The following is a 72,089-nucleotide window of genomic DNA, read 5'->3' as shown; positions in this document are numbered from 1 at the left end:
GTGAACTTTTGTCAAGAATGCACTTGCAACTTTGTTCATTCACAAGTGTTAAGCAACAAATATCGTTTTAGTTTCGAATTCACTATACCTTGGGAATGCCTTACGCCAAAGGGGAATTATTATTGATGAGTCCTTCGTCACCGTCGGGATTCGAACTCTTGCTTGGTATAGAAACAACGGTAGACCGAGCTATCAAGAGAGGTATACACACACACGTACACACACGCACACACACACACACACACACACACATATACATATATATATATATATATATATATATATATATATATATATATATATATATATATATGTATATATATTTATATGTATTATTTATATACATGTTGACACATGAATGTATATATATGCATATATGATCATGAAGCTACAAATATCGCTTCATATCAAATCCACGCTACCTCGGGAATATCCCCGATGGGGAATTATCACCGAAGGGGAATTTATAAGTGATAAATGGACGGGCAGGAGCGTGGATTTGATATTAAGCTATATTTGTAGCTTCATGATCGTATATAAATCACGGTGTGATAAAAAAAATGTCATATACATATATATGTGTGTGTATGTGTTTGTGTGAGTGTAATAGTATTTCTCACATGTTATTTGAACGTAAACTATGCAATTTCCTTTGGGGCCTTTGAAATATCCTACGAGAGGATCTAGCGGGGTAATTTTGGGTTGGGCCCGAGCATCCTCAGGATGGGGTCCCCGGCGGGATGGCGAGTGGAGAACAATAGGAAAATTTTCCCAGCGGAGCATGTTACCAGCCAGGCGCCCTTGTTGTTTGTGTGTTTGTGATAAGAAAATACATGATGGAAGGGTGGCTTCATCATGAGCTCTGTTGATCGGAACGAAACTACAACTTTCTTGTGAATCAAATCTGAGAATATTTTTGCATCCACAGACAGGGGAGATGAAAGCCCTACACCTCGGAGATGAAACTCTAAAAAGTCTCTCTCTCTCTCTCTCTCTCTCTCTCTCTCTCTCTCTCTCTCTCTCTCTCTCTCTCTCTCTCTCTCTCTCAGAATATTTTTGCATCCACAGACAGGGGAGATGAAAGTTCTACACCTCGGAGATGAAACTCTAAAAAGTCTCTCTCTCTCTCTCTCTCTCTCTCTCTCTCTCTCTCTCTCTCTCTCTCTCTCAGAATATTTTTGCATCCACAGACAGGGGAGATGAAAGTTCTACACCTCGGAGATGAAACTCTAAAAAGTCTCTCTCTCTCTCTCTCTCTCTCTCTCTCTCTCTCTCTCTCTCTCTCTCTCTCTCTCTCTCTCTCTCAGAATATTTTTGCATCCACAGACAGGGGAGATGAAAGTCTCTACACCTCGGAGAGATGAAGTCTCTCTCTCTCTCTCTCTCTCTCTCTCTCTCTCTCTCTCTCTCTCTCTCTCAGAATATTTTTGCATCCACAGACAGGGGAGATGAAAGTCCTCTCTCTAAAAAGTCTCTCTCTCTCTCTCTCTCTCTCTCTCTCTCTCTCTCTCTCTCTCTCTCTCTCTCTCTCTCTCTCTCTCTCTCTCATAGTTAGACAGTGCCGCATACGCCATAATGACAAGCGATCCTGTGTATGATTTTGATAATTAACCATTATCATTGCCGCTTCTTCTTCCCTTCCCCGTTACCTTAGTGTCCATTTTTTACCTTTATTTCCCTGGCCTGTAACCATCTAATGGGAGTGGTTCATAATGTGGTTCGGATTCCACAATAAGCTGAAGGTCCCGTTGCTAGGTAACCAGTTGGTTCTTAGCCACGTAAAATAAATCTAATCCTTCGGGCCAGCCCTAGGAGAGCTGTTAATCAGCTCAGTGGTCTGGTTAAACTAAGATATACTTAACTTTTTTTTTAGGGAGGAACAAGGCAGCCCTTGCCACATTCATCTTCTATTTGCTGCTTTAACGCTCAACCATTTACCCATCCAATAGCTCATTAGCAGTTTAGCAAGCCCATTTACGCATTGTGCACCTCACCTCTTTTGCAGACCCTTTTATCGCCGCTATTTTTTTTTTTTTTTTTATTTCTTTGTTGCTTTGAGATATAAACCATTTCCACCAAGCTCTCTTCTTCCCTTCTCTTTTGTGAGTCTTCATCTACCAAAGTCTCTAATCACAGGCTCCCTGGTCGCTGTTGCACAGCTTTTCAGGGCTCCTCTCTCACATACTCTATATCAACAGCTCACCTTAACAGCTTCATTTGTTTTCTTTCATTTCTGCACAACAGCAGCACTTCAGTTCAGTAAAGAAAGACATCCCATTTGTCCTTTTCTACATCCAAATATTCACCTCCCCAAACATTCTTCTTCCTTTCCAAACATCTGATGGATACCATCTGTCCTCCTCGCTTTTTTAGTTCCTCGTTAGGCGAGTCGATAGAGTTGTGGGCTAGCACTCGCTAGGCCCGAGGTCGAGTCTCCGGCCGTCTAATGAAGAATCAGAGGAATTTATTTCTGGTCATAGAAATTCATTTCTCGCTATAATGTGGTTCGGATTCCACAATAAGCTGTAGGTCCCGTTGCTAAGTAACCAGTTGGTTCTTAGCCACGTAAAATAAGTCTAATCCTTCGGGCCAGCCCCAGGAGAGCTGTTAATCAGCTCAGTGGTCTGGTGAAACTAAGGTATACTTAACTTTTCACTTAGTTTGCGGTTTACCTTTTTTGCCCGACCTTAACTCCATCACTGAAATCAAATAATACTAGCTTCACCCGCATCTATTCTTCTACTTATTAATATTCATCATTCCATCTTTCGGAATTTCATTCCCATGATCAGTTTATTGCTGTCAGTATTCATTTTCAACAAATTGATCTCGAGTATTTCCAAAAGCTGCCACCAGGCGCGACCGCTTCTCTCTGCCATTACCTGCGTCATCTACAAATCTCGGCTGCAACAGGTTCTCTTCACACAATAACACCTTAATCTCTCTTTTTCTTTTTCCTTAAATCTTGCACCACATCTTTATACATTTCAAATGGCCACAAAGACATCACACGTTTAAAGGCTTTTCCTTTTACAGACTGCTCAGTAAGCTTGATGGAATTCCATAAAAGTCTTCTGGCACTATCATTATACATTATACCTTAGCGTTAGATGGTCAGCCAGCCTCATCAGCGGCACATCTAATCCCCAGTGATCTTGCAACAACTTTCGCTAGGTCCATTCAAACCACATACGATGATTTCCTGACACCCAGGACTCTTCTTGCAACAAGCTTTCTATGGGGTTATTCACCCTCACAGGGTCCAAGCAAACCAGACTGGGCGATTTCTTATCATCCATTTTTCCTCTGACAAAAAGCTTTTTTTCTAAGGCCATGATACACCCTAGTTGATTCCCGGTCACCCTTGAAACCTCTAAAACTCTCTTAACATGAGATCCACCAACGGTATACTCAGGGGCAGAGAATGAAACTTATAAGAGGTTCTTTCGCAGTATGCAGTCAGGTTGTATGAGAGAGAGAGAGAGAGAGAGAGAGAGAGAGAGAGAGAGAGAGAGAGAGAGAGAGAGAGAGAGAGAGAGGTGCAAATTGTTAGACCCTGGGATGAAGTTAAATTTGTGTATTTTTTCTTATTGGTTACCCTTATTAACTATTTTTGAGAGGCTGAAAACCTACGAAAGTCTTTTCAATAAATGAGTTTTTAGGAAAGATGATATCACACAACATTCTAGGTTTGAGCAAGACATGGTCTTTAAAGAGGGGAAAAGTGTTATCTCTCCTAGTTACCTACACTGCATTTGGAAGAATGAGGGAGATCAAACTATCAAGAAAGATCATTGCGTCTTCATTTCAGTGTGCTTTTTCGGTGCATTTCAGATTTATCAAATGAAAATAAAGGAAAAATTGGAGGATTCGCAGGTATCAATTCTTTTCTATACAATTGCCTCACAGAATGTTGTCTAACGTTCTGTTTTTGTGATGAAATTACCAGCTCTCTTATTGAATCCATAAAATATTGAATTTTCTAAGCACTGATATTTGGGATGAGGTTGCAAGGACCATGTTCCCTAGAGATGGTCAGACGAAATGATGTGTATGCGAGTATAGAGAGTTAACCATTCAGTTGCCATCAAGACGAAACCTTGTGTAGCATCACAGATCAGAAGACCAGAGTCTGGTTGAATGTGGAATAATATAATCCGTAAGGGATGGCATACAACACACTTTAGAAATAATATTGAATACCGACTTATGAACTTTATATTATCGGAGGTTGACAGAAAGTTCTCTGTGGTGATATATTTACAAACGTTGGGAGTTTCACTTATTTTCCTCAAGAAATCCTATTTTGAGGTTATGATTAGCAACTGCCTTCACCAGAAAACCTCTGCACCTGCACCACTTGACATTTTTATTGGAGATGTCATTCAGTACGATTGTGAATTGCAGTGGTGATTATGCAGGCAGCCTGATCGAACAATTCCACTGCATTGTCTTTCGTGGTCAGTGATTCGGTTGGCTGCTGGAACTCAGTCAGAGTTGAAGATGGAGCACCTCCTTCGGATTCAGGCTGAGTTATGGGTCTTTTTGTGGGTTGGTCTTATATTCTTTAACAAAGTTTCTTTTAAAAACCGCCATTCTCTCTCTCTCTCTCTCTCTCTCTCTCTCTCTCTCTCTCTCTCTCTCTCTCTCTCTGTCTGTCTTCATTGTTTTACTGAAACATTATAAATTTTCATCTTTATACAGAAAATCGACACCATTTCATACTGACTTTTAAATATACGTATTTCCACTTCATCACAAAAGAAAATCTTCAAGTTTACTTTGATTGTAATTAGTAGCAGTTATAAATTACAACTTGGCGCAGTGAACGAAGCCTGAAGTATAAGGCGAAATAATGAAGTTTTAATATTTAGGTTGTGCAGCTGACGATGACTAACAAAGGCAGGAAGTCCTACAGAATAATGGAAAATGTTTATGACAATTATGACACTTCATCACAGAAGAAAATCTTCAAGTTTATATTTGATTGTAATATATATATATATTATACCACTTATATATAATGAATATAATAATGAAGTATATATATATATATATATAATATTTATTTGAATGGGTGTTTTAGTTTGTGCAGCTGATAGATTACTAAGTTAAGTAAAGGACCACTGAGCTGATTAACAGCTCTCCTAGGGCTGGAACAATGGATTAACTTATTTTATGAGAACCAACTGGACACGGATACAGCTTATTGTGGAATCCGAACCACATTATAGCGAGAAATGAATTTATCACCAGAAATACTAACTCTTCATCACAGTACTGTCCATCGTATGGGTGCAGTTCTACCGGCTTACCCAACGAAGAGACAGATAGATATAGATATGTGCAGAATCTATTGATGACTTTATACCGGAGACGTCTGTATAATTATAATAATCACAATGCTTGCATAACTTCATGATTTCGTTACATTTTTTTAATCTACTTGTCACTACAAAGCCTCAGAATGCAAATGGAAGAATATAGTGAAATTCTGACGTCCGTATCAGGATACGAACCCACATCCGTTGGGAACGCGACCTAGTTCTGATATTCCGGATGCTGGGTCGAATCCTGCTCCGGACGCCAGAGTTTCTCCATATTCTAACATTTAGATCTCGGTCTCTGTAGTGACAAGCGCATCTAAAATGTGTGAAGAATTCTTTGTAATCAGAGGCCTTTGTAGTAGAAGCTTTTCTAAATTTATCCTTTTCTTTACTTTTTTAATTTCCTTACCAATTGAATTTGAAGTATAGTTTGAATCCAGTGGGAAGCATTGTTTGTAAAGATCATCTGACCGTTTTCAGTTGTTTACTTTATATATTTTCTCAGACTTCAACAAAACGAGAATCATTCATCCAGTAAGAAAGGATAATGAAAAATTTTTCGAATGTATGTCTGAATAGTGAAAAAATAGTACTTGTTATTTCCATCTTTCTTGATCTTTGACAATTTTTTTTTTTTTTTTTGTGACAGAAGTCGTATATATTTTGAAAAACTCGGATGAAGATGATCTTTGAAGATGACCTTTTACATGTATGCTAAGAGGCTTTAAATGCTCATACTAACTGTACATTGAGAGAGAGAGAGAGAGAGAGAGAGAGAGAGAGAGAGAGAGAGAGAGAGAGAGAGAGAGAGAGAGAGAGAGACACTTAAATATTTTCTCCAGAAAATATTTAAGTCATGGAGCAGAAACTGCGATTCTGCTTCTTGCCAAGAGACCTGAAGGAAGTTTAGCTGATAATTTCAGCTTGACTGGAATGTACTCCGGCAAAATTTCTTTACATGAATTGCTCTGTCGGAAATGGGCCTCCAGAATGCTAGTTGAAGCAATAGGGAAGGAGAATTTCTTGGAAAATTTCTAAGTTTCACATGGGCTTCTTGCTTAAATGTGAGCTGTCCTTCTATTAAAATTAAAGGTTAAATGAAACATATGTTCCCTAATTATGTTTGTTATTGTCTTAAAATCCTTCCTTTTCCACCTATAAATGGGGTAGCCGTGACCGAGTCTTTATCTTTCAAGGGCACTTAGTAAATTTCATAAGTCGGTAAATTTGGACTTTGAATATCTTCTCAAGTCTGTGGGTACTCGCGGTATTTTTTATAAGTCTACAGAACACTTGGTCGTCCACTCGTTGTCGCAGTACCACACAACTCGACTCTCTCTCTCTCTCTCTCTCTCTCTCTCTCTCTCTCTCTCTCTCTCTCTCTCTCTCTCTCTCTCTGTCTTCTGTCTCATGCGTTTCTGCTTATATTCGCTGACCCCTGTTTTTAGCACCTCCTCTTAGTTATTCCATCTCGACTTGGGATGTGTGTTCTATAGAATCCCTGTTGATAATTGGGCATTGCTCCCTTTTGAAAACACACTCTGCCTCAATTCCAAACTTGAAGGTGTGTCTCTCTGGGTACTCTTGTTGGGTATTGGCTAATAGCTTCCTTAGGACGTCCTTAGGGGTCTGGCACTGATGGCACCCCATTGGCCTTGGCCTTGGCCTCTAAGGAGGAACCTAAATCCTTAGCTTCTTCCCTCGAAGGAAGAAAGGGCTAATATTTGTCAGGTGCACTCTCCTACGTATTCGAGTTAGTTCTAGGCACTCTAAAAGGTCATCGGAGGTGTGAGACTATCATCAATCTTGTCTAGTGTTAAGATGACAAATTCGCCTGGGTCTACATGTTGTAAACATTGAGGGATCCCTCGCTAGCATCTGGGGTTTTTCATTAAACCACTGTACACACACATCCCCTTTTCCTACAAGATACTCAACCATGATTGATATGGGCCATGTCGGTGGTCTCGCATAAAGGAATCATTCATAGTTTCATTTATCACACCTTCTCTGTTTCTCTCCATCTGGGATTTTCCACTAAGACACTGAAGACACCTTCTTTTCCATATATGACACTCAACATAGATTTATGTGGTCGAACGTCGGATTCTGACAACTGGAAATCCATTCAGAGTTGGCTATCACTTTCTCGGGTTTTTCTCTATGCCTTTTTATCGGTTATTCTCTGCGCGTTCTTATTCGTTTCATTAGACTCGCTTCTATTTTAAATGTCCTATAAAATATTCTCTTAGAGTTCTTGATTATCATCCTTATTGATCATTAATGTAGTGACGAATTTCCTTTTATGACAGTGAGATCAAGTATTCTATTTTCATATCAGTTTCTGTCACAGTTTTTGGGAACTAATCCAAAGACCCACAACAGGTTATTTATACTCTTTAAAATCCCACAGCACTTGAAGCCTCTCTTTGGACAAGAGGGAAGTGGACGCAGTGTACTGCGTGGAGAACTGTGTGATCTTAAAACAAGTGGATTCATTGCAAGTATACATACTGAATAGCAACAATCTCATTACGAATTGTGTGAGCCTCATAATGGCAATGATAATAATATTTGTCGTCACTGCAATAATTGAAATAAACTTTTGGCAGAAGAGAAACATCGCAACTAAAGGAGAGAAGGCAAGGCAAATGATTCACATCGCAGGCTAGATTACAGTTGATTTCACCATTAGACAGGACTGAGGACTGACTCAAGTTGATTTGGGTTGGAAGGTATCATGTGGCTAGTTCTATTAATTGCATTTGCTTATATGGTTTCATGCTTAAGCTCTTTTCTACAGTTTTTTTTTTTTTTTTGCTTAGTGGTTTGAATCTAATATTTGTGAGTTCTTCTCTATGCCTTAAGCATGCATTGGTAGGAGTCCTCGTAGGTAATTTACTTAGGTTTAGTCTAGTTAGGCGATGCCGGAGTCAGCTAGGTACCCTGGCCGAGGCTGTTTTAGGGAAGCAATCATAGAATTCATAAACCACGTGGCCGGATAACAAAGAGCCTGACCGAGAGAGAGAGAGATAGGACGTAAGTAGTGACTAGTCAGGTTTGCTGACCAAGAGGAGGTATGAGAGACATAACAATCGGTTCTTGTCCAGGGCCGTCGCGGTTTGCCAACCAGTCTAGGTCAGCAGTTTAGATTGTGGCCCGCTATGGACTCAGCGGATATACAGGTGAACATGAATATGAAAGTTAAGTATACCTTAGTTTTACCAGACCACTGAGCTGATTAACAGCCCTCCTAGGGCTGGCCCGAGGGATTAGACTTATTTTGCGTGGCTAAGAACCAATTGGTTACTTAGCAACGGGAGAAAGACGCAAGTGATCACAGAAATGAAGGTGAAATATGATGTTGTTAGGATGTTATGTTCACTATGAGTTGGTTATGAAGTCAGATACTTCCGCCCGAAGGTTTATAAAAGGAGAGAGAGGATAACAGAGAAAAAAAGAAGGGTTGGGCGTGGAATGTGTTATGATACCCAGTGTGTGTGTGACATAAGATTTCTCTCTCAGTGTCGAGGCGGGACTTTGAAATTTTTGTACTCTGTTCCCTAAGACTCTGTGCTTAAGGTCACTTTTAAACTTAGTTTATTTTGGACTCGAAGCCAGTTTTGATTCCAGGGAAACTGTAGAGAAATGAGGAACAATAAATAAAAAAACCCACAACGCACAGTGATTCTGCTTGAAGAATAAGATGTAAATTAGAAGAAACTAACTTAGTTCCTGCATTAGATTTAAACCCAACGGCCGCCACCTACGTTACATTAATAACTACTCAAACTATAATCGCACGTACACACACACACACACACACACACACACACACACACACACACATATATATATATATATATATATATATATATATATATATATATATACTGTATAGAAAACAAGGATGGTTCCAGAGATATAACATTATTATTCACATACATGCATGCACACACACTATATATAGGCTATATATATATATATATATATATATATATATATATATATATATATATATATATATATATATGTGTGTGTATGTAAGTATGTATATAATCTTTGTTAATAACAAAAACAGTTTCTAGCTAGTCTGATTATATTATACTGTGGAAGGAGAGGTACATCTCTCTCTCTCTCTCTCTCTCTCTCTCTCTCTCTCTCTCTCTCTCTCTCTCTCTCTCTCATTTTACGTTCAGGACCGTGCTCAGTGTGACATTGTTTGCAATTATACTGCAATTAATATGTATATATATATATATATATATATATATATATATATATATATATATATATATATATATATATATATATATATATGTGTGTGTGTGTGTGTGTGTGTGTGTGTGTGTGTGTGTGTTTGTGCATGTGTTTTTGTGTGTATAACTGATTCACGAAGACATGGAACGTGATGAATGCATAAATAAAGGCAAATGCCTAGCAACCACTCCGTTGTTACACAAGAACGAGACGTCTGCTCCGTATACAGCTGCTTTATCGTGAATTACGTGTTTCCTAAAAATAGCAGTCAGGTAGACGTACTTGGTCCGTACCTTTCAGTCCACTGATAAACAATAGAAAGACCTTCTGCTGGTTGATTAGGTGTTGTGCGTATGTTTTTCCCATAATTTTTCTAAGGCAAGTAACGGACACAAAATTAAAATGTCTTTTGTTGGGTCCATGATGATATTTTTGAAGAAATCTGTTCTTCAAAACGTGCTAATTGGTGCATCTATTCCTTCGTTCGGATACCAACGTGTAGTTTTTAACTCTAAATCTTCTTAATATCTTGTGTAAACCTGCTGCACCCCTGGATCCCAAAACATTAGAAAAAAAATCAGTAGAATGCGATATCACGATATTTATCTAAATGATTGTGTCCACTTGCCATAATAAGTTTCTAGATAATTTGGATGAGATTGCTGTGCCGAAGAGCACGTCCACACTGCAGTAAAAGGTGTCATAAACATGCTTCGGCAACTTAACGGTAGTATATCACAAGCAGGTTGACATGTGTTAATGATAAGTTTTACTGTAATGTGAACAGACCTTATTTTTCACGCAGTGGGTACGGTGATGCTTCTTCAAAATTCAGTATTTATGTAAAATGCCACATCATACTAGAGGGATCAGACTGGGCCGTACTGTTCCCGACGAAGATCCAGACCAAACTGGACCGTTGTATTTATTTATTATCATACCGGAAATAAATGAAAATGTTAATCAGAAAAAGTGGTTGTCGACGGATCCGCATATTAATTCCGCACGGCCAGAATGGCTGTTATTTAAGTTTTCTATCGTCCATCGTTTTCTTTTATACCAATTCAAAGAAAACGATATTGTCACTGAATGGGGGACAAGGATATATTATTCTTTTTGGCGATCAGGTCATGAAGAGGTAATTTTCCTTAATTTATGAACTTTGTCCAACGTAATCTAGCTTCTTTCATGTAGCATTTTCAACCTTTTCCAGAAAGTGAATTTTATCCTTCCGTTTTGCAAGAGCTCTCACCAATCCCCTCTCGGGAATATTTTCACATTCTTCTTGTCTTCAAGTTTTCGAGATAATTGGTTCCATTTCTTCCCTTGGCTATTTAGACTAGAGGGATCAGACTGGGCCGTACTGTTTCCGACGAAGATCCACACCATACTGGACCGTTGTATTTATTTATTATCATACGGGAAATATTTGAAAATGTTAATCAGAAAAAGTGGTTGTCGACGGATCCGCATATTAATTACACACAGCCAGAATGGATGTTAATTAAGGTCTCTATCGTCCATCGTTTTCTTTTATAACAAGTCAAAGAAAACGATATTGTCATTGAATGGGGGACTAGGGTATATTCTTTTTGGCGGTCAGGTCATCAGGTAATTTTCCTTAATTTATGAACTTTGTCTAACGTAATCTAGCTTCTTTCATTTAGCATTTCAAACTTTTTCCAGAAAGTGAATTTCATCCTTCCGTTTTGCAAGAGGTCTCACCAATCCTCTCGGGAATATTTTCACATTCTTCTTGTCTTCAAGTTTTCGAGATATTTTGTTCCATTTCCTCCCTTGGCTATTTAGAGCAAGAGCACATACATTTATATATATATATGTGTGTGTGTATGCATGGTGTGTGTGTATAGTCACTTACAAGCACGCGACATTTACCATTGGTTTAGAAACTGTAAAACGGTCGACTTGATCACAAGAGATCTTAACCTGGGGCCCGGGGATCCATTGGGGGTCCTTGAATGGGCACCAGGAAGTCCTTAAAGATCCAATAAGAACTTTAATCTAAAAAAAAATTGTTTAAACTGAATGTCATATATTTTAATCTTATGGGCAAACGTGTTATTGTAAAAAAAATTGAGGTGCAGCATTCGTACGACTTTTGATTAACCTTACATCGTAACGAATAAACTAGGTTGGAAATGCTATGGTTTATTTCACAGGGGAGGTGATCCTGTGGGTGCTAGGTAGACTGGGGTAAAGAATTAATATAGATTGGTGGTTGGCAGCCGTAACGGACTCGTTACACTGCTGGAAATTTGACGATTTGGCAACACTGCTTTTGTTTACATTCCTTCATGTTAGAATACACATCCGACTTAGATGGTACTTCCAAATAGCGGCATACCTACGTATCCTCCAAATTTCTTGTTCAAGTTTCCGTCATTTTAAGAAATATACAGCTGTCTTGTAACGGCCCCGTGGTCGTATGACAGAAAGTAATTTTCTGGTTATTATAAGCGAAGTGTATCGTTAAATTCAAATGTAACTTACTTGTTCACTTTGTCTGTACATCTATTCCTCACGGAAAATGAATCCTTTTCATAAGGAAACTTGGCTTCCTGCTGTACAAATTTAAGTTGAATTCAGGTTCAGTACCTAGGATCGATAGCAGTCTATCTCCACTTTGATGTATAGGCCTATGTTTAAGATTATATATATATATATATATATATATATATATATATATATATATATATATATATATATATATATATATGTGTGTGTGTGTGTGTGTGTATATATATATGTATATGTATACAAAGAACACCAGACGCTGTTGCTCCATAAGCTTTCGTGACCGTAACTTGCTCCATACCTCAGGGATCTGGTGCTAGGAGTGAGGTGCCGCAAAGATACTCCAAATGGAATCCGAGTGAAACGTTAAAAGTTTTAGAGATCCGATTAAGATAGTTTATTCTGTGCATATTGAAAGAGGTTCCCGTAGGGGAGGGGTTATGTGCCGTCAATGCACCTCAAGCGCGGTGCACTGCAGGCATTACTAAGGTTCTTTGCAGCGTTCTCTTCAGCCCCTAGCTGCAACTCCTTTCATTCCTTTTACTATACCTCCTTTCATATTCTTTCTTCCACATTACTTTTCACCCTCTTCTAATAATTGTATCATAGTGCAACTGCGAGGTTTTCCCTCTGATACACATTTGTAATCTTTACTCTCAGTTTTCCTTTCAGCGCTGAATGACCCCATAGGTCCAAGCGCTTGGCCTTCTGCCTAAATTGTATTCTCTATTGAACGAGGTATGCCTTTCATAACCACTTGATCATGCAACGAATGGTAATGACCAGTGAGACGAAGTGTTGATCTTAAGTCTTAAACGATAGATTCATATTTTCAGGACTCCTTGTTTTATTTTTAAACTCATGAATGGGCGCTCCACAGGTGCAGTGACGTCGCGTAAATGTATTCATTTTCGTTTGCTGTTTTGAACAAGAAAAATGAATGAGTTAATATTTTCTCGCAGTAGCAGATAAATGATTCCCTTTTCAAGAGCTCCTATTTGTGGTCTGGATGATAATTGATTATGACCTACTTCTTTGCGCAATGGTGATATTTCTTTCAAGATGATGCTACCTGAAAATAAGCCGGGTGAAGATTGCTTACAAATGAGGCAATCTCTCATTTGTATACCTTTTCACACACCCCCACCCTATACACACACACACACACACACACACACACACACAACCAGCAGCCCTGTCATTTAGATTTACTTTTCATGTGCGTCTAATGTTCCTTTTCATAGATGCTCTAAAAAGAGCCATCCAAGCGAACAAATTATGGTGTGTGAACTGAAAAGTCTTTTCGCAGGCGCGTTGCCATCTTATTGCATTTAATAAATATATCCCGATATTTTTCCTCTTGTCCATCGGTAATAAAGAGATTTGGTGGGGTTATGGAACAAAATAACATTCCATCAATTTCTATAATGGAAAAAGTCAAGACCTAGTAGTTTTTACTGATTAGTTTTAAAGGGAAATGGTAACTGTAGATGGTACCACTGCCTGCTCGAACACTTTTGATGTTTTAAACGAGAAACAAACAACAAATTTAAAAAGTACCTTAATTCTGATTCTTAGCATGTACAGTACGTCTGTTAAAATGTAACATAAAACTGACATAAATTCTGTTTTCATGTCATGATAAGCAGTTTTCTTTGTCGTTGTTAATGATTTTAAGGATAATTCGTCTCTCTTTCTATGATTCATTCTAAGTCATAATATCCAGCTCGTTGTAATTCAGAGTGGCCGGAGCGCATTGGCCTGGGCCCTGGGGAAGGCTCAGTGTAGTTCTGAACCTGGTGGCGGGTCGGTCCCGTCTTTAACAAGAGCTTACGAAATGGCGAAAAGGACTCGAGAAAGAACAAGGTACTTCGTTAGTTTCCCATACAATCTTTTGGTATATTCTTGATTTCGTAGACTCTGGAAGCTCAGATAACACCGGTAATCTTAGAAATTCCAATCGAAAGAAGCAGTGTGGTCACGGAATCAAGATTTTTGTAACAAAAAAATTCCCGATCTTTCCTAGGTAGCAATCCCCAAGGATTTTAAACCCGGTATGTATCCACCTCTGCGGCGTGTTTAGTAGAAGCCCGTTGGTGATGACCGTAAAAACGTGAACAAAAGACTGTAAAAATCATAAAGATAGTGACCCCAAAGAAATATTAGTCCCAGATAACGACCCCCCGAACTTTGCTGGGGGTCACTGTCTAGGAAAGATCCAAAATTCCTGTGGACTGGAAAACAATTCGAAGCTGAAAAGCCACTGTATACTTTCTGAAACATTGACTTTCCACATTTCAGTGAAAATGACGAGGCCCTTGGATCTGTTCGTGTTTCGGGGTCCATGACAAAACTTTCATCTCAAGTCCAGGAAGAGGATGAAAAGGATAAGGAACTTGCTGTGGACATCTGGGTTCTTGAAACGACCTCAGGCGACCCGCTACAGTCCCTTCTCGATCTCAGGTAATCGTGGTAAAGACCCAACTGTCTTGATTTGTTGTGTTCCAGATTCCCAAATCGGAAAGTCTTACAAGTGCAATTTAAGACAGTTATGTCAGAATAAAAAGAATTCATGAGAAGGAAAAGGTTACAGCTAGACTTACGATGATACGCACATCAAATGTCCCCGTCGACGTCTCAGGGTTTATTTACTGTTATTAGGGTTTATTTGGGTTTAGTTTTTATTAGGGTTTGTTTACTGTTAGGGTTCATTTTGGTTTATTTATTATTAGGTTTATTTATTTATTTGGGTAATTCTAAGCCGGCTGAATCAACATGAGTCGATAATCATCACGGCAACATACGTTTGAACTAGCTGAACCGTCGTTTCGACCGTAAGTCATTTAGGCCGTAAGCACGTTTACGTGCAAAATGGGCGCCGTGTTTAGTACCAGCCCCTTGGGGATGTACGTAAACATGAAAAACATGAAATAATAATGGTAAATACCATAAACATAACGTCTTACATTGTTTTGGATGTTACGGCCTAAAGTGACTTACGGCCGAAACGACCAGGACCGAGCTGAACAACCGTAGACGCTTTGGAATTCCTTCCGTTTCTCAAATCATTTGAAGTCATGGCTATTAATCCAGGCTCGGGGCAGATTTTAACTGAATAGTCTGAGGTTCATGTATTAATATTTTGAGGCTTTTAAAACACGATCATCAAGAACACGAAAGGCGACTTCACATTGTGTCGACTTTTGCATCAATTTCTTCGGTGAGTGCGATCCATGGATGCTAGGTGATGGGTGTGGGACATTTACACACGCACGCACGCGAGCGCACGTTAGACCGGCTTTATTGCATACATGCAATTCCGTATCTTATATCAGAAATGAAGAGAAAACTTTACAATCACGTTTCTGTCAACCGTTTACAACTTCCTTTGACAGCTCGAAGCCTGTGCCACGCCCCTGGTGTTTCATTACCCAGGGATTTGAAAAAAAAAATTCGGATTCCCTCGATTCTTTCCGAAAATGGGTAAGGAGTTATTTAGTAGTCTCTCTTTCTCTCTCTCTCAGTTTAAACCTTCGAACATTTCAAAGAACGCTTTCTGGTGTGTCAAAATTTTAAACATTGTTTTGTAGATCTTTCATTTTAATCTTAATTGTCCGTATATTGTTAAAATAAATCGGCCTTGAATTAACGGAAGCCAACCTACCAACAAAGTTCACCGCCATCGTTTCATAGTGACTTGACAGGTGACAGGCTCTGGCCCAGTCTGGCAAGCGAGTTCATCACTGTCTTGCTGGAGACGTGGTGGCCGGTCGAGTGCTAATGAACTGAGTCCTTTGAAGCGTTCGAAGAAAAGCTGCTTACTTTGGTGCTATTTACATCATTAGTGTTTCTGGGTAGGCAAGGTATTTAGTTTTGTATGGTTTCAGTTGGTGTCAAGTGTTCAAGTAATGAAATAAAAGTGACGTGAACGACAACTGTGTAACTGCGGCATTGTGGTATGATAGTTACGAAGGGTGCTTGTTACAAATAAAGATGGATGTAACTTTTATTTATGAGTTATCGTTGACGTGGATTACTTAAGAAAATGGTGGCTTTAATATTGTTGTACGAAGCCGCTTATCAGGAAAAAATTGTCATTACTTATAACTGAGAATAGATGGAAAGCAACGCCTGCTGCTTGCGTTGATGATATATTAAGTAAATTTAGGTGTTTTCAGCGTCATTACATTAACGTATAATCCACGTAGGCCTGCAAGTCGGGATACTGCCTGAGAACACGAGTAAATGAAAGTATTTTGGTTAATCCGAGATAACGAGCGAGTTTTGTTTGAAGTATCGACCATACTACTTTTGCAAAATTAAGTGTTGCAGTTTCATGACTGGCTCTGAAACTGCGGTAAATTCAGTGACTCCGTACTCTTAATTTTCAGTAAGAACGTTATCGCACTGATTGCAGTTCCTCGCAGGGGATATTCTGTAACTTGAATATGAATGGGATTTTAAACAAAACTACAAATAACGCTAGGTATTCGTTGAAATCAATGTTAAACCCTTGCACTGAGGCTTTGGCGATCAGAGGTGAATTGAATAAGTAATCCCCGTGTTGGGTGATGTGATTTAATCGAGTGAGTCTCGTGCCTTTGCTGTGATTTGGAGTTCTTGTGGCAGCTGACAGTATTAAGGAAGAACTCCCTCTATTTCGAGACTGCTGTTCAAAAAGGCAGGTTTGGGAGTGAGTGTTAAAGTTTATATATATATATATATATATATATATATATATATATATATATATATATATATATATATATATATATATATATATTATATATATATATATATATTTATATATATATATATATATATATATATATATATATATATATATATTATTGATTTTTCTAATCTGTATAGAGGTATGTTTTGGGTTATTATTGCAGTAAAACATTTGAAAGGAAAATTATGGTAAAATTTTGCTATGAAAGGGTAAGAAAGAAATGCCTGTTGCTTATGCTGATAATATATATGTATATTACAGCCTTAAGTATCCTTAAAGTATATTGTGATATAGGTAAATGTGTAGGTGGTGCGTGTATGACTCCAGGGGCAGGGAGGTCGTTTATAGACAAATATACAACATTAAAACGTGTTTAATGTTATTAACCTTGGTTACGTGCAAGTCAGTTAAGGCGATCAGACTACGGCACTCTACAGAAAGGTGTTCCCATTTGACAGCCAGCAGAATCCTTGTTCTTTTAAGGGAATGTATTTGTTGCGTGCACTAAGATGGTTGCGGGTTAAAATGTTTGTTTTTTGGCCGGATGATGTCTTGAACGGAAGATTGTCAAAATTGTTTAGTTTATCACGATGCATGTTGTAAGAGAATCTAGCCGGAATTTTAGCCAAACTTGCTGCTTAATAGGCATTTTAAAATCTGGCATTCAGTACTTCTTGTGTTAGTTTTAGGGAGATGGGAAGACGAGTTACTAACAGAGGCATTATTTTAGTCCAAGCAAAGGATATAGGTGGTGGAATTCACGGTAAAGGATACTTGACAGTTTCATATACAACGTTTTGAGTAAAACGAACCAAAGATGAATCGGGGTGATATTCGTTAAGAAGTTTTTAGATGGTTAATAAAGGCATAGCACTGCATTTTGTTAGGAAACTTGAGTTAAGCTGAAGTCTTGAAGCCTAAACTGAATATCTAGCCTGTATCTTTTTAGCTGTAAAAGTGTTTTAAAATCATGACTGACTGGGCCAGTAATAAATGATTTTGTCTTTGCAATGAGTGGAACATGGATTGAAATCAAACAACTTATTTTACCAGGAAATTTGTATGGTTTCTGAGTCTAAAGTCATATTCAGGTTTGGAGATCATTAGTTATCCAGTGCTGACTGAATAGGCAGTCATCTATTTCAGTATTAGTTACAAATATATGTTGATCAATTATAAACTCGTCTAGTTCTTTGAGTTACGAGTGAGGTCTCCAGGCTTTTGAGCATATCATGTTTAGCATCGAAAGAGAGGGAAAGTGTCTTTTATTGCCAAGCAAAGGATATATCTTAAGAAAATGTTCAGGGTTTATCGATAGTGTTTCATCACTGACGTGCGTTTGTGATTTGAATGGCAAATGTTGTATACAGAGTCACTTCACTACGTGATGTAGTCGAAATAAACGCTGCTAAATCTTGACGCACTGGATTGTAATATGCATTTTGAGAAGGAAATGGCACACTGCTCACCCTGCTTTTAGAATGGGTCAGTCGTGTTTAATATCAGATACTGGTAACGGAATAATTGAACAGTTGCACTGGGCATTATTCAGTGTATTTAATGTATTTAAACATTGCTGATCCTTTGGTACACGACACTATTCATGAAGAGAGCAATTTAGTGGTTTCCATTGCCCCAAAATCATGTCACTTGAGGAATTAAATGGTACAATTCTTTTGTAATTTCATTAGTATCAAACTTTTTTCCTGTTAAGTAATTAATGTAGATATTTTCTATTAAGAGATAAGGATTCACTTCAAGGGCTCCAGCCATTTCGAATTGTTGTGTACATCCATTAAGACAATTCGATACAACTCACGGTTTTTTTTATAAGATCGTTCACGTTAGATAACTGAAATAAAACAGAAAAAACGCAATAGATCTGATTAATAGCTTTAAATCTAGATGCAGTACTTGATAAACCAGGAAACTCAACCCTTAACAGAGAACAAAAAAGTCCGGCTACGTTGTCTATTATTGCAAAAAAATGTTGTCTTCATTCGATTATTTCAAAACAATATTTGAACTCTGGAGTAAACATTGTCCTCAGTCAGGTTTTAGGAACCGTTTAGCTTTGTTTTTTTTTTTTTCTTTTCTTTTTTAATTAGTATCGCGAAATCAGCATATACAGTAGTCTTGAACTTTTGGATTGGAGAAGTCATTACGGTATTTTAAACTGTTATTATATTACAATAACTATTATGAGCAATTAAAGTAACAGCCAAAATAATAATGAATTAATAAAAGAAGTAGAAAAATCAATGTTATTTTAGCGTTTGGTTTATTTGTAGACCGTTCTTGATATTTGAATTGTGCAGCTTCAGTTAAGTTGTAGGTAAATTTTTTCAGTTTGCCGGGTGAGTGTCTATAGTGACGCGAATGCGACAATTCTGATTTTTAAAAAATTAAATCGTAAATGTTTGAAGAAATCCGGTTTAGTGTTTTAAATTGCTTGTGTGGAAACGAACTGGGTTGTATCAAATCGGCTCTATAGATGTACCGAAACGACGGAGGAGGAACCAAGAACCACTTAACACCAAAATGCGTAACTGTCGTCGAGGTAGAATGCTGTTCAACATTCATGGCGAGGCAGGAGTCGACACTTGAAGTCTGTAAGATCTTCAGCTGATTAGATAATCCTTTCAAGAATCCCATTAATCTGTGGATAACTCAAGTTTCGATACGTGCAAAAATAATTACGTTTAGCTAAAAATGCGTAAATCATTTTTGCCATAAACGCTGACTTTACCTCAAGTTTCCCATATAGTTATTATATAAATATATGAACCTCAAGAAAGGAATAGGTTTCTAAAATTTACGCAGGACTGAAGCCTAAACCTTTTACCAGAACCGTCATCTTAAATGTACAATGACAGGGTCAGGAACCGTCTTGTAAACCCATATCCATTCAAGCTCTGAATCAGATTTCATACTGAATATTAGGTTGGTTGCTTTGTGTATATTTTATGTAGTCATTCATCCTGTGCCTCTGATTTATTTACAAAACCTGTCTATGAAAGTGAGGTTGGTGAAGTAATTTCATGTTAATTGCACTAAATAGGATATCAGCTGGTTTCTGAAGGTTTCCTTGCTGCCATTCGTTACCTGATAAACCAGAGGCGGAGGTTGTAGTTATTAAAAGGCTTACTGCTCACAAGAACCGCCTGCTCTCCTTCAATATATGTCATATTGGTGAAATGATATTTACCATATTAATTCGCCTTTAATACTGTTGTTCCACCCTACAACCTAACCCCCTTATTACTCAGCTGTTAGCGAAGTTCAGTGATGATTTTAATGACACTTCTTGCAGAATTAATCCTGCATTTTAACTTGTTTCTGTGCTACTTATGTTTTGCAAGCGTATTCTGCTGTACACCTTCAGCAAACCAGACTCTTCTACCAAAGGCAGCAAGCATACTGTAGGTAGATACTTTACTCAATGCTTCTCAGGGATAAAACAGGGCTGAGTTCTTAAGAGGGCCAGGACAACTTTTAACTAAATACATTATCAGGGTTAGTGGTGTTTCTGAGGGTTCCAGAAATGACTGGCACTTGTGTCTAGGTCTATTGATTCACTGAACAGACTTGCTGCATTATTTGTCGAGATTGTTAGCCCCCAGATACTACAATACACTAGTTCTGGGCCCCTTGTTAGGTTTAGAGTTAAATACAACTAACTCTTTACCAATAATGAATCTTCTTTCTTAGGTCTCTGGGCATTTTGGGTGGCTGATAGTCTGATCCACGACGAAGCAGCTTCAGGTCTTGGTTTTTTAACGACAATATTTTAATGTCGCCATAAACACCTGAATGGTAAGTGTGTGTGTGTGTGTGTTTCACTTTTTTCTTTTTACTTCATCAATGCTTAAGAAGCACATGGTTTATATATAGTGAATCAGAAATTAGTGGTGTGCCAACAAATATAGTCCATATTTCATTCAGTCATCGGATTCCCAGGAAAATGGAGGATAATATTTCCATGATAAAGCCTGGGGACTTCACAACATAATGAACGCTGATTTGTTGCATGTGTCCCTCCAAACTTCGATATTTCAGCCAAATATTTTTTTTCCTTAAAAGATTTCCTCATTGAAAAAATATAAAGTCAAATATCTGATTAATCCCAAGTGTTGTTGCTCTTTTGATTTATGGGTCTAATGACTAATTTGGCAAGAATGAGTGCAATAAACAGCTTTGTTGGCAACTTGCAAGGTCTGTCTTCCAGTTGTGTGCAATTCGTAAGACTAGTCAGTTTCAAAGCCACTTATTTTTGCATAATGCACTACCGTACAGTAACTGTATTAAGAAAAACTTATTAAGCCTTTCGATCAGTGTGAGGTCATGGATGTGTTTGACAATGCTATATCCAAAAAGTCGTTTGCATGGAATGCAGTGTTGTAAAAGGAGAATTTATTGACTGAATGTGTAGCACTGAGCTTAGCCCCATACACGAGACATTTCAGGCTGCTCTTCGTAGCATGTAATTAATGTTTATTCGTCCCTTGCCCTTCAGTATATTCATTTTAACATTACAGTTTCCACCGAGATGTTTACCGCCTTTTAACTGGTGTCACATTTCACACTAAGCTGCCTAAAGTCAGGAGGTGTGCAGTAGAACTGTATCTTATCCAACTCAATAGGGGAAGGTTGAAGCTTTATCATTTCATATTCGAATGGGTTTTGCTTCTACAGAGATTTTTTTTTCCTTTGCAGATTTATTGCTACAGTGCTCTCTGTGTGAAATGAAAGGAAATTAAGCTTATTCGAGGCACTCTGGTGGTGTACAGAGCATGCAGAAGACTATTTACAACACCTGGAATTTTTACAAAACAGAAATACTACAAGCTGGAAAAAATTATGGGGAGAAGACAAAGTCAAAATTATTGCTGCTGAAAAGAAGAAACAGAAACAGATTATGACTTCGAATGACACTGGATAACTCTGTTATGAAGAAAATGGAGGACAGAGAGGACAGCTGCACGTCAGTCATTTCAAGAAAATTGGTGGAAAATTATCACTGAAGTCACATATCAATGAGGAACACACAGATCAGGTGTGCCGAGCTGAAAGTGCGAACTCTCCACCTGGTGCTTTCTACCTTCTGCCAAAGTTTAGCTGACTGGCAACTGTATGACTGACTTTGGGAGCAAAGTTCCAGTTCCATTTCACTGAGTAAGTAGAGGAACGATCAGCTTATTGATATTTCACTGCCAGCCACATGACAAGTCATGCTGCTCATTTAGGCTACATCTCTGATGTCTGTCTGCAATATCAGATTAGAGCCAAGCGTGACAGGGTTTTCGTTTCTTGCTGTTGTTTGAAAGCCCAATTCCCTGCCTTTGGGTTTGCTAGATAGTAGGCAGGAACACTGGGAATATCATTAATCCATTCATGCATGTCACTAATTGTATGACGAGTCAAGCATTGTCCTCGCATTATGAACCTATCAAGGCTATACTGACACCCCCTGGGTCATTTCACTACAAGAATGGATAGGTACATTACCTATCTTTTTGGGGGCACACCAAACACATTTGGCAAGCCCCAATAGAGTCTCATGCCTAGGAAGGCACAGTGACAAAGACCTATCCTGCCTTTCTCACTGAGTACACCTCCCCTCCAACAACACCCCCCTCCAACACCCGTTAAAGAGCAGCCGGGTAATGGTATTATGGGTATTACATCTCCACTCCTTTAAGCCAGTTTCTTTGCTTCACTTGCTGGTGAAGACAAGCTAGTGGTTAAGAATGTCCCAGCAGAGACCCACGGCTTCTTTATCTTACAAAAGTCCCATAGGTTGTCCACTTTTCCCAAAGGAAAATGGACCCCGAATGGCGAAAGAAGAGTGCTCGGGAATCTAAGAACACTGGCCACAGATAACTATCTCCAGCTAGTTCATTCCAGGCTGCAAGTGAGCAAGCATGGGTGTAACACCCTAACCATGCACATCACAGAGTACAAATAACTCCTTAGGGGATACCACGCTACTACTGGGGCATTATCTTATGGACTAATCATCCCTCTCCACTGAAGGATAACAGTAGCCACTAGTATGGATCTCACTGCCTGTGTGTTGAACCTCTGTGCATGGTAACACCCATATAAGAATGAATGTATCCCTGTGCAATGCAACAGTAAGACCTAGGGTGGCATCCAGCAGTTAGTAGAGCTGGCAAGCAATTATTCTGCAGACACAAGCAGGCTGTGAAATAACTAACAGGTCTGAACTACAGTTACTAGAGATGTGCTAAGTTGCAGTGTCCGTGAATGGAGGGGTTCCAAGCTGTATGTGCCCAGGCCTTGCCATATACAACATAATACAACTGTCTAAAAACAAAAAGTGTTAAAAAGACCACAAATTGAGACTATAATTGCAGTTGAACTTGTATTTTGTATAATTGACCACGTGAGAGCTAGACTTGATATGAAGACAATAGATTCTAAATGCTTGGGTCTATATGTTACTAGCATTGGAAACTTATTTAAGTAACATAAAAAAATAAAAAAAATTAAGTGTCACCAGCTACCCATGAATTTCATCATGTGTCAAGAACAAGAATGAAAAAGTGGCATAAGAGTGTTTAATCTCCCGAGCAACTAGAAGTTATCAAGCAGGATATTTAGAGACATATTTTTTATTATACCTTTAATGAGCTGCTTTCAAGTGTGTGTGCACATGGGATCGTGGAGGAGTGGGAATTTTTGGAACCAGAATATTCAAGTTGCTGCAGTAACTGAGGAGACGTGCAGACATGGAGATACCAAGTAGTTTGTGACACAGGAGAAGTAGGTTTTCAAGATGATAATACACTACTGTATAACTGGCGAGAGGACCTGCCTGATGAACCAAATGAGGGCTAATTGGAGGGACTGCCATAACCAGACAGGAAGGGAGAAATCAAGACAACTGATTTATTCCGTCAGAACTTGGAGAATCATAGGTGAGTACTGAAGTATTTAGGAATATGAAATCCTGTTTTAGATTTTATGAGACCGTACTTACTGTAGACAGGGTGTAACATGAAATTACTGTTATTTCACGAATGTGAACACAAGCAGAGAATTCAGAAGCTGTCCAACCACTCAACTCCCTTATTTTCTTTAAGCACTGAATGGGCTAAAGTGCCCCAGTGCTTGGCTTGACAGCCTAAATTTCATAAGTTAATCATTAATCAGTCAAAATTGAAAGCTTGCTAGAAAAATTCAGTGTACTATTTTTTTTTTAACTTTGGTAATGTAAAACTGTCTAGAAGTCTATGTCACCACCCAAAAAAATGTCAGCTAACCATATTCATATGGTCTACTTGAATTCTAAAAGGGTTAGATGTAAAGCTTTCAGTTTCAAAAACCTGTGGTTCAAGGCCACAGGTAGGAGACATGTTTGCAACTTACTTCAAAAAAATGACTGGTTAAAGGGTGTTCTGAAGGGATGATTCATGTCTTGAAAGATTTCCATACATAGGTCTGGCAAAAAAATCTATCGATAGTATTGACCTAAAATTTATTTCTACACAAAAATTAAAACTTCCTATTTCTCTCCGTGGTTTCGCCAGTACAGTAGAAAGGTTTCAGCCACAATGCGTAGCTCAGTAAATACTGTCGCCAAGGATTTGTTGGAGCTATTTTAGAAAATTTTGTTTCCGCGTTTTAGCTTCTTAAGATTTCACTGCGCAGTATTTCTGCGTTTCTAGGTAATGGAAAGGCAGGTTTATATATTTACTTAATACCTTTAATGCCAGGGTGTATGTACCGCATTAAGAGACAGGACCATATATTATTTTTGTAGTGAATGAGGAATATTATATCTGGACTACCTTACGCCCGGTGCATTGTCAGTAATACTGGACTGCATTTGAAATCTACGGCATAGATACAGAATTAAGCCAGGGCTATTTTCTTGGACTATTCTTGGTATTCAGGGCATTTTTGCCGAATCAGGTAGTTGGGATTACATTATAATTGTACTACTTTTAATGTGCAGGCCATATTTGCTTAATTTTTCTACTGAACTGACAGGAATACCATATTAACTATAAATACTGTATTCAGGGCCTTTTCCTAAGTTAAGAATCCGAACTACATTATTACTTGATTGTGATATTAAGAGGGGCTTTATTACTGAGCTGTCTTTGATATTCAAGGCAATTTTTTATTGTCTCCTTGCTCAAGTTAGTTTTAAATCAGATTCTACAGTGTTGTAATTATAGTCAAGAGTTTTTCAGCTTGAGGTGAAAGATTACCGCGTTTTCCACTTCAGTATTAATACCTGGACCAAAAATTTTGGCAACAAAGGGGCTTATTGGTGTTCCTGGTATAGAATGTTCCATAATCAAATGTTTAAGATGTGATTGTTAGGCTGATGGTAAAAAAAAAAAATGAGTGGTGCACCAGCAATGTAAAAGTGATAGGTTTGTGGTTAATATAATAGCCTTCAGAAAATCTTGGGAAAATACTGGTAATAGTTTTGACCTTAATCAGTAATGAGTGAATGCATTTTATAGGTAGGATTCATAACTTTTATATAAAATAAAATCTTGGTATTCTGGAATTTTGACGTTCTGTACGACTAGTTAAAGTTTCTCTGCCAATCTATGGTGACTGTGGATCAATTCTAGTGTGGTGTATATAATGGTTTGGTTTTTGAGAGGCACCATGAGAAATTCAGTTAGTGAGAACAATCAACACTCCTATCTAAAAATAATGGAGTACTTGGAGAATTTAAGACAAGGGAGAGGTGAAAATTTTGAGATTACGTGAAAATGCTGAAAATATTTAAAATATTATTACCAGGCCCATTTTGCTGATTGCAGCTTAAGAAACCTGTTACTTTTTTTTTTTTTTTGTGAAATTTGCATTTCAATCCAGTTTTCAATTACTCAGTATTTATTGTAACTGAGACCATATAAGATTTCATTTCATGAAGATGTCCTTGACAGAAGACTACAGACATTCAATACTGGTCGGAAGAGACCCTTCCCAGTTGTGCCCCTTTTAGTAAAAGGTCTGGTTATAATGAATCATCTTTATCTTAATGCCTTGTAAACAGCTCATCTCAACGTGACACGAGTTAACTTCTTCCCCCTCTTTTCAGCAAAGTGTCCGCGGCTTGCAAGTGTAAATGGGACAAGTTGTTTGAATATACCTTGCAAATTCACAAGTAATCTCTGTGAAAGAAGAACTTCAAGAGACGACTACACTGTTTAATGCGCCGGAATGCAGTGCATAATCGCCTTTGTCAACAGTTGCTTATGGCCAGGTGAAGTCGAAAAAGTAGTCTCATTAACACAAATATTGGAAAGAATCATACTTTCTAATAGATCATGATTTTACAGATGCCGACTATTAAAACTATGATAGTGTCAAGTTTACAGGTGCAGCAGTGTTAGTTTATGAAGGTCATATGAGGTGGTTCACTATGATTCAACGCACACAATTCATTACTTCACCCTGTTGCTGGTTTAATGTTCCAGGATGTACTGTATATTTCCCACGTTTATTTCATCTCAGTTTTACTGTTAGACACCAGGTAGCTCTGGAGTATTCAGCATATACAGACTTTTCATACCTAAATCTCATATCTGCTTAATCTTAACTAATGAGCATTTACCTAGAGATTTTGTAAGTTTATCATCTGGTAACATATACTAGCTTAGTAGTTTCAGGAGCCGTAGTTGTCTTGCTAAGACCTCTTATCACTTCAGTATCAGCTGTCAGTTATTACAGTATATTACAGGATGCACACTTCATTTTCCAGTTGAATTTATCTATCAGCTATTAAGCAGCTCACTGTTTCGGAATGTATATTGTTAACTTAATTATGTTATCAGTTTAATAACAGCTGTGTGGTGCCTCAATATACCTCAGAACACGTTTTTCTCCGTTAGATTAATAAGTTTAATAAGTAAAGTACTTCAGTACAAAAATATAAATTTCTAATCAGTTTAATATTAGTAGTCTGTATGTATGTTTCACAATATACGAGTATAGTTGTGTTTTGACTTGAATGTAGCGCAAGTTTGATAACAATCACGATTTTCTTACTCAGTATTAACCATCTAGCGTGAGTAAAGAGACACGTTCATTTGTCACGCAAGATTTATAGCTTTTTAGTAGTAGCTATTACAAAGCTCAATTTGTTTCAGGAAACATAGCCTATATTTTGTTCATTTAAATATGTTTCAGACAGCTATGGTTCGGGATACAAAGTTGTCACTTAAATTTCTAAGCAGTGTTAACTTAACATCAGCTACCAAGGAGTGTGGTACATTTCAGGATGCATCAATTTTACGTATCATTCTAATCAGTTTGATATCAGCAGTCAGGTAGTTAAGGATGTTTCAAGCTACTGGATATTAAACATGAAATTCTTATTAGCGTCATATCACTTATTAGGTAGTCCTGGCTACTTTATGTTGATGTCACGCATGTTAAACGATAGTGTCTCCATTAACTTTATTTACTTATTCATATACTTAAGATACCATTGTTATTCATATACCTAAGATACCATTGTTATTCATATACTTAAGATACCAATGTTATTCATATACGTAAGATACCATTGTTATTCATACACCTAAGATACCATTGTTATTCATATACTTAAGATACCATTGTTATTCATATACTTAAGATACCATTGTTATTCATATACTTAATATACCATTGTTAAGAATACCTAACCATTTAAATTAACTGCTTTATAGAATACATCTTCGATTAGTTTAGATTTGCAGTACCTATCCAGTAGGTCATTTGTAAAGTCACACTGATAGTCAGCTCAGTGGCCAGGTTAAACTGTTTTAATAATAATAATGATGTCAATAAACACTTACCTGGGTACGAAGGTCACATGAGATTAATACTAGTAGATTATGCTTGTTATTTTCAGTCATTTTCCTTTAGTTCATATACGAAAAGCAGCAAAAGGTTCATTAGATAGAAAGAATTGATTTTACTGATTTTGTGGAATACCTTCTTGTTGGTCAATATACTTAGGAATAGTGTGGAGTAAAACATGCGAGGTAGTATTAACCTTAATCGACTGCAAGAGCAAATTATCTCTCATTTTCCTTAAAAGATTCTTATAGATATTCTTGAACTAGCTTTCTTCGTAGTGGGGATATATATATTCCTTGTAGCCCTAATCCTTATTTTGTATCTTTATTGGTTTATATTGTTCCTTTAGAATTGATTTTGTAATGGTTTTGAGGTCTTGCGTTATTGAAATATTACATAAGCGTTGGTACTTTGCTTAAAAACGTAAATATTGAAAATCTTTAATACAATAGCGGTGTGCCATTATTGCGGTATGCCAGCCTGAAGCATTGACACATTTGTACTTAAGATGAGGTATCTCAATTTGTTTATTATTTTTATTTCAAATTTGATGTTGTAAAAACTTCCAATCTTTTCAAGCGCTTAAATCAAACTCTGAGGTTTGTACACAAGCTTATCATGAAAATAATGTGTCTTGCTTAACGTTAAACATAGGCAACAGTACGTAAACTATAAAATTTAGTACCGTAAAAATTGTAGAGTTTTATGAAGTGCATTATTATCATGGCATCTCTGCATATTTCAAGACACTGATGACACGTGAAGGTTCCAAATTGAAACTGTTATTTTGAGGAGTTTGGTGTTGCATTACTGGTAAATTATTAATAAGTGAACTCTAAGCTTCAGTTTTATTTTAAAGGGAGTTCTCAATACTGATATGTAATGACTGATTGATTATGAAATTTAGGTCTTGAAGACCAAGCGCCGGAACCCATCAGGATTATTCAGCGCACTGATACGTAATGATATTTTATGTAAATGATTGAGTCATACTGAATGCATTACCGGAGGATAATTATTTGGCTGTTCTGAAAAAGTTATAAGTATACTCAAAGCTTTGCTGTAAATGGTTAGGTATTGATAACAATGGTGTCTTCAGTATATGAATAAGTAAACTCAAAATGCTCTTTGGAACGTAATTGTACTCTCATGTCTTAATTTTACTTTGATTGGTAGACTTTCTGGGAAGATTAAAATCATATCGAGAACTAGTCATTAATTTTTCACGGACATTAAATATTTTCCAGACAACTGACATAAAAAGTAAATTCCTTTCTTAGTAGACTCATAGCTATTTAATTAACTACTATTTTTAATCAGTGTTCCGAGGTAAGCCAGTCACAGGTAGTATCTTTTTTTTTTTTTTTTCCTTGTAAGGCTCTCATAAAGGGATTGCTTTTCCATGAAATGTGTGATTCAGGGTAAGTCTGGGTTAAAGAGGTTGAACAGCAATATGGAAAAGACAAGGATGGAATGTGAAGGATTTTTGTTTTGTGTATACTTGCCCTGGGAATAGTTATCAAGAACGAAATCCTAACAGAAGAGTTCTGTCTCGGCTTTGGAATAAAATCAATTCTGAAAATGTTTGTATAGTAACGTTACAATACTGTATCTTAGATGCTTGGGGCTTTGCTAATGCAAATTGTCTGAGAAATTCATGTAGATTATTTCTGAGTTAAAGATGTTAGAATTTCAAGTGCAACAGCCTTCATTTCATGCAATTCTCATTGAATTTTTATATATAAAATTTGAATGATGGGAAAATTGTATACCAAATTGTGTAGTACTGATTTTATTGCACGAGGATTTCTACATTTAAGATTTTTGCTTCATTTAACATAATTGATGCCTTCATTTCTCAGCACAAGCAGAAATCAATATAATTATGTCAATGTTCATTGTCTCCTTGTTTGCAGTACGCCATGTGGTCTCATAAATTATTAATTTGTAGACTCACAGCTAGACATATTTTCCTCAGTGGCCAATGTTCACAGAAATTCCCTCTCAACTTGAAATCCAATACTATACATTGAAGGGCATTTCTTCAGTCTCCTGTTAATGCTGTTAAATAAACAGAAACACTTTCCATATTTACAAAACTAGAGAATTACATAGTTATAATGCATATTATCATGTTGTAGAGCAGTTACTGTACTTATTTTGTTTTCTGTCTGTTTCAGTTGACCGTGATCATTGCTGATGCTACTTAAATAAAGAGACTAAGCAAATGAACATGGTTTCCATTTTATGATCATGGTCTGCGACTCTACACACATCACCATCTTGAAACACTTCAAGACGCCATCCGTCAGCTGCCCAATCCCTGGCTGCGAGTACACAACACCAGACCTGGATGCCACCATTGTGGCTGCCTTGATCACCGCTCACAATTTTATTCACACAGTGCACACTGCTGCTGCAAAGGTCACAAAAGTCAAGTGTCCAGTGATGTAGTCAGCCAGCTCCAGTGAAGATTGGACCTACTTTCACAGTGGTTGCAATATGTTGATGCCACCAGAATTGATGGAAGTGACAAGGTGGTTCAGCAACTTGAGATGAACAGTTGCACATCGATCTTGCATGGTCAGTTGGGGGCAGCCTTGCGATCTGTGGATGAGGTCATGGCTGAAATGAAAAAACTTGGAAAATACTATGGTTACAAGAGTCACCCTATACGCCAAGACCGCAAGGAACCTATTCGAAGCTTTGATGCACGTCTCTTGAGGCCAGGCTGGGGTTTGAAAGTCTGATTCAGTGCCTTGGTTACGAGGAGGTCAACTAAACAGACACAATTCTTAGAGATTTTCTCACTTGGGACATGGCAGACCCCCAGATACAACTTTTATCTTCTGGGTGACAAACCAAGACATGACATTAGAGGATGTTTTTTGGTTTGTTGCATCCAAAGAGACTGGTAAATGCTCTGCATCACGTCTAGTTGACTCACATGCCATTGAAGCAGCTAGGAGTTCTTATAGAAAGTCCAAACATCCTGCCACCACAGACACTGTACAACTGGACCCATGCTCATACTGTGGCAAGCGTGGACATGGCAGAAGTGACAAGACAGTGTCCTGCGTATGGCCATATCTGTGATTTAAGTCAAAGCAATCACCATATGGAGTCAGTTCGTCGTCTTGGTCTTCCTAAACCTGTATTACCTGTGACAATGAAAATGCACATAAGGTGTAATTGTTGAAACAAGACAATAACATATGTAACTGAATCTTCAGACAAACTTTTGAATTGTGGAGCTTGTGTTGCTCTTTGAATCATCCCAGAAAGCTTTCCCACAGTTGGATTGAATAACTGTGTAACCATGACGACAGACAAGGCTTTGCTCCCGAAGAAAGTGCCAACCTAGTAGCAACGATTCTGACATAATCTTGTGGCTGCTCAGAATGACAACGGCCTCCACCACCACCAACACAGCGTCCATTTCCGACCACACACCATCCAAATTTCAAAAAGTGAAAGCTGTTCCACAGGACATAAAGATGGTTTTTGATGCATGGAACAGTTATAAAAGTGCACCTATTCATGCTGAGGACCATCTCACCACCTTTATCACCACATGGGGCAGATATCAATACACAACAGGCCCTCAGGGGTACATTGTGTCTGGAGATAGTTACACCAGGAAACATGATAGGATAGTATCTGAGTACCCAACAAAACAAAGTGGTCCACTAACCTTGAAGACATCGTTGTGTCTTTCAAGCGGTTCAGTGGCGAGACATTTGCAGTCATCATGGCATTGTGCTTAACCTGGAAAAATTTGTATTAGGGCAGGATACTGTTGAGTTCACAAAATTTGAAATCACGAGTGACAGTGTGCGCCAATGGAAATGCTACCTTGAGGCTTTTCTCGATTTCTAAACATCACCAATATGTGCTCTTGGTTTGGATTGGTCAATCAAGTCTCCCACACATTCAGCAAGGCTGACAGAATGATGTACTGTATCAGGAAACCTAATTTCAGTGGAATGAATGCCTTCAAGAACTCTCTGAAGTCAAATAATGCAATTGTGAGGGGAGAGTTGGGTTTAAAGTTTGATCCAGAAAAACCAACATGTTGGCTACAGACTGGTGGTCCAAGACAGGCACAGGATTGTGGCTTCTCCAGAAACATTGCAGTTGTGCGGAGAACAGCTCCTTTCTTCTGCAAAACGGGATGGAAGTGACATTAGTTGTTAGCAGGTTCACTGATGCTGCGGAAACCAGATACGCACCCATTGAGGGGAAGCCCTAGCTGTTTCAGATGCACTGGACAAATCACTGTGTTTTGTCTTGAGGTGCAACGATCTTATTTGCTGTAAATCATAAGCTTTTGTTGAAACTGTTTGGCAACTGCTCATTCAGTACAAGTCATTCCGAACACTCACCTACAGAACCTGAGGTAAAAAACACTGAGGTACAGATTTTCATATGGTCCACATCCCGGGTATTTGCCATTCAAGCCACATGGCACCCAATCAGGTCTCCCCAACCCATGAATCTCCCAGATGATGTGGCTGCTACCAAAGGCAATAATCCTGTTGGCGATCAAGACGATATGGAGGAATCCCCAGTCGCTTCTGCTTCTTCCTTCCTTTGTGCCCTGCAGTTGAAGTGACCTGGGAAATGGTCAGAACAGCCACAACCAGTGACTTGGACATGCATCTTCTCTCCGAAACCAATGAACATGGTTTCCCTGACACTCGTCAAGAGATGTCAGACTTAATCCCTGTCTTCTTCCAACTTCGTGACGACCTCTACACTATTGATAGCATTGTGATGTACAAGGACAGAATTGTGATTCCCAAATCGGAAGTTGTAGCCGTGTTGCAGGGGGTCACGACCCTGACTGCTTGTGCTGTGAGTCTTCAGTGTTTTGGCCAGGTGTAACATCAGTGATTATAGCCAAATGAGCAAGGTGCAGCGCATGTAATCAAATTGCTCCTTTGAACCCTAGTGCACTGCCTCCACCATTGATTGCTCCAGAGTATCCATTTCAGTGTGTTTGTGCAGACTATTTCCACTACAAAGGAACAATAGTGGACAAGTATTCTAATTGGCCTATCGTAGACAAGTCTGCTGCCGTATCCTTAGGGTTGATTCTTAGGAGAACTTCTGTCACTTTTGGCATTCTGGAGGAGTTTCCTTCTGATGACGGGCCTGAATTCACATCATATTCTACTGGACAATTCCTGCAGGACTGGGGCGTTCATCATAGATTGTCATCAGTTCCTCGTAGTAACTGCAGAGCTGTGAAAACTGTTAAGCAAAGTTAGCTGAGAATACTGGACCTGTTGGTGAACTAGACAGTGATGCTTTCCAAAGGCCTCTGCTATAATAGTAATGTAACACACCTGACTGGGTACAAAAGTTTCCCCTGCCATGTGTGTATTTGGTAGACCCATCCACAACTTCATTCCAGTGTTGTTTGGATGCTACAGACCACTTGATGCCTGGCATAGAGCCCTTGTCAAGTTTTGAGCGCCTCTTCTCTTGCAACACGTGTATTCAGAGTGGCTAACCCCATTTGTTGTCGGTGAGCACATACTGGTGAGCTAATGATGATTCATACATATTAAAAGAAAAGACCCCTCATCTTAAAATGTACAGCACATAACGTTATGAAAAACGTCACAAAAACTAGATATATCATAGTAGAAGAAATAACTAACAAAAATGTACCCAGGAGTCCAAAAATAAATCATAAACTAAACCTCTATTTTCTTCTCACTTTAATCTCTAGTCAAGGTCACTTTTAAATAATTATGCAATGAAAAACAACTCGTACCAATTTTATAAACTGTACGTAGCTAAAAGGTTAATACAAAAGTGCCAAACTAAGCAACATAACACTACAACTGAATACTAAAATGAAACAAATACTATCAAGATAAAATCACTCGTAAAAGAAACTGACAATATAAAACACCACCATGAATGGTAAGGCACCTTTACAATCATGATGCCACAAGACCACAAAGTCACTTTACTAGACCTCACTGGGTTTGCCTCAGGATGATATGTTCTTAAATTATATTACTTTTGTAATATAACTGTGAAGTACATACACAAACAACTGAGACAAAGCACTTGACTCATGAGGGTGACCCAAATGGTTGGGTTTTAACAGCAAAATTTTGATTTCAGTTACAAGGGATGAGACTTTCACGTTTCAACTCAATATTAATACTATGCTCCCATTCATCATTCAAATAAAACGTAACTTGTTTCAGCTTCTTCAATAGGGAACTGAAGGCCATCCTCTAAAAAGCGAAGATCTGACAATCACGAAGGCTGATAAAAGACTGAAGTACTGTATGTAAAATGTAAACAAAGAGAGAAAGCTGCAAATCAAAAAAGCCATGGTACAAAGTAAACAGCAAAATGCAGTTGAGTTCAAAGGGGTGCCAATGAGAACCTTTAGTAATCTACAGCAAAACAAACAAGCTACACTGTAATTGGTAGCCCCTATGGTTGACACAGATCAAAACCAACAATCAGAGGAACTAATGACCGGACAACCCCATGCATTCTTTGATGTAGGCTATGGTTCAGAGGGACACAGAAATAAGACAACTTCAAATTCTGGAGAAGAGATATCTTAGTGAAAGAACCTTCTCGGAATATGAGGAAGGGAACAGGCGGAGCAGTGAAGGAAGTGCTTTGAGATTCTTCTGTGAAGAGAAAGATTATGAACTGAAGTGTATTAATTTGATAAAGGAATCAATACAGAATCAAACATTGGAAAAGGTTAGGAGAATCTTTCACATGTCAATACAGCAGCAGGAGAATTAATCATTAGGGACTGAACAAGAATACATGGAATAAATACCTATTCAAAATGAACAAACATTACAAGCCTTTGCAGTAAGCCTGAAGGGCATTAACTAGCAGTATAGAATATCTCTTGTAAAATAGACATCATGGGAATAAACAAATACCAACAAATAAATGTGCAGTATATAAATGCAATCAATAGGCAGTCACAAGAAAGAAACAATGCAAGGTACTTTTAGGTAGAATCATAGAGGAGGAGGAGTTGGGACCAGAGAGATCACAAGATTTGTATGTAAAGATAAAATGCAGAGAAGGAGGAGGAAGACTGCTGAAACACAGTATAGTATACTAAAGTATGGCTGATGGTGGAAGAGGAATTTGCTTGCTAGTATATCTTCAGTAAGCATTCAAAAGAGTATCCACATAAGCAATTAGATGGGGCCCTATGAAAACAAAGGCACAAGAAGGTCTTGACTGTATCATGATATGAAAACTTAACGAGATTATTGTGAGAATTTAAGATAAACATTGGTGCCCTCACAAATCAGCACAGGGCTTATCAACATTAATCTCCAAAATACAAAATTCACTCCAAATTCCAATCAAATACGCCTACTTGAGAACTCATAACTTGAATGGGGCTGATGGCTATGATGATCAGTATACAGTACTGGACTTTCAATCCTCATGTCTTCTTCTTCTTCTTCTTCTTCTTTTAACGTGCTTTTTCCCATTTTTTATATGGGGTAAGCACGATGCCTTCTTTTGAAGGACTTTGAATTGGTGTTGGGGTAGACCGATCAAGGATGTAACCTGTAATAAAAAAAAGTATAAGTTTAATGTTGTAGTGTGGACAATCTTTCATACAATAAAATAATGCATCAACCTAAGATACTTCAACAGGGAATCAAAATAATGCAGCAACTAAAATACTTCAACAGGGAACTGAAGCCTAACAGACAAGGCCCATTAGTCCAACCCCCCAACCTCAAATTGGGACCACCTTGATGTGGTGAGGGGGCTGTCGAACCCAGGGATTAATTTTTTATCCCTAAGTTTGATCCCAAGTGTCCCACATATATAATTATACTGTATATTTTAGGAGTAATTTTGTGGATTTTTCCACTGTTGTCAAAATAACCAAACTTAATAAATGTGAAAACATATCATAGCATGGAGTGGAGTTGAATCTGCAGCTAAATAGTGGGAACTGTGGTAGAACCATCATCAACCCGATAATGTCCGGACCTGTTTTTTTCAGGCGGAACTATTCTTTGGAGCTGGACCACGGATTCCAGGGGGGGCATGGTTCTAAGAATAGGAGTCTCAGCTTTCTGTCCGGTTAGCCCATATTGTGATTAGGATGGGGATGACTGTATTATTACAATACACTCAGTCCTAGCAAGCAGGTTTTGCTTACACTCTGGGCCACACTAATCTTGATATGCCATCCCCCTCTTGGGGTAGGGTAGGGATCCAGACATTTGGGAGTCAGTTCCCACTTGTGCCATTATCGGAAGATTCAACTTCATAAAAAGCCAATGATTTCAATTCCCTTATGCAAAGTAGTCTTAAAGATTTCAGTACCCCTGGACCCCATGATGGTAAAATTCTGGCACAGTTGATGAATATTGGAACATCACTCCCAAATCTCCTTAGTATGGATATAAATTCTACAAAGGAACATCCTATTCCAAGTAAAATATCAATTCCCAAAAACTCAGAGTTTAGAAAATCAAAAAGAAACAAATAAAAACAAACTCCAGTATCATAACACTGGAACCATCCATAATGGACAATAATTCTAAAACAGAGACAAGTAATCCTCCTAAAACCCCACCAACACAAGACAACTCATCACCGATGAATGTGAAAAAATCAAAAAGAAATAACCATCAACTCAATCCTACGCTAGTTCATTTTGAAGATATTTTTGGACCAGACATGGTCCAAAGTTTTAATATTAAAAGCAGAAAAACAGATCTCACCAGCCATATTAGAGAACAAATTATTAAATATACACCCCACACAAGATATGGAATATAGACATATCAAAAACAATGAATGGGTAACACAAAGAAAAACCAAAGCGCAATCAACGTTTCTACAAATAACCAATATAAATGAAATAAAAGTAACAATAACCAGCCATGAAACAGTAAACTATACACAAGGAACAGTGATGCTCCCAGACAATGACGAAAAAGAGTTACCATCAAAACAAATATTAATTGAATCCCTTAAATTAAGATACAACATACAGTACATGACTTGGAATTATATACTATCCCAAGTAGAAAGGATGCAAATAATCATATTAAAATAGTTAAAATAAAATTTACAAACTGGGAACTACCACAAAAATAAAAATTCTAGGACTAAATAGAGAAGTTCACCCCTTTGTCTCTAAACCTCTCCAATGTTCAAAATGCCTAAAATACGGCCATTCCACAAAAAGATGTAGAAATAATGCTATATGTGCTGTATGTTCTGAAGATCATACAACAAATTGGAAATGCAAAACCTTTAAATGTGTCAATTGCAAACTGAATCATCATGCAAAACCTAAAGATTGTATATCTTGTCAATATTATACAGAATTACAAATGTTAATGGACAGAACTGGTATGCCTGTCAACAAAGCCAAACTCGAACTGAAGGTGAGAGGAATCAATGATCCAGTAAAATGCTATTCATATTCAAATGCTGTAACAACTCATAATAAACATAAAGAATCTCAACACAGAATAGCTGAGACACACCTCTCCCCCTCCTCTACTACACATGAAAGCCCAAGAGTACAGTTGCAACAGACCTCTCTTACATCACAACAGACCTCCCCAGTAATAAGCCCAGTTAATCGTTCAGAAACGAATTCCTGTGATATGGAAAAATTAACAGAGGTTAATAATCCAGATCTGGATACTCATAATGCACTAACATCATCCACAGAAAGCTTAACTCACAAAAATAACCATAATAAAAAAAGGAAATTAATTGACAGAACTCCCCCTAAGGGTAAAAAACCTAACATTCTGTTCACAGATCGATCTAACAAAACACCAGTCTCACCCACCATTAGATTACATTAACTGCATCACAAGTGGAAATCCATAGTGTTCCACAATTCAAGACAAATATAAATAACGATTCCCCAAATATGGATAAATCAACTAACTCTTCTGTACTCTGATCACCAAAATCAACAAAGAAATCTTCAATTAAACATCCCACTGAAAAATCAGAAACCCCCAAAATTCATCAAATCGCAACCTCGTCAAATCAACCCTCAATAAGAACAAAGAATAATAATAATAATAAACCTAAAAATTCAAATCAAAATTTTATACCAGCACATCAGAGATCCAATACACCTATACCAGAAATTCCTAACAAAAATATTCAACATCCAATAATGGAAACATAACTGGGACCCTGAGATCAAAACCATTCCTTCAACACTTGGAACATGATATATCTTGCGATGTCAAGAGTGTTTCATCATAACGGACAATCGTTTACCTAACAAAAACGAAAGTGTAACCCAAAATTTCATAAATAACTTTACTAGGTTCGGAAAATGCCCTTTAGCATTCCATCAAGATGGTGAACTATGTTTGGAATCCTTAAAACAAAAAAACAAAAATTTTCAAAGCTCAAATAGATTTGCTAATAAGGAAATATGAAGAAGAATCAATCAATGCATCAAATATTCAGCAATTAAACCTAGCTACAAAGTAACACAATCTCCCTTAAAATGTTACGGGATATAGCTAAATCAACAATTAACTTACAAAATCTAACACCAATCCCACCAAACAATGACCAATAAAATAATTCAATGGAACATGAATGGATTTTCTACTCGGCTTCGGCTAGGTGAAATCCAGAGAACACTAAAGGAACATAAACCTATTTGCATATGTCTACAGCATATTGGTACAACTCCAAAGAACTTTAGAAACTATAAATTAGCTTGCCACTCACCAATAGTGGATGGCAAGCTAGGAACAGCTATATAAGTTCATAACGATTCAACTTATGAACCCTTAAATATTACATCATTGTCATATCAAATGGCTGCAATTAAATTGCACATGCCAGACAATCAAATTATTTCTATTGTAAATCTATATAATCAGCCAAACTTTAACTTAAACTTTAGTGATATATAACAAACAATAAATAATGTAAATGGCCCCCTACTAATGGTAGTCGACTTTAATGCCCATAATCCATTATGGGACAGCACACAAGCTAGTAACTTGGCTGGCACAAACATTGAAAATTGCATAAATGATCAGAATTTACATTGAATGAAAGTGATTCACCAACGTACTTCTCAAAAACTCATTTAACTTTCTCCTCAATAGATATTTCATTATATTCACTGGAATTAATTGAAAAATTGGAATGGAATGTCCTAGACGATTCATATACAAGTGATCCCTTTTCAATTGTTTTGAATTATTTGAACAACAAAAAAATGACATTTTTATAATAAAATAAGATTTTATATCATACTTACCTGTTGTTTACATATAGCTGTAATTCTCGATCTCAACAGAAAATTCAAAACTGGCGGTCCCGCTAATATATGGTCAGGTGATACGACTACCCCGCCCTCTACCAGGTACCTGGATCCATTTCCATCAACAACTAATCATATTTTCTATGTCCCCTTGTCCCTTGCGGGAGGCGGGTGGGAATGTTTTATATGTAAACAACAGGTAAGTATGATATAAAATCTTATTTTATTATAAAAATGTCATTTTTATACATGAACTTACCTGTTGTTTACATATAGCTGATTGCCACATTGAGGCGGTGGGCATGGACAGCTGTAAGTGTTAAATGGAAAAAACCTGAGATCATCAGGCTAAGAAAAACGTCTTAACTTTGGATCCTTACCTGCTAAGGAAGCTGTTTTCTCGGTTACTGCCTCTGTAACCTGCTATCCTTAGTGCAACTGTGGGGCCTAGTAGCTCAGATGCAGGTTGCTATATGGAGAAAGGTCTGTTGGCCCAGCCGTCTTCGACACAATCAACCAAAGCATATAATGCCCCTGCTCAGGTGCAGTACTCTCAAAGCATCCACCATCATATCACCCAACCATAAAAACTCACACCAACCTATTAAAATTAGACCTACTAGGCCATCTAACCTCTTAGGCTCTAGTAGTCGACCAAAAAAAAACTTCTGCACCCAAGGAAACTAAGGAGAGGATCTAGAGCATCTGGTTTCCTTGCCCATCACCGTGTCAGACGCAATAAAGGGGCCCAACGTACTGCAGTCTTCATATGTGGTTTGGATCTGTCTCAGATAATGCGAGGCAAAAACAGACGAACATCTCCAATAAGTTGAACTTAGAATGTCCTTTAAAGCCATGTTCTTCTTGAAGGCTAAAGAAGTTGCAATAGCCCCTAATTTCATGAGGCCTCACTTTAACTAAGGGGAAATCCACATCCCTTAATTCCTTGTGTGCCTCCTGAATCAGTTCTTTCAAAAGGAAAGCAATCCCATTTTTAGATAGAGGGTTCTTGGGGTTCTTAGTTGAGCACCATAAAAATCATGAGTTCCTCTTACACTTCTGGTCCTGTCCAGATAGAATTTCAATGCTCTGACCGGACAGAGAAGTCTCTCCGTTTCTCTTCCACCCAAGGAGGATAGGCTAGCAATGGAAATTCCCTTGGCCATGGATTACTAGGGTTTTCGTTCTTAGCTAGGAAACCCAAGGTGAAGGAAACTACAGCCTTATCCGCACAAAAACCAACTCTTTTGTCCAGAGCATGAATCTCACTTACTCTCTTTGCCGAGGCCAGTGCCAAGAGAAAGAGAGTTTTCTTAGTTAGATTCCTAACGGAGCAGGAACTCAAAGGCTCAAAAGATTTGGAGGTAAGCCACTTTAGCACCACATCCAAATTCCAATGCGGTACACGAAGAGATTTGCCTTTAGTGGTAGCAAAGGATTTAAGGAGTTCTGCAATATCTTTGTCCGAGGAAAGGTCTATACCTCTATTCCTGAAAACTGCCGCCAGCATACTCCTATACCCCTTAATCGTGCTGACAGCCAATTTCTTCTCCTTGTGCAGAAACAAAAGAAAATCCACCACCTGGCTTAGAGTCGTAGAAGTGGAAGACACTCCAGACTCGGAGCACCACTCCCTGAAGCGCTTCCACTTCGCTTGATAGACCTTTGTAGACGAGGGCCTGGTTGATCTAGCCATTGCCTGCGCCACTCTTCTAGAGAAGCCTCTCCTCCTGTAGAGTCGCTCGAGAGTCTGAACCCTGTCAGATTTAGATCTGACGGGTTCCTGTGGAACTTTCTGCTGTGCAACTGGCACAGAAGGTCTGGTCTGAATGGCAACCTCCTTGGCCAATCCACTACTTTCTCCAGTAGCTCTGGAAACCATGATCTTCCTGGCCACCATGGAGCTATAAGGATCATTGACACACCTTTGTGTGCTCGAAACTTTTCAGGACTTCTCCCAGCATCCTGAAGGGAGGGAATGCATAAAGGAAGAGACCCGACCAGTCCAGGAGCATGGCATCCACCGCTAATGCTTCTGGGTCTGGAACAGGAGAGCAAAAGAGAGGTAGTCTGCGGTTTTCCCTCGTTGCGAACAGGTCTAGCATGGGAGTTCCCCAAACCTTCCACAGGCCTTGGCAGACTTTCTGGTGGAGGGTCCATTCCGTCGGAATGACCTGGAGTGACCTGCTGAGGATATCCGCTCTTACGTTGAGAGCTCCCGGGATGAAGCGAGTTACTAGCTCTATGTTCTTGGTTGCCGCCCACAAAAGCAGGTCTTTTGCGATCTCGAACAGAGAGAAGGAGTGAGTGCCTCCTTGTTTTTCAGAAGCACGAAATTCACGTACGCCAGAGCTGGAGTTGTCCGAGTTCACTATTCATCTTTGAAATTTTTTCCTGTTGCACGAAATGTTCCAAGGCTAGATGTATTGCAGTTTTCAACGTTTTCTTTCAGAGCATTTATTTATGTGCCTTCAACTCCGCATTTATGTGCCAGTCCCGTTGGGATGAAGACCAATTGCCTGACACTTGAAGATCCCCAATGTTGCTCCCCAACCCTCGTCTGAAGCGCCGGAGAACAACATCAGGTCTGGGTTCCTCTGTCTCAGTGACAAACCTCGATCTAGTTTGCTCCTGTCGTTCCACCATGACAGGTCTTGCTTTACTTGAGTGGATAGAGGAAAAACAAACGAATCCGTGTCTTTCTTCCTGTTCCAGATCTGCTGTAGGAAGAACTGAAGAGGTCTCATGTGTAGCCTCCCCAGACTGACGAACATCTCTAGCGATGAGAGGGTGCCTAAAAGGCTCATCCATTCCTTGGCAGAACAAGTCTTGGCTGCCATCAGGTATCTCACTTTCAGCAGGCATTTCTCGATCCTTTGAGACGTCGGAAAAACCTGAAAAAGAACTGAGTTCATCCGAACTCCCAAATAAGTCAAGTCTTGAGATGGAGAGAGTTGTGACTTTGGAAGATTTACTATGAGTCCCAATTCGTCGGTAAGAGAAAGGGTCCTTTGTAGGTCCTTCATGCATTGGCCTTTTGACGGAGACCGGATCAGCCAGTCGTCGAGGTAAAGGGAAATGTGAATTCCCTCTAAGTGAAGCCATTTCGCAATTGGAGCCATCGTCCTTGTGAAAACTTGTGGGGCTGTTGATAGGCCGAAGCAAAGAGCCCTGAATTGAAAAGCCCTGCCTCTGAACACAAACCGTAGGAATTTCCTTGATCTCGGATGGATAGGTACATGAAAGTATGCGTCCTGGAGATCGAGGGACACCATCCAGTCTCCTTCCTTCAGGGAATTGATAACCGACTGTGTGGTTTCCATCTTGAATGGTGTTTGAAGCACAAATTTGTTCAGGGCGCTTACGTTGAGGACTGGTCTCCATCCTCCTGACGATTTTGGAACCAGAAACAGACGGTTGTAGAACCCCGGAGATGAAGGTTCGAGGACTGCTTCTATGGCTCCCTTTTGAAGGAGGGAAGTAACTTCCTCCTCCAACACCACAAGTTTCTCTGAGTCCCTGGATGATACGTTGAAGTCTACTGGCGAAGACTTTAAAGGAGGACTCTCTGAGAAGGGAATGGTGTAGCCTTCTCTCAGAACGTTGATCACCCAGGGTTCTGCTCCCTTGGCCTCCCAAACTTGCCAGAACGACTTTAGTCTGGCTCCGACCGTTGCATGAAGGACCTTGAACTCATCGGTTGGTACCCCTAGCTTTCTGGGGATGAGAAGAGAATTTTCCTCTTCCCCTAGCACGGGAAAAGGGCCGAGAAGGAGTACCCGAGAAGGCCTAGAGGATACAGGGAAAGAAGGCTTGGGTACTACTGGAGAAGTCGAAAACCTGGGTCTTTTCAAGAATGAGCCAGTAGGTCTTGAGTAGACTTCCGTGAGAGAGCCTCCGAAATTTCCCTAACTAACGTGGCGGGAAAAAGGGATTCCTTAAGCAAAGGAGCAAAAAGAAGAGCAGATTTCTGGTTCCTGGAGACTCCTCTCGCGACAAACGAAATCCAATGTGCTCTCTTCTTCAAAATGCCGGTAGCAGTCACTGAGGCAATTTCTGACGTTCCGTCCGTGATGGCCTTGTCCAGGCAGGCCAAAATAGCATCAAGATCTGTAGCAGTCTTGGGGGGAAGATCACAGACTTTCACTATCCTGCTCAAGGCTCCTATAGACCAGTCAATAAAAGAAAAGATCTCCAAGATCCTATAGGAACTCTTCACCAGATGGTCAATTTCGAAGACGAAGCCGACTTTGGATGAAGAAAAAGCTGAGCGACGGGCAGAATCCACAAGGCTGGAGAAATCCCCCTTGAGAGGAGGCAGAGTCTCCCAAGGAAAAGACTTCCCCAGTCTCATACCACGAACGAGACTTAAAAGACAGTTGAGAGGGGGGAAAACAGAAAGATGTTTTACCCTGAGATCTTTTCTTGCTCAACCATCCTTCTTGCCTTCGGAGAGCTCTTTTCGCCGAAACAGACAGGACCAGCTTCAGAAATCTAGAGGAAGGAGGTTTAAAATCCTTGGCAAACTGCGTAGTTGGAGACGAAGGGGAAGCTGGAGCAAAGTCTTCTTGAAAATGTTCTTCAAAAAGTTGTAAGAGATGCTTAAAGTTGGACGTAGGAGCAGACGGAACATCATCTACTTCCGAAACATCGGAAACTGGGGAGAGAATCTCTGAAGCAGTTGGAGCACCGCGGATAGAAACGTCTCCGGGAGCCAAACTTGCGTTATCCTCTTGAGTATCGCGAACGTCACCGAGGCGCCAAGAGCCCGACCGCGTCAAGCGTATCCGAAACATGAGCTTGAGAGGAGTCAGGAGCCTTAGAAGATCCGAGAGCCAAAGAGGCGCCAAAAACCACGGTAGCGCTAGAAGCGCAAACATTGTGCGCCTTGGAAACGTGTTTTGGAGAGGCGCCAAGCGCCAAAGTAGCGTCGTGAGTGCGGCCGGTGCGGGCGGAAGTGGCGCCAGGAGCGCGATCGGAAGCGGAGCCAGGCGCGCGAGCGGAAGCGGAGCCAGGCGCGCGAGCGGAAGCGGAGCCAGGCGCGCGAGCGGAAGCGGCGCCAGGTGCGTGAGCGGGAGCAGAGACCGGAGCCTCAGTTGCAGAAGGAACCTGAAGTGCTGGAGCTTTAAAACCTTCGAAAAGTCTCAAAATCTTGTCCAATTTGTCCTCTTGCGAAAGGGGGCAGGAACCGGAGGCATAAAAGCCGACTTGGGATCCAATGGGAAGGAAGCCGCTACTTGCATGCTAACAGGAGGATCCGGCGCCGCTACGATCCGTAGAACGTACATCCGGACTGCCTGAAGAAGAAGAGATCTCTGGGCTATCCCAAAAGCTACAAGACGGAAGAGGAGAACGTGCCGAAAGTTTCTTGATAGGAACTTGACTTGGAGAGGAAGCTCTGCGTCTCTTCAGCGGCCTACTAGACTCTGACTGCTTCCAACTCCTCCTCGACGAAACAGAAGCACAAGAAGACACTTCCGCATCGCTTTTACTATAGCGAGCTGCAACAGCCTGGGACGCAACAGGACTGTTAGAGGGAGCAACTGCTCGTGAGCAGACCCCACTCGCCTCCCTCCCTTCGGCTTTCGGCATGTCTTCTCCTGAGCCCTGGGAGCCGGACAGAGGCCTCGACCTAGGAGAGCGAGGGGACGAACAGTCACCTCCTCCACAACACTATCACTGCAACACTTCGATGTCTAGACATCGCACTCACATCCTGGCCAATCTTCTCTATCGCAGAGAAAAGAGCCGAAATCTTACCATCAAATTCTGCCCGAAGGTCTGACACGGTAGTGGGTTGGAAACAACAGGTTCCGGGGCAGGAATAGGAACAGGAGGGTAACAGGAACAGAACAAGAGGCAATACTACTCCTACTCTGGGAGGAACTTCTGGCGAAGCCTTACGTGCCCTATCTTTACTTAATTTTGCCTGATATTTAGCCAACTTTTGCCAATCAAGCACAGACAAAGACGAACATTCATCACATCTATCCAGATTCGTGCACAATTTCCCTCTACAGTTAGAGCAAGAAGAGTGAGGGTCTATGTTAGACCGAGACATTCGAGTTTTACAACCCCCCCCCGCAATATCTAATTTGAGATCCTGAATCAGACATAACTAGAAAAAATCTCAACCAAAGCCAAAAAACAAGCCAGAACCGTCAACAAAAGTGGGTACTTCACCAAAGAAGAAACGAAAAAGCACCGATGAATTTCCTGAAGAGGAGCAGACGACTAGTCGCCGGCCCCAACAGAGAAAATATGATTAGTTGTTGATGGAAATGGATCCAGGTACCCCGGTAGAGGGCGGGGTAGTCGTATCACCTGACCATATATTAGCGGGACCGCCAGTTTTGAATTTTCTGTCGAGATCGAGAATTACAGCTATATGTAAACAACAGGTAAGTTCATGTATAAAACAATCATTTCCCATAAATTATAACTTAATGAAAGCTGATTGGGATAAATATAATTTACAAACTAGAAATATCCCTCCCTTCCACTAAATAAAAACAATGGTGTCACAAATGATTTCTGTTCCAGTTTTGTAATCAGTGCTGCAGATAAATGCATCCCCAAAACTTCTTCAACTCCTAATATATCCACCGTTCCATGGTGGTCTAACAATTTATCTCTCTTAAATCAAACCAAAGACACTCTGGCACAATTTGAAAAAAGTAGACTAAATTCTAGATTAAACACCCTTAATGAAGGCCCTTTTAATATAAACAAACTAAACAAGATAATAGTTATAAGTATAACTATTGACCACATTAAACCACTTTACAATAAATATAATGCAAAGTTTCGGAAAACAATAACAATCAAAAAAGCTCAATCATGGAAAAATTATACTTTGGAGTTGTCACCAAATATTTCAATTAAGGAAATATGGCACAAAATTCGTAAAATCAATGGTAAACATATAAGACCACCTAGAAGCCCAATACAATATAAAGGCAAACTAAATCATAACCTACAAGATATTTCAAATATATTAGCCAAACATATTGAAGATGTTAGTGCTTACAATATTCTAATTTAGATGAACACTTCAAAAGAATTAGAAAACAAAAAATGAATCATACACTTAATTTTGGAACTGATGAGGACCTTGATTATAATCAAGAATTCAATATGAGTGAACTTAATTTTGCCCTAAAATCATGTCGATCATCAGCTCCGGGTCGTGATATGATTTCTTTTGAAATGATCCAGAATATAGCTACACTAGCTAAAGAAATCTTATTAAAATTGTATAATAACATGGCTAACGCATGTCTTCCCAACCAAGTGGAAAAAAAGTTAAGTATATCTTAGTTTAACCAGACCACTGAGCTGATTAACAGCTCTCCTAGGGCTGGCCCGAAGGATTAGATTTATTTTTACATGGCTAAGAACCAATTGGTTACCTAGCAACGGGAACTACAGCTTATTGTGGAATCCGAACCACATTATAGCGAGAAATGAATTTCTATCACCAGAAACAAATTCCTCTTGTTCTTCACGGGCCGGTCGGAGATTCGAACTCGCGACCAACAGAGTGGTAGCTGAGAACGGAACCCGCTCACCCAGCGAGGACATGCAATAATCATACCCATCAGTAAACCAGGAAAAGACCCTAGCAACCCCACTAATTATAGGCCAATGTCTCCAACAAATTGCTTGTGCAAACTGTTGGAGAAAATGGTTAATTTGAGATTAACAAATGTTATAACAAAAAACTCAATTTTACCACCTACCCAATTGGGATCAATAGCTGGTAGATCTACACTAGACCCATTAACTCAATTAGGTCATATTAAAAAAGGATTTGAAAAGAAAAAGCTGACAGTGGCTATTTTCTTTTATATAGAAAAAGCATATGATACCACATGGAGATACAATATTATGCATAAACTCCACAAATCCGATATTCGAGGTCACCTTCCAATATTTATCAACAATTTTTTAACAAATCGTACATTTCAAGTACGCATTGAAAATACATATTCAAATTCCTACATACAAGAGGAGGGTATTCCTCAAGGCAGTGTTTTGAGCTGCATCTTATTTGCCCTGGCAATAGATGATATTACTGTGGACCTGCTGGAGGGTGTACAAAATAGTTTGTATGTGGATGATTTTGTAATATATTATTCAAGTTATTCTCTGAGACATACTCAAAGAATACTTAATATAGCAACAAATAATATAACCACTTGGACTAACTCAGTGGGCTTCAAGTTGTCGGTAAATAAAACAAATGGCATTGTCTTCTACAAAGATAAAAGATGGTTGAAACAACAAACCATTAAGTTATATCTTTATAATGAAGAGATGAACATGTGCAATAGTGTTGAATATTTGGGTATAATTTTTGATCAATATTTAAATTGGAAAGATCATGACAAATATATCAAAGCCAAAGGAACTAAAGCCCTCACATTATTAAAGAAAATATCTCACACCAAATGGGATGCAGGACGAGACACAATGTTAATGTTGTACAATGCAACAGTACTATCAATTATAAATTATAGCTGTCCAATTTATTCAACTGGTGCAGAAGCAACTCTAAAATTTCTAGATGCTTTACATCACGACGGAGTGTGTATATGTACAGGAGCCTTCTGCTCATCTCCAACTGTCTCTATCCCAGCAGAAGCTGGCCAACTGCCTCTAAAATATTACAGATCTAATTACTTTAAGAAGAGGCTCATCCTTTCAAGCAGGCACATCTGTATCAAATAAATTTCTCAATAATCAAAATACAAATAATAACCCAAATCAAAACTCATTTACTAAAAAAACTAATCATCTATTGAATTTACATAACATGGTACCCAAATTTACCCAAGAAATAAATCAGATCACATCATGGACACTAAAAAGGGCAAAATTATGCACATATTTATCATATCTTTCAAAGAAATATATGTTCAACACAGAAATGTGTCATCAACATGCCACTATACAGATGGATCCAAAAATGGGCTCATCAGCCTATTCAAGTGATGAAACTATCCAAATGGGCCTTCCTCTAATATCACCAGTGTTTACAGCTGAATTAACAGCCATACAATTGGCTCTACAGATTATATATATATAAAAAAGGAATTCCTTCAGCACTCATACTGAGTGACTCAAGAAGTGCAATTGAAGCAACAGGATCATTTAAATCAAATAATCACCTTGTCCAAAATATCAAACAGGGAAATCATCAATTAATTACAAACGGCCTTCAAGTTCATATTTGTTGGATCCCAGCCCATGTAGGCATTGAGGGCAATGAGAAAGCAGATAAAGTTACTAAATTGGCTAGTAAAATCCCCCCACCTACTACGAAAGCTCCCACATCAGACTGGCTAGCATCAATTAAACCTTTTATTTACAGGGACTGGCAAAATGATTGGACAAATATACCCCCTCAAAACAAACTAAGACAAATTAAGAACGAAGTTAAAAAGTGGCATTCTTTTACCCAAAAACAAAGAATTAATGAAGTAATTTTAACAAGACTCAGAACAGGACATTTCACTCACACATGATCATCTGATGTCAACTCCGCACACAAATTCAATAGCTTGTGAAAGATGTAACATCCCAATAACAATCAAACATATCTTGATTGTCCCAGATGGCAACATGAAAGAAATACTTATTTACAAAATAAATCAATTAAGGATATTCTAGCTGAAAATAATAAACTTTTCAATTAATAATATAATTCTCTTCTTAAACAGAATTAAATTAATAAATAAAATATAATTTTCCCCCCTCTTTTTTTTTCCTCCTTTTTTTCCCCTTTGGTTTTTATTTTATTTTAATTTTTCCCCTTTTTTATTATTTATTTATTTATTTAACTATTTAATTTTTATGTATTCTTCCCCCGCCCTTTTTTTTTCCCAGCCTGAGAAGAACCCTAAAAGGGTTCAGAGGTCTGCTGAAACAAATCATTTATAACTAACTAACCATTAGTCTACCTCTGAAAAGCTAAGATGTGACAATCACTGAGGCTGATAAAAGACTGAACTATGTGAAATAAACAAGAGAGAGAGAGAAAGCTGCAAATCAAACAAACCAAGGTACAAAGTAAAAGGCAAAATGCAGTTGGGGTCAAAGGGGTGCCATTGAGAACCTTTAGTATCATCTACAGCAAAACAAACAAGCTACACTGTAATTGGTAGCCCCTATGGTTGTCACAGATGAAAACCAACAGTCGGAGGAAGTAATGACCTGAGCAACCCCATGCATTCTTTGATATTGGCTATGGTTCAGATGGACACAGAAATATAACAACTTCAAATTCTGGAGAAGAGGAATTTTAATGAAAGAACCTTCTTGGAATATAAGGAAGGGAACAGGCGGAGCAGTGAAGGAAGTACTTTGAGATTCTTCTGTGAAGAGAAAGATTATGAACTGAAGTGTATTAATTTGATAAAGGAATCAATACAGAATCAAACATTGGAAAAGGTTAGGAGAATCTTTCACATGTCAATACAGCAGCAAGAGAATTAATCATTGGGGACTGAACAAAATACATGGAATAAAAACATATTCAAAATGAACAAACATTACAAGCCTTTGCAGTAAGCTTGAAGGGCATTAACTACCAGTATAGAATGTCTCATGTAAAATAGACATCATGGAAGTAAATATATACCAACAAATAAATATACAGTGCTGTATATAAATGTAATCAATAGGCAGTCACAAGAAGGAAACAATGCAAGGTACTTTTAGGCAGAATCATAGAGGAGGAGGAGTTGGGGCCAGAGAGATCACAAGATTTGTATGTAAAGGTAAAATGCAGAGGAGGAGGAGGAAGACTGCTGAAACACAGTACAGTATACTAAAGTATGGCTGATGGTGGAAGAGGAATTTGCATGATAGAGTATCTTCACTAAGCATTCAACAGAGTACCCAGATAAGCAATTAGATGGGGCCCTATGAAAACAAAGGCACAAGAAGGACTTAACTGTATCATGATATGAAAACTTAAGAGATTATTGTGAGAATTTAAGATAAACATTGGTGCCCATCACAAATCAGCACAGGGCTCATCACCATTAAACTCCAAAATGACATTTTTATAATAAAATAAAGTTTTATATATACTTACCAAATAATTACATAGCTATAGTTTCTACTTACGCGGCAGCTCAAAATTCGAAATTCGCGGTAGCGCTCTTTTGTTTTGAGTGTAGGTATGTTGCCCCGCCCACTTTCGGGGAAGAATAGGTACAACTTAGCTAAGGAGCTCAATTCGTTTATGCTCTATGTCCATGAGAGGGGAGGAGGGCGGGCTCCGATCATGTAATTATTTGGTAAGTATATATAAAACTTTATTATAAAAATGTCATTTTTATATATGTAACTTACCAAATAATTACATAGCTGAATCCCACATTGAGTGGAGGTGGGATGAATGGACATATACTACCCAAAAAACTACTTGATATGGGGGGTAATTTGGGATAGCAAATTAGCTAGCATCTTGGAATGCTTGTTGAAATCTTACCTGGCGAGGGAGCAACAGCAGACGGGTACTGCCTCTGATCGTAGCTCCTCTCGACCTGTAGCGGTGTGGCGGTAGAGCCAAGAATCACCTCTACTGAGTGGGTGCTTTGCAACGTAGGAGGTCAATCGCAGGTTGCCAAAGCTAAAAAATCCAATGGGTCACATAATGATATGTGGATTGCCCTTGCCCTGGGTGCAGTACAATAGAATAACAAAGACCAGATAAAATTAACCTACACCGTACGACCTTTTATCCAAAACCATAAAAACCAATTGATGACACTTAAGATCAGTGTACATCAAACTTCCCAAGAAGTACGACTGCCCTTATTCAAGGAGAGTGGATAGAGGAAAAGGGAAGGCGTTCCTCGTATCCTTCGTCCCCCAAAACCATGCCAGCTGCAAAAAACGGACCTAAAGTACTGCATTTTTCATACACTGTCTCAACGTCCCGTAAATAAAACATGGCAAACACTGACTTGCACCTCCAAAATGTTGTTTGTAAAATCGAAGAGAGAGACAGGTTTCGTTTAAAAGCCAAAGACCTTGCCACAGCTCTTATTTCATGAGCCTTTACTTTGCACGAGGGAAGTAAATTGTCTTGAATTCCCGAATGTGCTTCCGAAATTACGGATCTTAAAAAGAATGACAGTGCATTCTTGGACAAAGGACGGCTGGGATTTTTAACGGAACACCAAAGATTAGGGGCCGGACCTCTAAGGTTTTTGGTTCTCTCAAGGTATACTCTTAGAGCTCTTACTGGGCAGAGGACATTCTCTTGTTCGTCTGGTCCTAATATTTCTGAGAGGCTCTTGATAGAAAAGGAGCGAGGCCAAGGGTTAGCCGGATCCTCGTTTTTGGCCAAAAATTCTAAAGTTAATGAGTATACTGCATTGCCTTGTGAGAAGCCTAACCTTTTGTCAATGGCATAAAGTTCGCTGACTCTTTTGGCTGTGGCAAGTGCCACCAAGAATAATGTCTTCTTCATAAGATTGGGAAGAGACAAGGACGCTATCGGTTCAAACAGTGGACCTGAAAGCAGTTGAGGACCACGTCCAAATTCCAAGCGACTCCTGCGGGTTTAGCTTGCTTACTGGTGTTGAAATGCCTAATTAAATCAGTTATGTCTTGGTTGGAAGACAGGTCTAATCCTCTATGTTTAAATACTGAACTCAGCATCGCTCTGTAACCTTTGATGGTCGATGTTGAGAAACCTTTCGCTGTTCTGAGGCATAAAAGAAAATTAGCGATTTGGGTTACAGAAGTTTTAGAAGAGGAAATTCCTTGTTCTTGGCACCACTTCCTAAAAACTGTCCACTTGGATTGGTAGACTGCAGAGGAAGATTGTCGTCTGCAGTTAGCAATAGCCTCTGCAGCCTTTCTTGAAAATCCTTTCGCTCTGACAAGTTCCCTGACAGTCTGAAGCCTGTCAGAGCGAGAGTGGATAATCCTTGATGGTATCGGAGGAAGTGTGGCTGTCTGAGAAGACTTTTCCTCTGAGGAAGTAGTCTTGGAAAGTCTGTCAGAAGGCTCAAAAGATCGGGAAACCACTCTTTGTGTGGCCAAAAGGGAGCGACTAGTGTCATTGACACGTTGACGTGAGAATTGAACTTCCTCAGCACTTCTCTCACCATGCTGAAGGGAGGGAAGGCGTAAAGGTCGAGATTCGACCAGTCCTGCAACATGGCATCTGTTGCCCATGCTTGTGGGTCTGGGGCTGGGGAGCAATACAACGGAAGCCGATTGTTCCTCGACGTCGCGAACAGGTCTATTAACGGTTTTCCCCACAGTTTCCACAGGTCAGTGCATACCTGTGGACTGAGTGACCATTCCGTCGGTAGGACCTGTTTTCCTCGACTCAATTCGTCCGCCAGGACGTTCAATTTGCCGTGAATGAACCGAGTCACTAAAAGAGTTTCGTTGCTCCTTGCCCAAAGAAGAAGTTCCTTCGTCGCTTCGTTGAGAGTGAAAGAATGAGTCCCTCCTTGGTTCTTGATGTACGCTAGTGCGGTCATGCTGTCCGAATGCACCGCTACAGTTTTGTGGTAGGTTATCGTTGCAAAATGTAGAAGTGCAAGATGAATTGCTTTTAGTTCCTTCACGCTGATGTGGAGGTTTCTCTCGGAAGGAGACCAAGTTCCTGATACTTCCATGTTGTTGAGGAGGGCTCCCCAACCCAGATCCGAAGCGTCGGAGAATAACGTTAGGTCGGGGTTCGTTGGAGTTAGAGACATTCCTGCCGAAAATCTGTCTTTTGCCAACCACCATCTGAGATCCTCTTTTATCTGGGGAGTGATGTTGAAAACGAACGAGTCCGGAAAAGACTTCCTGTTCCAATTGGCTTTGAGGTAGAACTGAAGTGCTCTTGAATGCAGTCTGCCCAATGGAATGAACTTCTCGATGGATGAGAGTGTTCCAAGAAGACTCATCCATGCGTTGGCTGAGCAGGAGTTGCGAGTCACGAAGTCCTGGACTTTCCTTCGGCAAGCGAGTATTCTTTGATGGGATGGAAAAGCCCGAAAACTCCGAGAGTCTATCACTATCCCCAAATAGAGAATAGACTGAGTGGGGACTAATTGCAACTTCTTGAAATTTATCAAAAGTCCTAATTCTTGGGCGAGATGAAGTGTTTTCCATAAGTCCTCTGTGCATTGATAATTCGATGGGGAACGAAGAAGCCAGTCGTCCAGGTACAGAGAGATGTTTATCCCTATCAGATGAAGCCACTTCGTAAGGGGCGCGAGTGCCCGGGTGAAAATTTGAGGGGCTGTGGATAGTCCGAAGCAGAGTGCCCGAAACTGGAAGACTCTGTCCTGGAAAACGAATCTTAGATACTTCCTGGAGTCCGGATGAATTGGAATATGGAAGTAGGCATCTTGCATGTTGATCGTGACCATCCAGTCTCTCTGATGGATGGCCGACAAAACTGACTGATTCGTCTCCATTCTGAATTTTGTTGTTTGAACGAAGCGGTTCAGGGCACTGACGTCCAGGACAGGTCTCCATCCTCCCGATGATTTGGGAACTACGAAGGGACGGTTGTAAAATCCCCTTGAGTTTACATTCCCTACTATTTCTATTGCTCTCTTTTCCAGAAGGGCTGAAACTTCTCGAGATAGGGCAGAAAACTTCTCTGAGTTTACTGAGTAGGCTGCTAAGTTGATTGGAGAGGTTACTAATGGAGGTTTTTCCTCGAAGGGGATTGTATAACCTTCTCTTAAAACTTTCAGCACCCACGGTTCCACGTTTCTCTTCTCCCATGCTGGCCAGAAATGTGACAGTCTGATTCCCACTGGGACATGGAGGACCGAAGTCTCATTTCCTGATGTTAGACTTGAATGGTTTCCTAGATGGTTTGGAGGTTCGAAGGCTGGTTCTCGGACGGGACTGTAGACGGCCTCTACCTCCTCGAAAGGGATGTTGTTGCAGTGGTGACGACGTCCTAGTAGTTGCAGTAGAGGTTGATCTCGTAGGAAAATATGATCTCTTGGTGGATTGTGTGATGAGATCTTGGGTAGACTTCTTCTGAAGATCGACTGAAATTTGATCTATTATATCTTGCAGAAAAAGGTTATCCTTGACTAAAGGCGCAAATAGAAGCGAGGAACGTTCTGACGGAGTGACACCTTTAGCTGCAAACGAGCACCACAAATCTCGCTTCTTGAGTACTCCCGTAGTATAAATGGTAGCTAGCTCTACTGCTCCATCTCTAACAGCTCTATCGCACCCCAAAACACCCAGCCAGTCCGATCACGAAGTTTTCTTGAAGTGACCCACAGTCTTCTATTTTCTTAGTCAAGGCTCCTATAGTCCAGTCTAAGAAACTAAAAATCTCAAATACTTTAAAAATATCTTTGAGAAGGTGGTCCAATTCAGAGGATGAAAAAGAATTCTTGCTGAAGCGAAGGCGAACGACGAGAAGCATCGATAATACATACTGGAGAAGTCTCCTTGAGAGAGGGGCAGCGCCTCCCAAGGACGGAGCTTCTCCGTTATAAGCCAGATACTTCTGTCTTACCAAGCGAGAAGGAGGAGAACTGAAAACCGCCTTCTTGGCTTTCCTTTTCTCTGCAAGCCAGGCATCCATACGGCCGAAAGCTTTCTTCGAAGACGAAGACAACACCAGGCGCGGAAGTCTGGTGGTACCTGGAGGTTGACGCATGCCAAGGAAAGCTGAACCCGGCGATAAAGGAATGACTGGGGAGAAGGACGACGGGTAGCAGATCAGGAAAAACCTGAGTAGAGCCGAGTAATGAGAGGTGGGTTGTTCCTCTTCTACAGGATCTTCGGCGGACAAAACAGGAGATCCTGGAGGTTCTACGGGGTCCTGTGCAGTGTCCTGTACCACTGGAGTTGGTTTCTCAAGAAGGCTCGACACTTTGTCAAGCCGGAGTTGAAGCGGCGCCAAAGAAGGGTCTATAGGGACTGAAGGAAATTCTTGCTGAGAGGTCACGACTGCATGAGAAGAGGGGTTGATTGAAGATGCGCCACCCACGACTGGGCGCATGGATGATATGCGTCCACCCGCTGTAGAAGCAAAAGTCCTGTCCGTGGACGCTTGGTTCGCCAATAATGGGCGCTTTGAAGACTGCCGTTCCCACTCCGAGGGGGCCAACACGGGCTCTTCCGGCTTGGAAGCTGGGCGTTCCCGAACAGGTAGGGTTGGAGCAGTGCGCTCAGGTGATGGGCGTTTCGACGATGGTGTGCGCTCAAACGATGATGGGCGCTCGGATCTTGGACGCTCGGACATTGGGCGCTCGGACTTTGGGCGCTCTGATGGAGAAAGGTCGGATCCTGAACCGTCTGTGAACTGGCGTTTACGAACATTGTCTGGCCGTTTTCTTGCGCGAGAAAGAGAGCGAGAATCTCTTGTTGGAACTACAAGATGGGAGAGGGCTATGATCTCTCTCAGCTGCTCGCTTACGAGGCGGGGGAGAATCGGAGTCCATAGAAGCGCCTAGCCTTTTCAGTGGTCTAGATACATGAGAGAAACGGTCACTGCATCTCTTAGATGTGGGCGAGTCCGATCCACTTGAAGAAAGAGTGTGCGTAACCATCCTAATACCTTTCCAACAGTATTCATCCGCGGCCTGGGATCGGTGGACAACGGGTTCGGATGAGGCGACGACTGCTCGTGGGCAAACCCCACCAACCTCCCTTGGATTGTCAGTTTGCTTCCTCCCATGTTTGCAAGGGGAGTTTAGCAGGGACCTTGGTCTAGGAGCATCGGTGGGACGAACACAACACTATTAAATTTGTCCATTAGGACTTTCACAGAATTCCCAATTTGGGACACCGTATTAACTAGTAAATTAAATTTCTGGTCTACCCGTGCTTCTAAGCTGGCAATGGCATTGGATTCAGCAGAATAAGAATTAGGTACAGGAGTGATGAGAAAAGCTGGAGGGCTGGAAATGGGAGAAAAAGCTGTCACAGGTGTCGAAGGGATTGGTAAAACATCAATATCTTCCCTTGAAGAATGGCCCATACTAGCAGAAGCCTTAGTTTCGGCCCTAGCTGTAGCTTTCCTAATTCTGTCCCTTTTCAATTTGTCTAAATGAGACTGCAAAGTTTTCCATTTACCCTGATCCCAGTCTTTACATTTGTCACAAGTCAAATCAGGGGAACAAATTTGTTCCCTACAAGTACAACAAATTGTATGTTGGTCGTATTTTACCGACGTGAGTCTAGTTTTGCAGCCTTTGCTGCAGTACCTAAAGCTGGATAAACTAGAGTCAGACATAATGGTCAAGAATTCCAAATGAATAAATACCACTCTAATTGTCCAAAAAAAACTAGCTAGGCTAATAGCTGCGCTACCAACAAAAGAGTACTTCACCAAAGACAATCTCCGACATTCGGTGAAAACGAAAACGAGAGCGCTAATAACTGGTGTTCAGTCATTAACCGGCAGAAACGAATTGAGCTCCTTACCTAAGTTGTACCTATTCTTCCCCAAAAGTGGGCGAGGCAACATACCTACACTCAAAACAAAAGAGCGCTACCGCGAATTTCGAATTTTGAGCTGCCGCATAAGTAGAAACTATAGCTATGTAATTATTTGGTAAGTTACATATATAAAAATACAAAATTCAATCCAAATTCCAATCAAATATACCAACTTGAGAACTCATAACTTGAATGGGGCTGATGGCTGCGATGATCAGTTTACTGAACTCTCAATCCTCATGTATAAGTTTAATGTTGTAAAATGGACAGTTTTTCATACTACAATATAAAATAATGCATCAATCTAAAATACTTGCCATAATAACATGCTCTAACCAGAATCTTTTATTTTATGTTAATTATTATTTGAATAAAAAATACCTTAGCCAGAATTTTTCCTACATAAAATAGTATAACAGCATCTCTATCATGGAGCAGTTAACTATTTGTTTCAATGGAAGAGACAATTGTTTATAATTTCTTCTCACGACTTATTATACTGTTCCCATTAAAAGAAAAACCCTTGACCAGTGTTCTCATTTGCAGTTGGTTTCAAGTGCCCGATTCACTTGGGGGTCCAGTGTTTCAAGGTTGCATTTCCTTCCTAATAGGAAACAGCCATGAATTACATCACTTTTCTAATACTTACAAGAATATATACAGACATTTAACCACCTTACTTCATCTCAGTTTGATTCAAAACCTTGCCCTATTTTCTATTACAGATGAATTTTATAGCCAATGCAGGGTCTATGGGCAATAAAAATTCAGTGCCTTCCACATAACAGTAAAGAAGAATTTTCTTCTTGTTATTATTGATGGAGAAACCAACAGCACCTGAGGAACGTATTAATGAAAAGCAATGGTTTCCCTCTGCTCAATAAAAAAAATATGTATCCCTTCAATTTACTGACAGAAATTAGGCTTTGTAAACATAAGGTAACATTCACTTCCATGAGTTGAAAAATATATAAATTTTCATAATAAGATTTATTATTTGGATACTAACCTACTTTAAAGATGGCTTATGTCTCCATACCAATAGGCAAGTCTGCAATCAAACAAAAGATCGAATGGCTGGCCAGATGACTGTCTAGTACACCTGATCTCCACCATTTGTACTTCGAATATTTTAGCATTTGTCAGAAGTCTCCTTGATAGCCCACAAGTTGTGAGGAGGCTGGGTGGGGTCTCCTTTAACAGTAGGTAAGTATCCACATACGTACTGTAATAAATTTTATTACAAAAATTTATATTTGGCATGAATCTTACCTACAGTACCATTAAATATAGCCAATTCCCACATTGAGAAAAGGATGGCAGGTGGTGCAGCTAGACAAAATCTGCTCAGCCAATCGAGTTAAATGTTTCTTGCATGAAACCCAAAACATTCTTTCCTGATCTGAAATCCTTTCTGGATCTTACTGCTGCCATTAGTTGGATTCCATTCGGGGAGCAAGGCTCTCATACGTGAGCAGCGAAGAGCAGCCTTGTGGAGAAAACCGCTTCAATTCTGCTGGAATGAAGCAAAAGTGGCAAGAGGGGACCCATGTGCCTGGGTCCAAAACCCCTATAAAACGATGGTCGCTAAAAATAAATACTGTAGCTTTATGATATAAAGGCATGCTACTATACAATATATGCACCTTCAAGCTCTCCAAAATATTAAAACCTGGGATTTAAAACAAAGCATAAAAGATTGCTCTTTCTTCGGTTCAAGAAAAGACTCTGCCTGCTACTAGTGTAGACTAAGGGCTTTACTGTTTTCAAACACGATTTTGCATATTTAAGGTAGTGAGTGGTAAAGCCAAATTGCACTTCTACTGTGCCACATTAACCACATCCTCAAGTGACAAATTTTCATTATCAAACTAAATGAAGTAGCAACAGCTCTCACATTATGAATATTTACCTTCAATAAAGGTAAAAGGTATGGAGCTAGTTCTCAGGTACTGGCCTAATCAAATACAGTAGAGCCCCGGTTCTCAACGCTAATCCATTCCAAAAGAAGCGTTGAGATTAGATTTGGTCGAATTCCAAATCAATTTCTCTCATAAGAAATAACTGAAAATGGATTAATCCATTCCTGACCACCAGTCATTACCCCAACCTTGCCTTTTTATACAAAGCATTACACAAATTACAATTAAGTTCACAGTTAAATAACTTACTATATTAGGAGCACTTTTTACATTTTTAAATGCATACTGTATAAAAAAATTGGCCTACGACCAATGCGGCCGTATTACCGATGGTAGATCAAGAGCCATAGGCTAGACTAGGTAGCCTATAGGCACTACCAGAATGTAGTGTAATGTGTACAGACAAAAACTGTTGTTAATAATAATAATATTGAAAAACAAGCCTGATTATTACAGGAAATTAATAATACAGTATTAAAAATAAGCCGAATTACTGTATGTCTGTTATCATAAAATTAACAAAAATCTCCTAAGTTACGTTGGCACCCGGCAGCTAGTGGCATGAGCGGATGTAAACAAACCAAAGCCCCATCCTGGTGGCGTATCGCGGTACTAATTACATAAACGTTGTTTACGTTCAGTATTAATTTATGGTAAATTTCATACAGAGCCTACCGGAATACTGTAGTGTACAAAATCACTGTAAAACATGTTTCAGTAAATGTTATGATACCCTAACATATTTTTTTCCATATAATATCCTTGTAAGCAGCATCTCCAAGTTAACCTCAGGCTAACCTCTTCTTTACTGAGAAGCTTACGAAGGCATTCAGTACCGAACAGCACACGTAAACATTGCATTCGCTACAGATACGCAGACGCGCATCTCCCAGTGCAGAAGCATCTCCTTTATTTCTTTAGAAGTTGACTCCTCCTTGCTCTCCTCCTCTCCAGACACCACCCCAGCCAAAATCTTCTGTTGCTCCTTGTGAAGTTCTTGGAGTTCCTCCGTTGTTAGCTCAGTGTAGTGTTCTGCCACCAGCTCCTCGATGTCATCAGAATTCACCTCCAAGCCCATGGACTTGGCTACAGAAACAATTTCCTCAACATCTGGGTCAGGCAGAGGAAGGGGTTCAGCTTCAGGGTCATCTCCAAGCTGACCAGGGGCATCGAAACCTTCAAAGTCCCTAAGAGGAGCCCCATCAGACCAAAGGCTTCTCCAAACTGCTCTTAGAGTCCTCTTAGAAACATCTGCCCATGCTTTGTTTATCAGCCTGACACAACTCAGAATGTGGAAATGTTCCTTCCAGAATTCGGTCAAAGTTAGGCTGGTTTCACTGGTAACTTCAAAATACCTTTGGAAAAGTGCCTTCGCGTAGAGCTTTTTGAAATTAGCAATGATCTGCTGGTCCATGGGCTGGATTAGTGAGGTAGTTCTGGGTGGCAAAAATTTGACCTTTAGCCAGCTAAACTCGTCTGCCAACTCATATTCCATGTCTGGGGGGTGGGCAGGGGCACTATCCATGACAAGGAGTGCCCTAAGTGGCAAATCTTTCTCCTGATGGTATTTCTTTATAGTGGGGGCACACACTTCAGAAACCCACTCCTGAAAAATCTACCTTGTTACCCAAGCTTTAGCATTCAATTTCCACTTGACATTTAATTTGCTCTTAAGCACTTTATGTTTCTTAAAAACTCTGGGGGTTTCTGAGTGGTAGACTAACAGACTTTATTTTCAAATCTCCACTAGTATTCCCATATAACAACAAAGTTAGCCTATCTTTCATTGGTTTATGGCCAGGTAATTTCTTCTCTTTAGTAATGTAGGTCCTCTTTGGCATTTTCTTCGAAAAGAGGCCTGTCTAATCACAGCTGAAAATCTGATTCGACACATAACCACTTTTGTCCACGAACTGTTGAAATTCTTTAAAGTATTTTTCTGCAGCTTTCTTATCAGCACTCCCTGCCTCCCCATGCCTTACAACACTGTGGATGCCACTTCTTTTCTTAAACCTGTTGAACCATCCCCTACTGGCCATAAACTCATGCTCAGTACTACTAGATCCAGCTCTGTTTTTCACATTGTCAGCATACAAACTTTTACCCCTTGTGCAAATCATAGCCTCTGATACACTATCTCCAGCAATCTGTTTTTCATTTATCCAAACTAATAATAATTTATCAATTTTATCTATTATGGGAGGTCTCTGTTTCGTCAAACTCGTAACTCCCTTAGCAACACTAGCACTTTTTATAGCCTCTTCATTCTTCAAAAATGTGCTTATGGTGGACCTAGGTAACTTAAATTGTGATGCTAAATCAGTCACACAAATGACTCTTTCATACTTCTCAATAATCTCCTTCTTAAGTTCTATTGTAATTCTTACCGTCTTTCTCTTCTGCTTGTCAGCAACAGCTGTCTTGGGACCCACAATTAGATGAAAATGCGGTGCAGAAAGTATTCTCATGATTCGCGGACTCATGCATTCGCGGGTTTCTCTGTGGAACATATCTAGCCATTATTCGCAGAAAATTCGCCTATTCGCGGTATTTTTCACTGAGAAATATTCACTAATTACTGTATTTTCATATAATTTTCATGAATAAATGCACTTTTTTGTGATAAAACTATTAAAATACTCAGGTATATGCATTTTACAAGGTTTTTCTGTGTTTAAACTATCAAAATGGGCAGCTCTAAGTGTTTTTAGAGGGTTTTAAGTATTCATGGATTTTAGCTATTTCATGGGGGTGTGTGTGGGTGGGGTTCACTGTAGTTTAAGGGTACAGGGTATAAATATACCTGTACTTTATGGCAAAACATGCATTCACATATACTGTATATAAATCGATATATCGGAGTACCTGTTATAGCGGGGTAGGCTTGGGGGCTTTAATCCGTTATCTAAAGATGAGCTACTGTATTTTGGACAGAGAAAAGCCACACAATGCACAGTACTATTAAAAAGTTTGCACAGGTTTTGGTGAGAACCAGCTCTTTATGGGGCATATTTCACTACTTGCCCTTGCAAAAAGTAACTAAAGCCACAAACATGTACATATATCATTTACCTCACTTGTTTAGATCCTATGCTGAACAACAACAGAGTTACAAAAGAATAGTTTTTAAAAAATTACTAAATCATCAGAATAATGCAGTGAATGATAGATGCACACATGTGTTCTTAGACAACATTCAATGGTTTCTACCAACACATTTAAAAATACTAATTCATGCACAAACACACATCTTTCATACCAAGGACTATGGAAATAGCACTCATAAAACTTACTAATATAATACTTTACAAAAGCAGCACTTTTGATATTCAACAGGGTGCTGTGAAAGTTTCTATAAAAAATATCACTAGTTTATTTATTCACTCCATGTCATTCATTCTCCAAAAAGTATGGTGTTTAGCTTATTATACGGAATTAGTTACACTGTCACTTACAAATGTCTTCTCCAAACTCAGGCACAAAATCAATCCTATTTCCAATATTGTAACCACCATTGGTTATTTACAAATGTGACAACTTGCCTTAAAATTGATATTAAACATGCAGAGCATTTATAGCTCCACAATAACTACATAAACAATAGGTATTTAATGTGCCAATAATGTATTGGATATTCCAGAGGCAAATCTACAATAAAAAGAACTGATGAAAAGGCTAGTTATTTGGTGAGGAAAATCATTTTGTCACTTCAAAAGCAATTACGACAATAAGGTATTCAAATAAAAGGAAAAACCATTTAGATTACAGGCTATTACCACCACACAAGATGATTAATTGGATGCATGGGAAAATAATTTAGTAAAGAAAATGAGGAAGCATACTGCTTGCACATAAACATAAAAATTTTTAATGGCATTGTTTTCTACAATCTGTCTTTAACCATAAATAGTATCAAATAAATAAGTGCAATATGCCTAATATGTTTGCATATAACCCAAATGATAATAAAGCTGAAAGTATTTTCTAAGTAGCAACTGACATTCAAATGAAAAAATCACCAAAAGAAAATGCTCAATTGTTAAAGTGCAATTTCTATTTTGTTCTTGCTTTTATAAAGCAGAAAATAACAAACAAACACTCCTCTATTCAAAGATAATGTCATGCTAAGCCTCCATCACAACCATTAACTTTTGGGTTTATACACATACAGTGTTGCATACATAATGGTTACAAATGACCTAAGAAAGGTGGAAGTAATGCATTAACCATCTGAACTATTTCGACTTGGAAAAATTGTTACAGGTTATCTGAACCTTTTTGATAACCAAACAGACCTAGATCCAGTTGATTAAGATAACTGACAGGAATAATGGATAGAGTTATGAATGCAAGATGACTCCTCATTGAAAAGAACTATCTTACTACTAATTCAGTTATAGAGTAACAATTCTACAAAGCCCATGTAAAGGTACCAAAAAATAAGCCAATTTTTTTTTCCATAGATAGGGTCAAAAAGGAATGAGATGGTTCATGTGCAATAGAGGATTTGGCCGTAAAAGATTTTTAAGACAGAACTTTGTAAAAGAACCATTTGTATGCAATCAACCTAAATTGTCTTAGCTGTAAAATTTTGGGTAAAATAGTGAACTTTAACGAGAATATTAAATCAGCACTTGTACTCTGGATATTACATATAGCACATACTAGTTTATACATCAAGTTCATGAGTCTGTTGGATAGGGCAAGGGGATGAAGTAAGTTAAATGAATGAATCTATTCAAATCTAAATCTACATTAATATTCATATCTTATACAAAACAGTTGTCTTATCTATGTTAGAAAGTCAGTTTACAATGTTCAATGAGGATGTGGGCATTAGTTTTAGTTACAAGAGGGTCATAACTATCTAGAGTAAAGTAAGTGTAGGTGAAGTCGTGAACTCAAGAAATATTATTACTGTACTTGCATAAAGAAGATGGTCATCAAAAACACATGCACATACATACTTTACAACATGACTATTGCTTGAGATACTATGGGTGTACATAGCCTAAACTACCTGCATTTTACAAATCAAACTGTGCAACAACAGTCAATGATACTACTCTACTGCTCTTCTTGCCATTACCTACTGTTCACAACTCAGCCCTAAAATATATTCAAGCCCTTAAGTCCACATAACATTATAACTTGGATAAAACCAGGCAAACTTTGAGAATACAAACTCCACAAATTTATCATTTATAATTTATCAAATTAAAATGCCTTGCATTAGCTGCTTTGGTTTAAGTAAGCTTGGAGGGGTAGTAATACAATATAATGGTCAACCTTGGAAACTCCAAAAATTAAAAAGAAATTTGTATTTTTCCTAACATACGTTTTGAAATATTGCCATGAACTGTGGTAAAAGAAAACATTATAATGTATTTAGACTTGGGCCTACAATAGACATACCATAAATTCACTTTCCACAATTAGTGGTGGTCAACAACTTTTCCAAGATATTTCTTGCCAATAAATTTCCAAACTAACATGCTAAACAAGCAAGGCTGCTTAGCACTGAGAAACATAGTTAAAGACACCATTAATACATGCTCCTAAAGAATGACTGTATAATGAGCTTTGCTTATACACTTAACCTCTGTTAACTCTACATAAAGGAACTCTGGCATGCCAAAAGCCAGGATACTCCTTGTCAAACTCTGAGGGAGGTTGTGTATACATTCCACTCAAATAGTGGCACAAAGTTAGGCACAATAAAAAAAAATTCTTAAGCTACTTTATGAATGAACACGATTCCATCTTTAATCACGTATTCCACAATCATTGCTCAACTCACTTTGTTCAACAGCATATTTTCTTTTACAAGGTAGTACATCAACACACCAGTAAAGTACTGTACTTCCATAACTAGGAAAAAAAAATGTCTGTTAGAGAAAATATGTAAACTGCTGACTTGCCACTACAATGATGTTATGTCACATATTTGATAACTGAGTATAATAAAATAAATACCCAACTGCTGCTACAAGCACTACACAACTGTCTTTAAATTACAACGCATACAGTTTATACCAACGAACTTGTTAAGATCATTCAACCAAACACATTTGCAAAAATTTTGATGGTAACAGTACTATAATACATCTAAATGACAACTCTACACAACTATTAAGTATAACCATTCTTGTTCCCTTTTGTAATTCTTTATAATCTTATTTAGTAATGGCTAATATATATTTTGGCCTTAACATTTCTAAAAGGAAAATTTGTTGGGTACACAGTAACACTTTGTAATCAAGGCTTTTAATAAAATAAAAAATATAAACAAAGTTTAATCATATCACTATACAATCAATGGGGGAATAATTTATGATGCTGTTTAATCTTGTGACTATACAGTTCCCTATCAATTCATGATGAAGGCTTATGATGTGAAGATGAACATGACACTAGGATGCTACAAAAAGCAGAGATAACAACACACACACACACACACATGCAATGTCCATAATCTGAAAATGGGTACTGGAGACAAGTCTCTTATTAAAACAACTGAATATTCTATAAATTCCCGAGTAAATTTCTGAAAATTGTTTTTGAGTTGCAAAATTATACTAGCAAAATACAAATGACTACAGTTTCAATAATGAAAATCAACACAATTATGAAAATCAACAAAACTTTCAACAATCAAGATGAGACAACTACTGCAAGTTCTGTTACAGAAAAAGAATGTCAAAAACTGCATCAACTAAAATCCTCATGAAAATATCTACCAGGTGAAGTAAGATTTCACAATGCACACTATTTGTGACTGAGGAAACATATGTAGACATTAAAACAATCCCACTGAGGAAAAAATTAAAGAATTAAATGCTAAACTGCTCCTCAACATAATAAATGCAAAATATAGTATTCAAGGTCAAGAACTTCAACACTAAATACTTCAAAAAAGCTACAGTCTGATGTCTGTCATTTGAGAATTTTACTTTCCAAACCTAAAATGGCAATACCCATAAAAAATGACTCTGTACTTACATATGGCTATAAAAATTATCATCATCAAGTTCTTTGATTTTAACTTTGGATACCATGAGTTTAACACTGAGATCATCACTTTTTTTTAAGTAGCAAAACATACTTTATAGAGAGGGAGAGAGAGGTATTTATATATTTATTCAGAGGAGAATATTTGAAAATTCCACGATCAAACCAATATGAAAACCAGAAATGCCTGTGGTGTCATTACATAGGCTCCACTGCAGCATCTGGGCTATCCTTTGCAAATGATCCTGCAGATCTGTAACAAGATAAGTTACATAAGGATAGAATGATAAGGAAGAATTCAGTAAATTATACTGTCCTGCACATATTTATAAAGGTAGTAACCATGCAAAGGCTGAACCTGTTGTGAAAACTGGCTATAATTTTCTTTAAATGATATTTCTACAGGTATATCCATATATTGCACCAATAAAATATAAGTAAACTTTTTCACCTGCTGGAATTTTGGTGGAATTGGACATGGTTCTGCATCCATCTTCACCTTCATACAAATCATTGATCCAACCTCTACTTCTTGCAAATGGCAAAAAGACTAGATCGTTGTAAATGAACATGCCAATCACAAGTATAGTAAATCCAATAGGCTGAAACAAGTAAGAAAAAAAGTTACAGGCACAGTATTACCAACATTACATGGTGGCATGCAGATCTTATTAGCTGTGTGCTGAATCCAAAAGTGTACATTTTCATTTACATCTGGGGACTGGGGGAGAATGCAAATTATCAGAGAGCCTTATTATATTAAGAAATTTGACTTTGTGAAAGCCCATTCCCAGGTATAAGTGCAATCTGCATCCAGTCAGTAGGGGACACTATTTCACTTTTATCTCTTAAAACAAATTTAATACTTCGTGTGCCTAAATGTTTGAAAATGTTAAAAAGCTACTGATGAACTACTTTACAGCTTAAAAATTTTAGAAGCAAGTTAATGACTATCTCCATCAGTGTTTTTGGTGGATATGTATTGAAATTTGAAACTGAATTACCTTATTATTGATGATTTAACCAAAAAAGAAATAATTGCCTTATTGGTTAAAATCACCATATACAGTTCCAATGTAAATTATTAATCCTACACAGCCAGTAAAAGTAGAGGCAGGTAACAGCCTAAGACAAGTAAGGCTTCCTATTTCAATATAGCTGAGGTTTCTCCAAAGGCAAGACAATCGCATAAAAATAGATTATACAGTCTGATATGATCTTTCGTTAAAGAGGGGAAACTGTAAGAACATGAACCATCGATGGCCAATGAAACTAAATCTAGAAGATTTTGATTTAAAAATAAAGCGTTTTGAGGAGGATTAATAGGGGTTAGATGGTAGGTTCCAGAGTAAGAAATGATCCATAAGGAAAATTACATAAGTTCTATTTGTAAATGACAAAATGATGATAGGTAAATGGATAGCTTAGACAACTGTAAGAAAACCCCTGAGAGAACTGTACTTGATTGTGTCAGCTCAAGATAAGTGGAGGTCTGTGAAAGACAAAGCTCTGGAAAAACAAGTGGTGGAATTTGTGCTCTGTGGCACTGGAGGCAATGATGAGGTTAGTCCACAGTAGCTTGTTAAACATTTAGCCCACCAAATAGCACATCTTTATATATATATGACCAGCGTGATATGTTTTAGCTATACCTGGGAAATATAGGAGGTTTTATATGCCATCAAAGAAGATAATTTATATTTATCATTTAAAGTATGTATTCAAATGTCTTTCAAAATGCTGATGATGAGACAGATGTACAAAGCATTTATTAAAACTGCATCGATTTCATAGCTTTAAAATAAAATCTTTTGGTCTTCAACATCACTGCTGAGGGGAAGATACTTCTATTCTGTTCTTTAACATAAAAGCAATGTAGCAAAAATACTTTGTAGCATGTTTTGATTCAAATTCATAAAACTGGCGTGAACTTACTAGTAAGAACCAAACAGCCTGAAATGTAAGTACTGTATTAAGTCTTATATGACTAAAATGTCTAGTTTAACATATAAGGTTACCTGCAAATATTGGAAATCTTGCCATCCAACTGCCAATGAAAACAGCCATATTACAAGAGTTCGAACGGAATCTAGGACCATTCTTGTCGTGGCAGTTAATTCCTTTGTAACACTAACACCAGCAAAGTTGAAGAATGCTATACTAATTATGTTGCCTGTAAAAACCATAATCAATTAAATAGGTCATTTTAAAAACTCAAACAGATCTTAATACACTTTGAATGTCATGATTTTCAAATATTTCTAAAAAAAATTATGGTTCAAAAATTTAAACCTATTACTGTACAACTGCTGGCACTGATAGACCAAGTAATAAAATTCAAATAACAACAGAATAAAACAATAAGTTTGATGTTTTACCTGCTACAACCCTTAATTCTTGGCTTGGTTTTGCAAGCACAACATGTTGTCATTGTTTTCATCATCCCTAACTCACTTGCAGACTTTTATTTAGTACTAATTCATGATGGAAATACTGGAAATTCACCCACTGGCAATGAGAGTTTGGAAATTCACCAGCAATGACTGTTTATAGCTGCTTTTCATGTTGTAAGTTAAAGAACTTTTGTTAGCATTCTTGGGGTTGTGTCCAATGTCGATTCTGTCATTAGCAAAAACTTTTGTAAAATCAGATTATAGCAATCATTGTGGAAGGCCAGTATATATGTCCTGGAAAGGTAATTCACTACAGATGATAAATGGAATAATATTAATGAAAACAATGAAACACACTGATTTTTTTAAGAGCTCTGGAGAAAAGAACTGGCCAGTACAAGATAAAGCCATGAAGTGAGGGTTGTAGCTGGCTTAAGCAGTTCTCTGAATATACTGGTCTTGCCCATCCTCAACAACAGTCTTATTTTCTTTTTATATGGACTTTTTGATGGTATTTACTGTTCAGTTACTGCACATGTTTTGGAATTTGTGTGGTTATTTATGTAAAACATTCACTTCCTTAAGATTAAAAAAAATGTTAAGGCCATATGCTGCCTCATAATTGTAAAATATATATGAGTAAATTACGAATTAAAATTAAAAACAGGAATTATCCAATGGCTAAGTCTAAGATATCTTGAGATAACTTTTGTTGGGTTAGAAACCAAATAGTAATACAGGGTATTAACCCAGCCACCAACTATTGCTGACATTTCAACTTGCCTAAAACAGCAGCAATAAGTACAGGATTGGATCCCATCTGATAGAAAGCATCCGGAACATCTTCCAAGACACCTCGTGGATTACCACTAAAAATACCAGCTGGTATCCAGTACATGGGAATCAGAAGGATTGAAAGAACTAAGAAACCAAATGTTCCTGAAACAAGAAAGACATAATATAAGTTTCATCTCTATAGCATACCACCACAAATATTTTCTTTCAACAAATAGTATTATGTATTCCACAAAAATGATATTTTAATGATAAAATAAAGTTTGTTCATACTTACCTGGCAGATATATATATAGCTGTATTCTCGAAGGTCCGACAGAATTTCAAATTTCGCGGCACACGCAGTGGCCGGTCAGGTGGTTAGTACCATTCCCGCCGCTGGGAGGCGGGTATCAGAACCATTCCCATTTTCTATTCAGATTTTCTAACGCCACTGTCTCCTGAGGGGAGGAGGGAGGGCAATATAAATATATATATCTGCCAGGTAAGTATGAACAAACTTTATTTTATCATTAAAATATCATTTTGTTCATGAGACTTACCTGCCAGATATATATATAGCTGAATACCACCTTTGGAGGGGGTAGAGACAGCCAAGAAATAGGGAAAAACCAATTATTGGTAAAATTATTTTGGTTCCTTATCTGATAGCTTAGCTGACTGAGTGGTTACTGTCACTCTAGTCTGCTTCTGCTTTACTAGAGACCCCAGCGAGGTAGTGACCTATATAGCTGGCGACTTCTAGATGATCTGTCAACGGGGCGTGACCACAATGTGACTAGATCATAGCCCATACAAAGAGGACAAAAGAGCATTACTAACCACCTAACCAACACCTAAAGCGTTAGTTTGCAAAGGATTGGGAAGACTGCCTCCAGTCAAGTCGACCCAACAACCACAAAAACACAATTAAAGGGGATAGGATCAGAGTTACCCCTTGTCCCCAAGGTTGCTGAAGCAGCAATGTATGGTCCCAGCGAAAAGCAATTTTCGTATGCTACCTAAACATCTTGCCAAGAGTGTGAGGCAAACACCGAATGACTTCGCCAAAATGTGGCACTAAAAATGTCACTGAGTACCATATATTTTTCTTGAACGCCATGGAGGTAGCAACTGCCCTCACCTCGTGAGCGTTAACTCTCAACAACTTGAAGTTGGAGTCGTCACAACTAGAGTGTGCCTCCTTGATGACGTTCCTAATGAAGAATGCCAGTGCATTCTTCGACATAGGTTTAACTGGTTGCCTCACAGAACACCATAAAACATCCAATGGACCACGAGTGTCCTGTGTTCTTTTAAGGTAGTGCTTGAGAGCTCTAACTGGACATAGAACTCCCTCAGGTTCCTGTCCAATAAGGTCTGCTAAACCTTTAATTTCAAAGTGTCTAGGCCAAGGGTTAGAAGACCTATCATTCTTAGCCAAGAACTTAGGGCTTAAAGAATAGACAGCATTGTATTCCCTTGAAGCCCACATGACGGCCTCGAACTTCTCTCACTCTCTTCGCTGCAGGAATGCCGTTTTAGTAACATCCTTAAAAGATGCAGAGTGGAGAGGCTCAAAAAGGACTAAACATCAAAAACTTGAGCACAACGTCCAAGTTCCAAGCAGGGGAAATCAGCTGAGGAACCTTGGACGTCTTGAAAGAGCCTAAGATCGTGGAGGTCCTTATTGTCAGACAAAGCTAATCCTCTGTGTCTGAATACAAAGAAAGCATGCTCCGATAACCTTTGATAGTCGGAACTGCTAATCGAGTTTTTCTCTTAAATAAAGGAGAAAATCAGCAACCTGGCTCACAGTGATAGAGGAAGAGGAAAAGCCCTTCTTTCTACACCAACCTTTGAAGGTTGCTCACTTCGCTAGATATATCCTTTAGATGAAGAACTTCTGGCTCTAGCGATGGCCCGTGCCACCTGGCCAGAAAAACCCCTTCGCTCTGACCAAGTTTCGATAGTCTGAAAGCAGTCAGGTTCAGAGCGGGGGAGATTCAAAGATATCTCGTGAAGTGGGTTTGTATGAGCAGGTCTGCTCTCATAGGAAGGGTCCTCGGAACATCTACCAACCAGAAGAGAAAACTCCGAGAACCAGTGGTTCGAAGGCCAAAACATGGGGATGAGAGTCATCCTTGTTCCTTGTGAGGCCGAGAACTTGCGTATGACTTCTCCCAGAATTTAGAACGGGAAAAAGGCGTAAACATCTATTCCCGTCCAATCCCAGGGAAGAGCAACTTCTCGCCAACTGCCCCAGGGTCGAGTACAGATGAGCTTTACAGAGGAGCCTCGCTGTTCTTGAGGTCGTGAAAATATCCACAAGATGGCGACCCCAAAATTTCCAAAAATCTTGGCAAACCTCCTGATGAAGGGTCCATTCCGTCGGCAGGAGTTGATGGCGCCAACAGAGCAGGTCTGCTCGAACATTTTCGACCTCTGCAACAAAACTTGTGAGAATCGAAATGTTGCGAGCATGAGGCTCAAAGAATAATCTCTCTTGCAAGGCTGAACAGGAACAAGTATTGTTTCGAGTTTGCTAGAACTGAACAACACGAAACTTGGACCTCGAAGAATTGGAGAGCTAAAAGATAGCCGCCAAATCTTTGATGTTGATGTGCCAGGACACCTGTTCCCTCTCTCCAGGTTCCTAACACACTTCTCCCTCTAGTGTTGCCCCCCAACCTGTTGATGATGTGTCGGAAAACAACACTAGGTCGGGGTTCAGAAAAACAACACAGGATTGAGCCACCACTTCAGGACTTCTTTATGGAAGGAAGGATCCTCAATTCCTCTTTCAAGTCTTCCTTGTTTTGCCAGTTCTCCAATAGATAGAACTGAAGAGGCCTGAGATGCAGACTCCCAGAAAACAAACTTCTCCAGCGAGGAAATGGTCCCCAGCAGACTCATTCCTTCCTTCACCTAGCATGTTTCCTTTTCCAAGAAGACCGAAACTTTTTCGCAACATTGAAGTTGCCGTTCTTGCGACGGAGACGCTATAAAAGCCGCTGAATAGATCTGAATTCCCAGACACAATGGACAGTGAGGGGATCAGCTGCGACTTTTCTCCATTGACCAGAAGTCCCAGGGACTTCACGAGTTCCAGAGTCAACTGAAGGTCCTCCAGATACCTTTGTTTTCAACCAGCCGTCCAAGTAGAGTGAGATCCTCAACCAGATGCAACTCATCATAGCGTTTTTCAGAGTAAACACCCTCGAGCAAAAATGTGGCGCCAACAGCATCTGGTGTTCCCAGGTGTCAACCATCCAGTACTGACCAGATCGCGTTGTTCTTCAGCTGATCGGACGTAAAGCGGTGTTTTGGGGTGTGGTATGCTGCAGAGTCCAAAGCAGAGAGCCCTGAACTGGTAAGTCTAGTCCCCCAAGACAAACCTGAGATACTTCATCGAACGTGGATGAATAGGGGCGTGAAGATAGGTATCTTGGAGATCCAAAGATACCATCCAATCCCGGGATGAAGGGCTCCTAGTATTGACTGAGAGGTCTCCATCTTGAACTTTTCCTTCAG

The 72,089-nt window shown here is 39.0% G+C and overlaps 2 protein-coding genes and 2 long non-coding RNA genes across 4 annotated transcripts; 1 reads left to right on the top strand and 3 right to left on the bottom strand.

The window, feature by feature from the left end:
• The first annotated feature begins 13,878 nt into the window (after positions 1-13,878).
• On the top strand, positions 13,879-32,649 carry LOC136829715 (uncharacterized). Its single transcript, XR_010850455.1, has 6 exons — positions 13,879-13,988; positions 14,424-14,585; positions 20,569-20,673; positions 21,574-23,801; positions 25,952-26,116; positions 29,880-32,649. It is a non-coding gene; the product is annotated as an uncharacterized lncRNA (long non-coding RNA).
• Positions 29,476-56,699, bottom strand: LOC136829716 (uncharacterized). Its single transcript, XR_010850456.1, has 2 exons — positions 56,629-56,699; positions 29,476-35,286 (listed from the first exon to the last, which is right to left on the bottom strand). It is a non-coding gene; the product is annotated as an uncharacterized lncRNA (long non-coding RNA).
• Positions 56,700-59,206: 2,507 nt separating this feature from the next.
• On the bottom strand, positions 59,207-59,902 carry LOC136829946 (tigger transposable element-derived protein 1-like). The gene has a single exon (XM_067089121.1). The coding sequence runs from the start codon at positions 59,900-59,902 to the stop codon at positions 59,207-59,209; it is 696 nt and encodes a 231-aa protein (XP_066945222.1).
• A 5,684-nt stretch (positions 59,903-65,586) lies between these two features.
• On the bottom strand, positions 65,587-68,739 carry LOC136829945 (solute carrier family 35 member F6-like). The gene is made up of 4 exons (XM_067089120.1): positions 68,565-68,739; positions 67,407-67,561; positions 65,896-65,990; positions 65,587-65,641 (listed from the first exon to the last, which is right to left on the bottom strand). The coding sequence occupies exons 1-4, from the start codon at positions 68,677-68,679 to the stop codon at positions 65,587-65,589; spliced, it is 420 nt and encodes a 139-aa protein (XP_066945221.1). The 5' UTR covers positions 68,680-68,739.
• Positions 68,740-72,089: the final 3,350 nt, after the last annotated feature.

The sequence above is a fragment of the Macrobrachium rosenbergii genome, chromosome 45 (assembly GCF_040412425.1).
Source record: "Macrobrachium rosenbergii isolate ZJJX-2024 chromosome 45, ASM4041242v1, whole genome shotgun sequence".
In the NCBI taxonomy this organism is placed as follows: Eukaryota; Metazoa; Arthropoda; class Malacostraca; order Decapoda; family Palaemonidae; genus Macrobrachium; species Macrobrachium rosenbergii.
Note: the sequence above shows the minus strand (reverse complement) of the source record. Positions and strands in the feature narration are given on the sequence as shown.

Bases quoted from the DNA above. Each gene is read 5' to 3' on its own strand.
- LOC136829946 (XM_067089121.1), bottom strand. From the start codon at position 59,902: ATGGATAGTGCCCCTGCCCACCCCCCAGACATGGAATATGAGTTGGCA.
- LOC136829945 (XM_067089120.1), bottom strand. From the start codon at position 68,679: ATGTACTGGATACCAGCTGGTATTTTTAGTGGTAATCCACGAGGTGTC. The intron at 67,562-68,564 runs GCAAGTTGAAAT...TGGTTTTTACAG, and splicing joins ACTTATTGCTGCTGTTTTAG to GCAACATAATTAGTATAGCA. The intron at 65,991-67,406 runs GTAACCTTATAT...TACTTGTTTCAG, and splicing joins AAGATTTCCAATATTTGCAG to CCTATTGGATTTACTATACT.